The sequence below is a fragment of the Amborella trichopoda genome, chromosome 7 (genome assembly GCF_054954075.1).
Source record: "Amborella trichopoda isolate Santa Cruz 75 chromosome 7, AtrichopodaSantaCruz75HAP2 v2.0, whole genome shotgun sequence".
Taxonomy (NCBI): Eukaryota; Viridiplantae; Streptophyta; class Magnoliopsida; order Amborellales; family Amborellaceae; genus Amborella; species Amborella trichopoda.
In genome coordinates this window covers 923,129-995,217 of record NC_142342.1, presented here as the reverse complement: position 1 = coordinate 995,217, position 72,089 = coordinate 923,129, and the positions used below count along the sequence as shown (strand labels likewise).

The following is a 72,089-nucleotide window of genomic DNA, read 5'->3' as shown; positions in this document are numbered from 1 at the left end:
ACAAGCTCCCAATTAGGACTCTTTTCATCATAATTAGAGCCCCATTTGATGCTTTGATTACTCCACCTTGACCGGTGAACTTATAACCTTTCGAATTTAGAGAAGAGAGGAAAATCAAGCTCTTTTTCAGTTCCGACACATGCCTAACATCATTAATTACCCGAATAAACCCATCAAACATCATTAGGCGAACCGAACCCATTACAACCATCTTGCTAGTGGAATTATTTTCCATGGACACCTATCCTCCTTGATATGACTCATATGAGTCAAACCATGAACTATGAGGGCACATGTGATGGGTGGCTCCACTATCGAGTATCTAATTTTGATAGAATATTGAATTATTTGCCACCATCAATACTTCATCTTCAATGAAACCAGATGTAAACTTTTCAACTTGATTTGCTTCATTCTTATATTCACTTGACTTTTCACCTCCTGCATTAGGAGCTTTGGAAAAATTCACTCCATTTCTTTTAAAATAATTCTTCCTTATACGACTAGGCTTCCCACAATGCTAACACACATTTTTGTTATTTGACCCTCTAGATTTTAATCGAAATCTTGAATTACTTCTTGAATGATTCCTTGATGAATCACCCCATTCATTCGATCGACCTCTTGCCACAAGAGCTTCCGTCTTCCACTGTACCGAACTTCCCAAAGATGTTTTTTTCGAAGTTCATCGGCAAGTAGGGCACTACACAGCGAGCCCAAATCAAGATAATCATCTTTACTACAACTCAATGTAGTAACAAGGTTATCATAAGATTCCGACAATAAGCAAAGCAAGGTGACCGTTTTGTCTTCATCATCCATTCTCACACCAATACTCTCAAGTTGACAAATGATGTTATTAAACTCATTCAAGTGTTGTGACACATTTGCACCTTCTTTCATTCTCAAGGTATACAATTTTATTTTTAAAAAAATACGGTTTGTGAGAGATTTTGTTTGATTCAAACTTTCTGATTTTTCCTACAAATATTTTGTTGTCTATTCGCCAATAATATTACACAAAATCGCATTCGCTGAACACAAACGAATAGTGGCCCGTGCCTTCATATCGAGTTCATCACAATCATCATCGGTTATATCTAAAGGTTCCTTATCTTTTCCGAGTAATGCTTTGTGTGCCCTTGATGTACCAATAAATCATACATTTTTAATTTCAAATTTCAAAATTATATTTCCCATTAAACTTTTCCACCTCAAACTTGTGAGATGCCATTTTTCAAAAAATATTACACTAATTCCTTGAGCTCTAATACCACTTGTTGAGAAATCGAGATAACCTAATCAGTCCTTTTAAGCAAATCAGGATATCTCAAAACCCATTAGATGTAATGAGCACTACACCACACTGATTTCAACACTCAAATAAAAATGCCCAAGATGCAATAACCAGTGCAATATTATTGGAAAAAATATAAGAAAAATAAATCAAGCAATATGGGAAATCATCCACGCACAACACATATGAAAATAGAGAGGGACACATACATATACATGGCTCACCTAAGATGGGCTACGTCCATGGGCAAGACGAGAAAGATGTATTCATTATTAAGAGGAAAATTATATGATTGGGATAATACAAAGGTACCTCATACAATCTCAAAAAATGCTCAAACAAAGAACTTCCTATCATAAAACCATTTATTGTCGATCCCTTTCTTCGAGTCACTGCAACCACGAAGAAATGCCGACAAAATGGCTCAAGATGAGCCCCCAATGGTGGAGCTAGGGTTTCACAATAAAACCCTCAAATTTCTCTCTCTCTCTTTTTTCCCAAAAACCTCTTCGCTTCTCTTTGTTTTTCACCCCTTTTATCTCCCTTTCCATCTCACGACCGCGCACCTTTTTTCCACTCGAACCCACGCACCTTTTTTCCACTCGCGCCCGCGCACCTTTTTTCCACTCTCACCTATGCACCTTTTTAACTCAAGCGCGCTTCCTCTTTTTCCCCTTCAACAACTCATCCATGCTCTTCCTCTTTTCACCCACGTCTCTCTCTCTCTCTCTCTCTCTCTCTCTCTCTCTCTCTCTCTCTCTCTCTCTCTCTCTCTCTCTCTGACCCCTTTTAAGAGCCCCATTAAAAAAAAAAAGAAGAGAAATGCCCTTATTGATATGGGAAATGCCACATGGAGGGTGATTTAGTATCACACCCTAACATTCTGTACATGTAAAATTATTTTAATGAAAAAGAACTCCCCATGTGATTAGGTGGAGGAGTTTTTTCTCACAATTAGTTCCCAAGATATTTTTTCACACCAATTAGCAGCCAATTGGTACGAAAAAACTTCCCCATCTAATCATATGGGGGAGTTCTTTCATGTGAAAATATTTTCACAAAAATAATTTCACACAAACCAAATGTGCCCTAAAGGTTTTCTTAATTTTTAATTTCATTAGTAAAAGCACATCCCTTGTAAGCGTGATTAAAAGCATTAATTGTCAAATGAATATACATAAAAAAAAATAATAATACAAAAATACATAAGAAAGTGATGTACTGAGAAATAAAACCAGAATAACAAAAATAAAGAAAAAAAAAAGTGTTGAGAGAATATACCATTTATACTCAATTCTCATTATATGACATTTACAATGAGGGGTTCTCCCCTTTAAGTACACTTAAAAGAAAAAAATCTACAAAGATTATTCTTTCTCTTCTACGTATTTTCCCTTATTTCATGTCTTCTCCCTATTTTCACTCTCCTCCCTATTATGTATCTCTCACTTTTCTCTCTCCCACATACTATTCCTATTTTATCTCTTTCTAACTTCCACATCAGCCCTTCTAAGAATAAAAGATAGGGAAAATATCTTCAAATATCCTGTTTTTTAGTTTCATTTCTCCTTATACCCAAGGTTTTAAAACCTATATGAATGCATAAAGATTCCATATATTATATCTTTTAACCCCATAGATCAATTTTACCTACTTGTACTTCATATTTTTAACCCAAATAAATTTAAAATATATATATATATTTTAAATCCCCTTTCCTCCTATGTTTCTCCCTAAGCTTCTCTCTATCTCTCTCCTTGTGATTCCAAACCTCTCTCTTTGTATTTCCCCCATCTATCTCTGCTATAACACCACACAAAACAGTGCCCACCAAGCCCCTTCACATGGCCATGGCTAGCAGCCAACCATCTCTCTCTCTCTCTCTCTCTCTCTCTCTCTCTCTCTCTCTCTCTCTCTCTCTCTCTCTCTCTCTCTCTCTCTCTCTCTCTCTCTCTCTCTCTCTCTCTCCTTGTGCTATAACACCCACATGGTCATGGCCAGCAACCAACCTACCCTCTTCACTGGTGACTCTGGCGATGATGAAACCCCATCACTGCCCATTGTCGGAGAAGATGCAACAGGGCTTTCGAAACTTTATGGAGAGGCTGCCTGGGTCGTCGTAGGGCTTCCAGATTCTTTGGGAGAAGGCATTGGAGAAGTCTTGGTGCTGTTGGAAATTGAAGGTAGATTGGTCGAAGAAGTCTTTAAAATAACGAAAACTGGTGGACTCACCGGAGAAGTTTTAGGTCTGCCTAAATTTGTTGGGGAGTTTGGGGATAAATTTTGGGGCCGCTGGAAACCGGCAGAGGACTTGCATTGGAGAGGGCGACTCCCAGCCAAATCACGTGAAGAGAGACACAAGGTGATTTAGAAAGACAAGTCTTGTTTTAAAGTTGTTTGGGGGTAAAAAATAGAATAAAAGTGGGTAAAGTTGGTCTGGGGGTTAAAAGATAGGTTTTGAAACCTTGGGTCTATGGAGAAATGAAACTTAAAAACATGGTATTTGGAGATATTTTCCCTAAAAGATAACTACTACTTATTATTTCTTAAACCAAAAGATCTTTACCTTATCTAGATATTAGTCTCGAAACTAAAAAGATAAACCTTCTCCAAACAAATCATGCACCCAACTCAAGCCCTCCTAACTTATTTCTTCCTATCCTAAATTAAAAATAAATAAATAAACTCTAATTTTTATTTGCATCAGAAAGGGACGATATGTTTAAGGGTCTTCACTATACTGTTGAGAATTAAATTATGAACTTTGGGACATAGAGCTACATCTCTAATACTTGACAAAACCCAATTGAGCAACTTATTTAGGTTAGCTTTTGGACAAACATTACTCACTAATCTCTCATCTCTATTCCATAGCTAAACTATTGTCTAGCAAAGAACCTTGAGAGCAATTGTAATTTTTCACTAAAAGTGGTTACTACCTAAAATCTCTATAAAAATTGCTTTTTTACAATAATCTAGCCTCGCACTCTACTAGAAGCACCATGGCAACATTTCTTTCCATAAGACGCTCACTTCTACTTATATATATGAAGACTTCGTCTCTCAAAGCCACATGTTCTCTCCTTATGGGTGACCTTAGGAAGCCACCTAAAATTTCCTATATGGTGACCCCATATGGGGCACCCACATGTTCTCTCCTTATTCCATATATAAAAGTTAGGAATCCCATACAAACTTCTCATACACATCATATCTATCTCAAGGGAAAAGTTTATATAGAGTCGAGGCTCTAAACAATCAAATTTGAACCTACCTCAAAACTTTCACTAGAAGAGGTTGTTTTGATTCCCAAATATCTTCAAATTGATCATCTGAACATCAAGATTCATGGGCATGAGAAAAAAATGGATTTCAAGTTTTGGAAATAGTGTATTTTACAACGCAGTTTTGGACTGTCAATTTTCAAGATTTTCAAGTTTTCATAGATCTGTCGATCTATACTATTTTTGAAGCTTTAAACTTTATAAATAAATATGAAAATATATTTTAAGGCTATCACAAAATTTCTAGTATTGAAACCACATTTCTCAATACTATTTGAAGGTAGGTGCTAATGTGATTGGCTATCACAAAAATTTCCAGTATTAAAATCACATTCCTCAATACTATTTGAAAGTAGGCTCTAATTTGATTGTTTAGGGCCTAGGCTCTATACAAGCCACACCCATATCTCAAAACCCAAGAGATGATAATTAAGATTCTTTACTCGATTGGACTTATATTCTCTTTATCCAATCTTAACCCAACTTATGGTAGGATTTTTACAGGGAAATAACTTTACCTATCAATGTCTCTAAAAATATGATTGAGGGTGAGAGGAGACAGATGATAAGGGAGAAGATTTAAAAGAGCTTGGCTGTGAAATGGGCATTGTCCCTTTCAACGGTCAAACTTTACGTCCATCACTAAAGAGTTGTGTGTATATTGCGGACATTTTGGCTCACTATCCTTCATGGAAGAGCCCCACACGATAATGGATACGTCTCTGCCGGCATTTATTCCAGATAATGCTTTCTACAAAATGAATACCCTTGGCCACACAAAAAAAAAAAAAAAAATGGTGAAAAGAAAGATATTTCTAAAAAGTTGGAAATAAAAATTTAGAGGAAAATGCCCTAAAATAGGTGCAAGAATGGTAACGAGCCTACTGTCATTTGTAGGGGGCTGTTAATAGTCCCGGGCCGGCTTCTTGGCCCCAAAAAGAACAAAGAAAAAGAAGATCTCTAAATAGTTGGAAATAAAAATGAAAATGCTTTAAAATAGGTGCAAGAATGGTAATGGGCCAGTCATCTTTTGTGTAGGGCTGTCATGCCCAAATAAATTTCAGGCTGGATTCGGTCCGGCATCGGCTCCAACACAAAATTTGTTGAGTTTATATATTACATAATATTAGTACTTTCTTTGCATATTTATAAAGGGCCCAGTCCATGCCAGTCCTTTTTTTTTTTTTGGGGCCCAGGTCAGGCTCAGCCCAAGTTATTATTAATTTGGGTTGGGCCTCAAATTAAATTTTCAAGCTCATGCATGCAATGCACTGTTTTAGGCCAGGTGTAGGCTGCGGCTGGGCCAACCCAAGCCCTGCCTGGCCCTATTTTTATGTGGCCCAAGGCTGATCCTAGGCAAGAATGGGCCCCGGCCAGCCTAGCCATACATAATGCAGAAACTTGGGCAAACCCCGATTCAGTCCAGTCCTTGTTAATGACAATGCCGGCTCGGCTCGGCTCAGCCCTGCCCTGGCCCATCATGCTCCCAGCCTAAACAAGTTCCTTGTTACAAGTGGACAAGCCTTAACAAAATTTAAGAACACCTGATACTATGACTTCTTCAAGTGCTTAACCAAAATTGCATTGTAACCTAAAGAGGGCTACGTAGCCAACACCTAAAGCCTTTGTTGCCTCTCCTTAAATATCATGTGTCTTATAGAAATGCATTTGATGAGTTGCTTGGCTCATGATTATGTTCTCATTTTTTGGGACTTAGGACATTTCATATCATTGGAATTCCATTTTTGTCTCAGATTCATGAATTTGGAGATTTACAAATAAATAAACCACATTTAAGGCTCAAAATTCACTTGCTATTTCATATTGATTCTGGTAGTCTATATATTAGACCTGCAAATTTTGGGCCAAAGCTCCATCTCTAAAATGGATTTTGGGAGGGTTGCCTCATTGTAACAGGTGCACCTAAAGCTTGCCTTTCTTCATAAAGTAAAGCTCTAAAATGAACACCAAAATGTCCAAAAAAATCAAAAATCAAAAATCAAAAAAATATAAAATGCCTCGAAGTCATTGGCTTCTATTACATTTGGAACTGCAAAACGTTCACCACCATTTCAAATGAGGCTGCACAAGTAAAATTTTGCATGCTTGGTTGTGGTGAGAGAGGTTAGTGGGGGCCATCCCAATCCTCTAAATATTTCGCGAATTGGGCATTTCTTGTTAGGAACTAACTAGTTCTGTCGGGAACCAACCATTCTGAACCTAAATTTTATTTTTTATTTTTCTAATTTTTCTTTTGATATCAAGTTTTTCATTTTTTATTTTTTAGAAAGTTCAAAGGCTTGACCTTTCTCACCCAAACCAATACAAAGGATAAGAGTATTTTTAAGACAATGCACATCTTTGTTACATATACTGTATTTTCATCAAGTTATTCTTATTCCCATATATCACATCCCCGGAGAGTGCCTAACATCGCTTATTCCGCTCATTCTACGCCTGTGTTGCTTTACTGAGGTTTGGCTACATGAAGAAATGCTAAATTATTTCTCATAAAAATAAAATTAAATTACAGAAATCCTTCAACTATTTTTGTTTTGATTCTCCTAAAAATGGGATAAAAAATAAACTTAGGTCAATAGTTATCAGAGCCCTCAACCAACGACGATAACTGTAATTCTTGAGAAATTCTTAGAAACAATATGTAAATTTTTCATCAAGTTGGATACACGTAAAAATATATTTTTTCTTTTTTGTATTTTTAGAGATTATTTGCCTTTTTTCTAAGATTGCGCTTTTTATTGATAAATAGGTCTAGCAATGGGCCAAGCTATGAGTAGACAGGCCTCGGCTGGTAGGCCATACCCTTCCCTAGCGCCTTGGCCGGCCTGATGCCAAGGTCGGCCAATTGTTCAAAGAGGAAGGGTTGGCCAGGGCTGGGTGAATAATTGCCTTAGGCTACAAAATTTACTTTTCTTAAATGTTAATACTGAAAGAACAATCCAAGGTATAAATTCTCTTCATGATGGATGTAAATAGGTGGTTCATCTAAAACCAATTGAAACTACCTGTCCAAATGTTTTTTTTATAGAATTATTATTTCTAACTTTCAAAAATCATTTATTTTTTCATATTCATGATCTCCATGTTAGATATGACATATCTTTAAAAATTAAATCCAAAAACTCAAAAATAGATTTTTAAGAGGCAACCCATTCCTACGTGGACTCGTAAAAAATGGGTCCACATTGAAATAGATCTCAAAAAGTTACATTATGACGCCCACGCCTCATGCCCACCCACTTAGGCCATAATCTTCTTTCTCTTAGCCCGGGCCTACGAGCCATATATGCTAGGGGGGGCCAGGGTCAGCTAGGTTGGGCCACTAGGCCGATTGCCAGGCCTAGAGCTAGTGAAGTGTCACGCATGATCCTACTTCATAAGTATTTTAACACGTCCAGGATATTTTTAAAACTATTCAATAATGTGGTTTACCTTTGGATTTAGAATTTTAAACTAGAGTAAAAAACTTGGCAAGATTAACCTATAATAAAGCTGGGGTTTCTCCTTTTAGTAGTGCAGTATGACAACATGATCCTACACCATTTAAGTCTGACAATTGATGGATGAGGTTTCTATATAAGGCCTAGACTTTATAACAATAAAAAAAAAAAACCTCATCTTAAATTCTTCCCCATTATGGCTCTACAATCCGACAGTAAAATTTGAACGTCAAAAGCTTACAAATTTTGTGGTTCTTTCGATGTTTATTTTTTAAGGCAAAATGGTTGGTAAAGATAATTTGTTACAATAAACAGTATTTTTAAAACTTAAAATCTTAATTATGAGATTAAGCTTTACTTATTTTGATAGGGATGATAAGAATGGTCCATTATATTGCATAATTTGGATTTAAAAATTAAAAAATTAAAAAAAAAAAAAAAGTCATGTGCACGGAAATACACGCTACTAGTGTATTAATCATTTACCATTTTAGCCCCAAAATTTGTGGTTAGCCACGAGTCCAGTACCATAGGCAAAATTGTCATCGTGAAAGAGTGAGAATCCATAATTACGAAAATGCAATCGGCATAATCGAAAAATTTGCCCTGATGCCCCCGCTGGTCCCCATCACCCTTGCCTCAGCAACGTGCATGGCCCATGAGCCTCAAGGTTATTTTGGTCATTTGTCTCATACCCAAACCACAACCCAGAATAAATCCACAATCCAGAATAAATCCACAATCACATCCAACGGTCAGCATTTCATCTCATACTAAAATGAAATTAACAGAGAAGTATCCATAAACAAAAACAAAAATTAAAAGGAAATATTAAAACAAATTTATTAAAAAAGGATACGAGAAGGCCAAAAAAAAAGTGCTCAACGACAGAAATAAGAAAATGAAGAAGATTTCGGGCAAAATAAAGCTCCTTAAATTTCGGCAAAGTTTCGGACTTTCCTCCAAACTCTTCCTCCTCCGAATCACGCTAACGAAAAATCACTGAAAAGGAGCCGAAATGTACTCTGCAAAACGCCGGTCAGTCCTCAAAACCTCCCACTCCCCAAAGCAGCGCCACGAAAACTCCCGCAAGATTGCGAATTTTTCACGAAATTTCGGCGAAGTTACCGCCTTCCTCGAAGCAACCCTCACGAAAACCACCCGAAAAAGTGGCCGAAACAAAAGACCCAAAATTTCTCCGAGACTTTCCCGATATTTCGCCTACTCCGAAGTAAATGGCTCCAAATGTCGCTTAAACTTTCCCGAGATTTCGCCTACTCCTGAGTAAATGGCACCTAAGTAAGCGACCCAAAATTTCGCCGAAATTTCTGGAAATTTCGGCTTCTACTCTAGCGTTCCCCAAAGTCCCAAGCAGTACCCAACAAAATTTACCCTAGATTAATCCAAACTCAAGCCGAAATTTTTCCAAATTTCGCCAGGCCGAAATTTTTCCGAAAATCGCCAACCCAGCCGATATTTCGGTGCAAAATTTCGGCTAGTCCTGAAACCCGGTCTTCTTCCAAATGGCGTTACGAACTCGGCTGAGATCCCTTCCTTTGAGGGTTCGGCCTGCTCCTTCGTGCACAGAGAAGGAAACGATGTTTGCCCTCGCAAATTGACGAGCAATCAACAAATGGGGAGGGACCATTTCCCCTTCTCTCTCTTCATATTCTCTCTCTTCGTCGCTTTCTCTCTCTAGATGGCGATCTCTGAACTCCTCTCTGAGGATCTTCGACCAGTCGGGTATGTTGACGGGCGCCGAGAAGCTTGCGGCCGCGCTCCGGCGTTCGCCGCAACCAGGCAAGGAGCCGGCCGGCCGTCTGGGAGCCCGGGCAGCCGGGATCACAATCCTCTCGGAAGCCCGGCGCGAGTTCCAGATGTCCTCCTCGCTGAGATCCCCAAGCATGTCGCCACAGTCGGCGGCAAACTCGACCGGAGAGGCGAGGAGTCGGGATCCGTAGCTCATTGTGCAGGTGGATTGATCTGAGATGGAGCCAAAACACTTGCACGCAAAATGAACACTTAGCTCTCTCTCTTCCCTCTTATCTGTCTCTTCGACCTCAGAAATTAACCTACCTCTCTCTCTCTCTCTCTCTCTCTCTCTCTCTCCCTTACAGCTTTGAAAACTAAGCTCCGTCTTCTCTCTTTCCTTTTGTCTTAGTATATTAGCTGGGTTCGGACTGTGTGGGTTTACAAACGAGAGAAGATAGGCACTTTCTCTCTCTACGCTCTTTTCTCTCTTTTCTTAGATTTGAGGAGTTGGGGTCTGGTATATTGGGATACAAGGCCGAGGGGAGAAGCTCCTCTCTCTCTCTCTCTGTTCAATCTCTATCGACTGCTCTGCAATCGCAGTTTTGGGGAGTTGGGTCTGAGGAAGGGGAATTTATAAAGTAGGAGGAGAGAGAAAGTCATAAAATGGTAGAGAGAGAAAGTGGATAAGATTTATCCGATTTCAGTGCTGGTTTAATCGCAGCTTCGAGGAGCTGGTGTTCCGAGCAGGGAGGGGTTTATAAAGGGGAGGAGAGAGAAAGTCAATAAAAGGTCGAGAAGGGGAGAGAGAAACTCGGAATGTAGAGAGAGAAAGTGGATAAGAATTATCCGATTTCTATGCTGGTTTTGTAATGAAAACAGAAAACCTGGCTTCAAATTTTTTATAGTCAATGACGAAATTGCCCTCCCATCTTTTTCCTGGAAAAGACTAAATTGCCCCTTTTTATTCGTACGGATATGACTGATAAGGCCTAATCCTTTATTGGAAATGTCTTAAATAGCCCCAGCCCTGTCCTTATTTATTATTTATACACAAGAGGATTGTACATTTATCAGTGCGTTCAATTTCTTGATTTGACTGCAAGGTCCCTAGACGTAAAAGACACGGGTTTGATGAGTCAGCCGACGTACTTATTATCGTGCGGTGCTCTGTCTATCTAACGTCTATTTCTGGGATAAACGTCAGTCCCTCTCTAGGATAAATGTCTAAAAATGTTATATCCACTCAATGTCAAAATACTAGTGAAAAAAAAAAAAAAAGAGGAAAATATTTGGATAAGACCCCTCCTATCCATGTGTATAGGATTTCAAATTATCGCCATTAAATTTGGTGGAGACATATAAAAAAGTCTATTTCGACGATGTTTGTGATAACTTTTTTAGATATTCGTATTAATTTTAATGGTGATCCTTTGAATCTTATACACATCGGTAGGAGAGAGTCCTATAGGATTATTATGCAAAAAAAATTCAAAAAATATCATTTATTTTTTGGGCACATATATAATGAGGACATTTACCTTAGATGTGAAATTGGGTTGTTGCATTTATTGAACTAACCAAGTTTAAAGTTTAAAAAAAAAAAAATTGAACTTTATGATACACCCAAACTATCAAATTTCAGGTTGTAAGTCATTGTGACTATCATGTATCAAAAGTAAATGGTTTCATTGTATATAATCCCGTTTGTTTTTTGAAAAAAAAAAAATCTAAAATTATATCATTGTCAATGTTGAGATTATCTAACATTAAAATTTTGGATCGAAAATGTATTTTTGAGATATATTATGTAGGGAAACTGCACAATAATAGTGTGAGTTAGCCGGCTCACAAAACGCTTAACCCAAAAAAATAAAACATGGAAGATGACTTCATATTTTATCAAATTTGGGAAACCGTGGATGTGCTTACCTCCATTATTGAGAGGAGACTAGCTACTGAATTTATGACTGGTAGTATTTTAAAACAAAAAGCATTATGATCTAGATCATCGAATGAATGAATAATCGGTCGGAATGGAATTCCTTATGGTGTGGTATTGGTCCCAACACAATTCCCCCTTAAATATCCCTTTATATATATATATATATATATATTTTTAATTATCTAACGTTTTCCTATGTCCCCTTATATCCCCAACCACATAACCTTAATTAAATTTTTATTTTATTATTTTAATAGTTTCTTAATCACGTGTTCGCACTATTTCGAATCGTCGATCCAACAATCGAACATAGATCTATGAAGTGACTAATCCACCCCACTAATTCAGGTTTTGAGACTAATTTGACTGAGTTGAACCTATAAGATGGGGATTTTTTGAAAAAAGGAAAATATGAATAATAATTTTAAAATATGTGTTGTATTATAACAACAGTTGTCCATAAACAACCAACTTGGCTGATATAACCAGCCAAAATCTATTAAATATTACATATTTGTTTTGAACTAGATTGTCCAAGGCATTGATCGGCGGTCTAATCGGTTGGACCGGTAGATCAAATCTAGTCCTGATAACTACAGCCTTCACATGCATTCCAGTTTAGATATAAAGAGGCCAATAGTCATTCAATATCTCAATGCACATGTAATATGATATACATGTATGGAGATTTAAAATTAGGAAAAATTATCGTACCCTTAAAATGAACTTTGTGTATATCCTACCTTCAAAACTTCTAATATCACACCCTAGACTCAAATTTGTTTTTTTTTATATTTACCCTAGTCAAAAAGTCCAAAAAAATTAAGACTCAAATGCACTTCTCCTCTCTTACTTTCTCTTCTCACCTCTCTGTCTTTCTCTCTACCCGCCCTCAATTCTAGGTGTGAACTGAGGACAACATCATTGGTTGGTATGTTTACCAAGTCATAATTAATGTGTGATGTTGTGAGCTCACCAACAATCGGTTGATCGATATTACATGTTTGGATGCTCCTTATGCAGGGAGAGTATTTTGTGCAGAAGACAAGTTAATTGCAAATATATATAAAATGAGTATACAAAGAGACCATTTTCTTAAGTACAAATAGGCCACAATCAATTTTTTTCGTCAAAATTTAGATTGGATGGTTGTAAGTATATCCTTAACTCGACTCAAAGTTCAAAAAATAAATAAAAAAAAGCTATTGTATTTTGTGACACACTCCAAACCATCCAATTTGACATCTAAGGCCTAGGAGTGATTGTGACAATGGTAAATAGTTCATAATATACAATCCCTTATGTAGCTTACCACAATTAATGAAAATATTAATTTCATATCATTGTCAACCATGTGATCAATATTGAATAGATGTCCCAAGAAATTTATGTTTGTGTATATACAAAGAATGTTGGCCCTTTTATATGCAGATTGCGTTTGAAGCTAATGCATGCCAAACCCAAATAATTAAGCATGGGTTTTAAGTTTGGGTGTGGTTTCTATAAGGTTGCAACCTTAAACAATCCAATTAAGACTCATCTTCAAAGTTTATCATAACACGTAATTTCGAAGTAAAAAATTCTTAGAACTATATTAAAATCTATTTTCATCTATAATTATAACATTTTAAATTTAAAAAATAGTTAAAATCAAGTAGATCTATAAACATATGAAAATCTTAAAAATGGACAGTCCAGATAAGATGCACTATTTCTAAGACTCAAAATAATTTTTTGTTTTCATATTCCTACATCTCGATGTCGAGATGATCAATTAGAGGATATTTCAATATTAAAACAATATTTTCTGATGGATTTTTAAAGTACATCTTAAAATTGCAACCTTATACAAACTTTTTCCTTTTAAGTTTCAAGCATAATAAAAATTTGTTGTTGTTGTTTTTGTTGTGTTGTTATTATTATTATTATTATTATAATTATTCTAAAAAAAAAAAACTTAGTTGAACCCAATCCCACGCTGGCATCATTTACAAATTTTTATATATTGAGAATACTGCATATGAAAGTCATTTTCATTTGAAGAGGACCATTTGTTTCAAGTTTCAACCCAGAACTGACAAAATCATCAAATTTGAAAAATCATCCCATTTAAGAATATGATTATTTTCTAATATTTATTTCCCTTGGTTATATCTTTTAAATTATGTTAATAAACGACCGAATTGCACATACTCTGGCTTAAAAACCCTGAAAGCGCAAGGGAATTTTAGCAATTTGGCTCACTTAAATGGTTCAAACTAAAATGACAATGGAGAATGCTACAAATAAAGTTTTCTCATATGTAAATAACACCTTAAATAAAAAGTGAAAATTAAATCACATCTAATATCAACTACTCTGCATTTTACCTATTAACTAAACAACGGCTAAAAACAATTATTATATACAACCAATATGAAGTTAGAAAAAATAAAGGGGGGAGTTATTATAAAAGGGCAAAGATTATAGAAGGTGTCAACCTCGTGCTGTAGAAGTAAGGTGCAACTAAAAAATCAGCTCGACAAAACCATTCCGATGTTGAAAAGCACTATAGTTGATCATGTCGATCCTAAGATGTTTGGATATGGAAAAAAGATAAATTCAAGTTTTAAAAATAATGCATCTTGTACTATATTATCTAGATTATCTATTTTCAATTTTTTTAAAATGTTTATAAATCTGCCTAATGATAATATTTTTGGATATTTAAAGTTTATAATTAGAGGTGAAAATAGATTTTTAGGCCATTATATATGTTTGCGATATTAAAACTACATCTTTTAACAAGATTTAGAGGTGCCACACTTTATACAAACCCCATCCATTATAAAATCATACAAATCCTTTGCCGCACAAAAACGTACGCAATAACTTGCTTCTAGGGAAGGCAACGGGTTGGGTCTAGCTGGACTCGGACCCAAATAGTATTTGGGTCTAGGTCTTTCTGATCGAAAATTTAGTTAGGTCTATTATCACCATATGACTATGAGCTTCTTTTTTCTTTTCTTTTTTTGCCGTTTTTTTTAGTTTTTGCCATCATATACCCATATTATTGGCAATATATACAGTATTGCACAATATTTATGAATTCCCACTTATACCCACATTCTTTGCTGCTTTACGTAATAACTAAAAATTCTGAAAAAACAAACGTATTGGCAACATTTATAAATACCAACATATACCCATATTATTCGAGTCAGATCGGCATGACCTAAACATGGACCCGAAACCCGACCCGAATAATATTTGAGTCCAGATTTTGGACCCACACTCAACTTTTGACATCCAAAATTTGGACCCGCACCCAAACCCCGGGTCTAACCTTAGGGTTCCGGGTCTAATCCCGAGTCTAACCTTGGGGTTCCGGGTCTAATTAGGTCCATTGCCACCCCTACATTGAATTTGAAGAGGTTGAAAGGGTATAATGGGGAGGCACCCTACTTTGATCAAAGGGTGTTTTAGTAATTTTACTTTATGTTTATCATTACGAAGGGAGGGAGAGGGGGGCTCACAACTCCCTACTTTTTGTCGTGACTCTTTGCTCCTGGTCCACCTGGAATCTAATCCAGCTCCAAAATGCCTAAATGACTAAAAGCCCCCTGTCATTCTTCCTATGACCCAAACCACCATAAGATAGTCACGGAGATCTTCACGTTAAAATTAATTAGCAGAAGTGTTCATACTCTTGAGGGAGTATGTTGTCCATCTACTTCCTCGAATAAAATTAAATAAAATGGATCGATAGGCTGCAGTCTTATCAAAATAAGTAAAGCCTCACCTCATAACTCATAAAAAATTGCAATTCAGACATTGAAAGACCTTTATATCCATCATCTCAACTTGAACATCATGTGAGAGAAAAAAATAGGGTTTCAAGCTTTAAAAATAATATATATTATAACAAATAATTTAGACCGTTTATTTTTTCCTTAAAATAAGTGTTTATAAATTCGCAAGATCTGTACAATACATTGAGTTTCAAATTTCATTGTCGATATTAGAAATTGATTTTAGAGCCATCATAGAAATTTTTGTTACTCAAAATTTGAGGTGAGGCTTTATTTTGTTTTTATAAAGCCTATGCCTCGTAGAAACTTCATGCCAATGTTATTTTTAAGATATCAATTTTTTGGATGTGATATTTAGAACTTAGGGACCAACCTCAAATAAAAAATAAAAAATAAATCTGACTTTAAATGTCTAAACATATTTAATGAAAGATTTAGATGCTCAATAAGGTAAAATCTAGATATTTCCATCTCATAATAATCATCTAGGGATACTCATATGGATTCCAAAACTTTGACTCCAAACCCTCCTAGAAGATATAGTTTCAGTGTCAATAACTCTTATGATGGCCTAAAATTTAATTTATATTTTGATTAGTGAAATTTAAATATAAAAAAATAGTGCAGATGAAACACAATAATGAACACTTGAAAATGTTGACATGCTATCTTAAAGTAAAGGTGACAATGGGTTGGGTATGGGTCGGGTGCGGTTGGACCCGGATCTAGACTAGACCGGTCTGTGGGGACCTAAATTTTTTCTTTTCCATGATGCTTTTGTGGACTTATTTTACGTGTCTACATCTCAATCAAATCTGCACAATTTTTTAAGCTTCAAAGGAGATTTATAGGACCCTGCATAAGTTTATGCTATTTTTTGGTGGGCCATACAAAAACTGCATTCTTGATTACAAACAAATGAGGAATTTATTCGAAATACTTATTATTCATATGCAATTATTTTAACTCATGTATTTTTATAAATATTTAAAGTTAAATAAAAATATGAATAAAATATTAAATTATTCACCTAATTGTATCATTTTTCCCAACTAAGACACGTTGGGCATTTGACAAAAGGAAAGGACTTATGGGATCCTCTTTAATTAACTTTGTAGTAATTTGAAAGGGATATTTTCAAGAGAATAAAATAATATCAGAAAATTAATAAAAAGATAACTAAAGTATGTGGTCCCTTTGAGAAGACCGAGATGCTTGTCACTAATCATGTAGACAGGCCCATGACAAACAGCCACGTGTAAGAAATTTAGAGTTTCTACTTTCTAGTAAGAGAAAAGTGAGGTAGTGGGGTTCGCATCCCCAGTTTTTCTAGTGAGAGAAAGCGATTGAGAGGGACCATAATAACGAAATAAAACACCATGGAATGACACAAAATCAAAGGGTTGAAGTTTTTATAGGGCTTAGGCTTTATATGGAATAAAATTTGGCATACGAAATCTTTCTTATGGCTTTAAAATTAATTTTTTAACTCTAATAACAAAATTAAAATTTTTTTAAAAAATACAGATTTTGTGAATATGTAAACATTTATTTTTATAAAAATAACGAAATGAGCAGTCTAAACAACTTATCTAGACCGTTTATTTGGCTTTAAAAATAAGTATTAAAAGATCCATAAGATATTTAAGATTTTTTAGTTTCAAATTTTAATGTTGGGGTTAAAAATTGATTTTAGAGCCACCACATTTTTTATAAATTTGAAGTATGGTTTTTATTTGGTTTTCATAAAGCTTATGTCTTATAAAAACTTCACTTATAAAACAAATATTAAAAAAAAAAAAAAATTCCCAAAAAACAGAAATGAGATGCAAAAATGAACAACAAATTAAAATAATAGTAATAATAATCTTAAATGAAGAGGGGGAATTGAACACGTGGAGAGGAGTCCACGTGAAGGGCGTTGGATGTGGGAAGGATATGATATTGCCAGCTATCCTGTCTTGGTTTCTTCCACCAAACCACCTTTGTAACTTACGCTTGGATTTTCCTATTCTTCCAAACCCAGGATTTTACATTTATTGTTGTTTTATTGTTGTAATCATTATCCTCACCTATTATTATTATTATTATTAATTTTTATTTATTTATTTATTTATTTTATTTTTTATTTTTATTGTTGTTAGATTAGCAAGAAAGGGTCTCTCATCCAGTGTTCAACTACTCGGGCGAGTTACCTTGGACACATTTGAATTAGATAGAGTTTGTGTATACCGGGTTGGGTGTCCAACTCGGAGATCTTTTAAAAAAGTAAAAAAAATTATAAAAAATTCAACCAAAAAAAAAAGAAATCTAAGAAAAATCAATTAGTAACATGTTATGTTTATTTATATGTCCTATTATTTTGGCAAGCATTGGAAAGTATTATGGTCATGAATACTTATTTTTACATTTTTCTATCTGTTTTAGTTTATTTCATAAATATCGCAGTCACAATTTGATTTTTTGAGAATCTATTTTTTTACTTCATTTAGATGTGCCTTGTTTAATCATATTTTAATCATACAGTTATTTTTTATATGTTTTTTAAAATCCTAACACTTTTTTGCTGTTATAGTGCTCCAGTTGAGTACTCGATCCGAGTTGTTCATTCGAACACTACTCCTACCCATGGTAGTAATGGAATTGAATATATCCATTACGGCACCTATCACTTTGGGTACCTATGTCCTGAGTCCATTCTTATTATTATTATTGTTATTGTTATTATTATTGAACCATATATTGTGAAATAATAACTTTTTATTGAGAAAGATGACAACCACTGTAACCTATGAGATGTGAAATCAAGCAACTAAGAGCTTATCTTTTTTTCTAACATACTTTAGAAAAATTTCAAAATTTACATCTCATGGTTGGAGGTTTAACCAACTCTTGCACCTATAAATAGCCTTACTCTATACTTTCATTATTATTATTAATACGAAGCCAAATAGGATAACTTAGTAATAGTCATTAACCCATGGTCCATCTTATGATTTTAAAATTAAACTTGCATGAACCGGATCTAAATTAACTTAAATTTGTCTAATTGAAAAAAAAAAAAACAAAAAATGGGTCTTTCTAATGGTAAGTAGTTAATTTTTTAGGATTGTATATTCCGAGCCATTTATCTCTATTGCAAGGATATCACAATTGCTATTAGTCATTATATATCAAATTGGATGGCTTATGTTGTATTACAATGTTCAATAAATTTTCTTTTGAACTTTGAGTCTAGTTAATGACACATTCAAAATCACTCGAATTAAAATATTACACACAAGAGTAATTGTGACCCTCTTGCAGTAAAAGTAAATGATTTATTTGTATCATCATCATCATCACATACTTTTTTCTATTTACTTGGGATCGACTATACGAATCTTGATCCTCGTTATGTTCTATTAAGTACCAATTCTCTTAGCAAGGGCATACGTCTACATGTTTTTTCTCACTACTTTCAACTATATCATTTGGGCCTACCCATTGCCTTTATGTAGCCTTCCATTTGAATTAAGTCGCATATCATAACAAGTGTTGTACTAGTTATCTACTACACATGGCCAACCTATCTAATTCTACTATATCTCATCGTATCGGCTAATTTTGAATAAATGGTTTATTTGCATATTTTTTCTATGGAAAATGTCTTATTATCTCCTATTTTTAACTTCTATATCTCATTAGACCCAATAATTGAAAATATTACTTGTAAGTAAAAAGACTCAATCTTTTCTATCTTCTAACCCCCTAAACCCTGTTGGCCACATATTATTGACCTCAACAACTTATGAAATGACTATATCTCTCTTTCTTTGAAACTCCATATCTCTCTCTCTCAAAACTCCATCTCTCTCTATAACCCAAACTCCATCTCTCTCTCTCTCTCTCAAAACTCTATCTCTCCCTAAAACTCGAACTCCATCTTTTTTCTCTCTCTAAAATTTCACATCTCTCTAAAATCCAAACTCTACCACTCTCTCTCTAAAACTTCATCTCTGTCTCACACATAAGAAAGTGTGCTCGTGTTCGAGTTCAAGCTAAACCCTTTTGCTGGTAAACTCACTAAGAAGTGAAGAGAGAGAGATGAAGTTTTAGAAAGAGAGAGATGAAGTTTCAGACAGAGAGAGATGAAGTTTGAATAGGGTGTCATTTTAGAATTTGTTTGGGTAAAAAATTTATGATCAAAAGGATTCAAGGGGTTGTAAGATAGAACAGATGATGACTTTTTGCTTACAAGTAATATTTTCAATTCTTGAGTTTCATGAGATGTAAAAGTTAAAAATAGATAATAAAAAAAATATTTTCTCTTTTTTAAAATTTTGATTGTATACTCGACAAACGTATAATGGAGTATTTTTCTTAATTTAGTTTATACAGATATAACCAATCCAATACAAGCATTTATTCATTTGAAGATTCTTGATTAGAGCAAGCATCTACCTTTTCCTTCTTACTCTTTCCCTTTTAGTGGAAAAAGAAAAAGGCACAGGGGCCCCATGATATTGATTTAGAGTAGTGACTTTTTAGAAAGTGGGCTCTTAAGCCTGTTCAAGGGACAGCTAATAACATTCGTTGTTATTGTCAATGTTATTATTACTCGATGGATAAGGTGGAATTTAAACACATTAACATAACATTGGCTATAATGTTTCCTAACTGCAAAGCATATGCCATTGATGTTGCTTTAATAAAATAATATTCTTTATTGTTACTATAATCAAACTTATCACTACCACAGTGATCTTTTCTTTGCCAATACCACTTAGAACTTGATTTTTTCCACTAGAGTTTCTATCATTTTAAAAAACAAATATTTTGAGCACATCAAGTACAATGTTAAAAAGGCCCGAATCCTTCTCCACTGAATTACCCAAAAAACCAAAAAAAAAAAGCTTGAATTGTGATTTTTTTTTGAGTCTATAACCGTCAAAAGTATATATATTTTGACAATTTGATCCACTCAAGTCACTCGAGCTACATGTCCTACATACCCAACTCATCTTAGGTTTCAAACCTAGATTTTTTTATAATAAAAGTTATTGTTTCAGGTTTGGAACTTGGCACAAGCAAAGGCATTTTAATAATTTAACCCCACTTAGATAACCTGCGTTACAAAGGCATTGCTCGTTTTAGGTTTTAAAATTAGAACATCAATTTTTTGAAGAGAAAACAGTATAGGGTTCGGAGGACTTGAAAAACTGGTGATATTTACTTGGCTTGAGTATTTTAAATGGCTAAATTACCAAAATGTTTAAATCCAAGACAGAGGCAGTTTGAACATTTTTAACAAGATAGTTGAAGAGGCACTCGACTGAAATAAATGTTAAACATAATAATGTTCTCAAAAAATTTGTAAATTTAACTACCTCATTGATTTTTTTTTTAAGTATAGTGTCTGTCAGGGACCCAATTCTATATATGCATCCTTTGACGCACCTAATATTCATCTTAGAGATGGATGTAAGAAGGTGGTGGTCCCAACGAAACCAACAAATCAATGGCCTAAAAAACTTCATCAAAAATTTTCATTGCTATTTTAAAAAATTATTTTTTTGTTTATATTCGCCATGGCATGGATTGTCAACCCTGAAATTATTGGAAGGAGGACTCATATAAATAGTTGAGTCGGCCGACTCATGAAAACCTTGTCTTTTTTGAAGTAGAGTGACCCTCATTGACATTTTAATTATTCTTTGTCTAGCGATTTAAAAAATATATATTTTATTTCATTGATAATTGAGCCCTAATCTCAGGTTAAAAAGAAAGAGTTCCCTCTAAACATGCAACTTTCAAGATGGGTTTCTTTTTAATGATTATGAGATCCAATTATTTGCTCGCTTTGTATTATTCTAAGCCCTGACGATAGCGATCTGCGTTAAATAATGTTATGGATGAAAAGTTAGAAAAAAGAAAAAAAGAAAAAGAAAAAGAAATGTTATCGATGAGCCTTTCAAGGGAAATTCCAAAATAGGTACATGACTTTAGAAGAATAATAATAAATTAATTAAATAAGATGAAATTAATCAGTGTAAGAAACAAGCAACGAGGGCCATGGTTTTGTGAAATGAGACAGGGATGCTGTGGACTTCAGAATTTTGCAAAGGCACGCAGTTTGGGCTGTTAACGTGCCGGTTTGGGCTGTCCGCCCAAGGCTGGCCCGGTTTGAAATGTTATAAAATAGGCCCAGGCCTGGAAATTAAGATCGAGCCATGGCCAGGCCTTATATAAATGGGTGCGGTTTGTATAGAGCCTTGGCTCTAAATTAGAGCCTACCTTCAAAATAGTGTCGAGAAATGTGATTTCACTATTGGAAATCTTTGCGACAGCCTTAAAATATATTTTTATACTTATTTATAAAGATATATTTATTTATAAAGCTTAAAAAATAGTGTAGATCGATAGATCTATGAAAACTTGAAAATCTTGAAAATTGACTGTCCAAAAATGTGTTATAAAATGTACTATTTCCAAAACTTGAAATCCAGTTTTTTCTTATATCTATGCATCTTGATGTCGAGATGATCAATTTGAAGATATTTGGGCACCAAAACAACATCTTCTAATGAAAATTTTGTGGTATACTCAAATTTGATTGTTTCGAGCCTCGGTTCTATATAAACTTTTCCCTATATAAATATGGTGATTTAAACAAAATGTGTAAAAAGGTTAGGGTCAGGCCCAGGGGCCCCTATAAAATGCTTTGGCCTATCAAGCCCGATCTAGGCCTTCGCTTGCGGTCCAAACCCGGCCCAAAACTGGGCCCATCCCCGAATGCTCACAGGCTGGGCCGGCTTTGTTAACTGCGTTGGCGCACATCATGTGGGTGCCTAATGGGTGCACACACACCATTCCAACGCTTCAGATTAGATCTGGGTCGAGAGCCACATATTAATTTTGTTTTTTACTTATAAAAAGAATTGTATCCACATTAAAATAGCAATAAAATAGCAACTAATAATGCATCTTCATTGGGTGTACACAATAAAATGACAACTAATAATTCAAATAAAACAATTGATCAAAATACCCTTAAATGTTTTTGGGGTATATTGGTCATTTTTATTTTAATGATTTCCTCTATTTATTATTGGGTGCCCAATAAAAATGCATTTACACCTCAAATTTCATGTGAATATAATTTGTAAAAAATAAAAATTTAAAAATGAAACCACTTTGTTGCCTTGGATGGGCTAGATCCAAAGTAAAGTGTTGCAAGGTGGTGGTGCACCCTCCAAAGCTGCACACGACGTGGATGCTACACCATCCCTTAGATTTTGTGGCGTGATGTTTAGAGCACCAAGGTTGCTCCACAATTGTCGTCTTGGAAAGTGTACCATGATCTAAAGGATTATGAAATAAATGTACCTTTCACCAAAAAAAAAAAAAAAAAGAAAAAAAAAAAAAAGGAAAAAATAAAGAAAGGAAGACTATGAAATAAATGTAAATGAAACAAGGAGTGGGTCAATAGAGCCATCCAAATAGAATTGAAATCCCAGCCTTATGCATGGGACTAGGATCATAACATATTTAGATTTATTGTCATTTCATTAATTTTATAGTATATGAAGCAAATCATCATCATTATCCTTCGAGCTTTTTCCAATTGTATAGGGTCGGCTACATGAATCATATATTACTACTGTTCATTGGAATAGAATTCATGATGGAGATGTGGAAAATATTTTGCGCTAGCAGCCAACCTAACATAACCCCCTCCTTTTTTATCCAGACTTGGGTTAGCCAGAGCAAATTTAGTATATAATGTAAATGAAATATCATATTTAAAAAATTATAAATATAGATTTATCTTTTTAAAAAATAACTTATCCCATTTAATCGATGGGGTTTGAAATTCCCTATTATCCTAGTTTTGTGCAAATCAACCTACATAATTTGATCCAAGGAGCTTAAAGTAAGAACAAAAAATCTTAGACCAATTAAACACACAAACGTATATACTTTTCTATGTTAAGTCGAGATTGAAAATTTAGGACAAATGTAACATGTGCAAAACCTAATGAACCGTTTGGATAGACCTATATCCTTGGTAGGGATGAAGTACAGTTGTGCTAAAATGGGTGGTGTGCCGGCTTGGTACGCCATTATTTGCGATTAACTCCAAAAACATAACCCCAAGTAAAACAACCCCAACAGCTGTATTCTAGCTTTAGCGGTTATAAAGATAAAAAGCTACTCAGCATCCAAAGCCAAAAAGAGATCGTTGATATATATAGATGGTTAACCAGATCCTCCATAACATCCAAACAGGCCCTTTATTGCTACCAAAACATCCAAACGGGGCCCAATTCTATGAACCCCATAGGAACAAGAGAAAATCGTCAGACAAGGCTCTTTTAGTGATACAACAAAATCCAAATGGTACCTAAGTTTATGTACTCTACAAGAACAAGAGAAAATCGAAACTTTCGCAACAGAACCTCAATCGTTAGAAAAATGCCGCCGATAGAGAGGCTCTGGCTTAGTGGTAAAATAAAAAAAGGAAAAAAAAAGAAGCAAACCTAAGCCTAGCTAATGTGAATCTTGGTGAATATTTACATAAAGGAATCTAATGACAAGTTATTGCAAGCCTTTTTTATTGCTACCAGGACATCCAAACAGGGTCTAAGTTTTTGAACTCAAGGGAAATTGGAACTTCCTAATTTCATGAGTTTTGTTGATCTTGTATTAAATTCAAAGCTAGGATATCTGAAAAGCATCAGTTAGGGCCGCGTCAGTTACAGCCCATTAATGGAATAAAAAGTTTTGGATAGGATTTGGACATGGGACTTTGGTAATACACCAGCCTCATCTTAACCAACCTAAGCCAAACCAGATACATGTGCCCTTGAACATGGATTATAGACTAGGGAAGGCCCATCGAACTTGAAGGGGAAAATTAAGGCCCGTCGTGGCTATCGGGCTTGAGATCTCATGTCTAAGCTAGGCCCATTTGTCGGGTCAAGCCTTGTCCAATTGAGCAGTTCCACCAGCCACCACTTGTCTTGGTTTGGATCGGATGGACCGGTGATGTGGATCAGCAGGAATCAGGAAAAACAACAATAAGATAAATAGAAACTAAAACTAAGGGTGCAAAATCAAATGATTCCAACAACTGTAGACAATCACCTGATTGCCCACCCATTGAATTCGATCTTGAACATGCAATTCCAATCCAAACATCAAGTTTTAAAACACTAATTTCAATTAATGATGGTGTCCCGAAGGATTTTGTATTTTAAAAGTCTTTAATATTCCTACATGCCTGAATTTTATTTATTGTTGGGTAATTCTGTGTAGAATAAAATACAGGCTCCTACTTAATTTTTCAAGTAGATTAGGAGTTCGATTTTTCTTTTTGGGTAATTCAGTGCGAAAGACAGGCCTCTTTTAAGTAGATTAGGAGTTAGGTATCAGTGGGGTGGAATTAGCGGTGGGAATGAGAATAAAAACCACAACATGGTAAATAAGATGTGGGTTGCTAATACCACGACCCAAGCTCTGAATTACCATCTACAATTTACCTATGACAACAAAATTATATCCTCCATAGGGACTACATTGTCTATTTGCTCCCTTAGGTAAATCATATCTAGGAGGATTTTTAGCGCCCCAAAATGGGGGGTTGTAACTTTTAATCTGGCGACCAAGTACCAACCTTAAATAAAAGCCTTTCCTTGAGAGTGAAAAGAAACATCCTAAAATTGAACACATAGGGTCCAATTTTTTTTAACAAATCATATATAAGAATTGAGAATCAAAGTAAATTTTTTAGATACAAAGTACGAAAAAGTGTTTATGATTTCCCCCTTAGACCTACCCCCAAACCTAAAATTGTAGATGGGGCCCTTACCACAAAATAATCGAGAGCCTCAAGTAAATGCAGAATCACATTAGCTAATTGGTGGTGCATGGCTGTCATCGACTCTTCGTAGCAAATCTTTTATATGGTATAGAACCGAGGCTCTAAACAATCAAATTAGAGCACATCTCAAAAATTTCATTAGAAGATCCTCATCATCTCAACATCAAGAGTTTTTTAAGCTTTAAATTTTACAATTATAGATGAAAATATATTTTAAGGCTATCACAAGGATTTCCAGTATTAAAACCACATTTCTCGATACTATTTGAAGGTATGCTCTATTTTGATTGTTTAGAGCCTCGGCTGTATATACAGCATGCTTGTTTTAATTGAAATCATTATGTGTCATGTATACAAAAAGGAAACATGTCATTAAGGCTTTTTCATCACCAGGTTAGTCGTGGCATCCTAACTACCTTATATTGAAACATATGCGTTGACGATTCCATTGGGCAAACAAAATTTTAGTAATTAGGTTGTTCTTCCTTCCACTTATTCAGGAGTAAAAAAATTCGACATTGGTCAGATTTTATATTCCCAAGTGATGGACTTTCAGAACACTACTTGTCAAAATATATGCCACTTAAATGTAGGGGTGGCAAAGAGTCGGGCTGGACGAACCTGGACCGGACCCAAAAATATTGTGGGACTTAGACTCGGACTCAAACGGATCCAGAATCCCCACACCAAGACCCAAACTGGACCCATCTTAAAAATCAAAATATTTATATATTTATAAATATATATGCATTATTTAAATGTTATAATTATAGATATAGGTATTAAAAATCAATTAATAAAATTTGGGTTGACTCTACATGGATTTGGATTGGACTTGACTAGTATTTGGGTCCAAGATTTGGATCCGATTCCCGAACCGGGTCCAAATTTTGCACCACCTGAGGTGGGTCTATTTGTCAAGTCTTAGGTCCATTGCCACCCCTACTTAAATGGCCACGACGCTTTATAAAAAAGAAAAAAAAGCCTTATTTTCCATCATTAACAAATTACTCCAATTCTTCAATGCTAATTGGGCCTTCCAAAAATGTGTTCAGACCAATGGTTTAAAAACCGGATCGGTGACCCGGATCGGGCTTTTCAAAAACCTATCCGGATCGGCGAATCGGCGATCCGGATCGGAATCGGTCAGAATAAAGCTTCAAAAAAATCCGAAAAAATTATTAAAATTCATTATAAATATTGGTTTTTAGGAATTCAATAAAAAATAAGGGTACTCCATTAAGAATTTTCATGTTTTTGAATGAATATGCGAATATTGATATGTTCTTTCCCTGCATGAACCGCCATTCAGCATTTAATTTACGGTATTTCGTGCTCATCCCTACACTGTTGCTGTTGGGACTCGATGTGTGAATTATATGGCTGGGATAGGGTGGCCTCAAAATCATCATCTCTCTCGTTTTCTCTTTGAATAATATGGATTAAAAAAAAAAAAAAACAAATTTTCAAAAAAATCGATCATGGATTAAAAAAAAAATCACAAATTTTCAAAAAATTCTATCATGGATTACAAAAAAAAAAATCGATCATGGATTAAACAAAAAAAATCACAAATTTTCAAAAAATTCAATCATGGATTACATAAAATTCGATCATGGATTACATAAAATTCGATCATGGATTACAAAAAAAAACAAACAAAAAAAACAAAAAATTCAATCGTGGATTACAAAAAAAGAAAAAAATAGTTCGATCATGGATTACAAAAAATTCAATCATGGATTACAAAAAACTCTATCATGGGTTACAAAAAAAGCAAAAAACAAAAAATTCAATCATGGATTAAAAAAAAACAAACAAACATTTCGATCATGGATTACAAAAAAAAAACAAACATTTCGATCATATATTACAAAACATTCGATCATGGATTACAAAAAATTCTATCATGGGTTACAAAAAAAAAAAAAAAAACAAAAAAATCGATCATGGATTACAAGAAAAGAAAACAAACATTTCGATCATGGATTACAAAAAATTCTATTATGGGTTACAAAAAACCAAAAAATTCGATCATGGATTACAAAAAAATCTATCATGGATTTCCAAAAAAAAAAAAAAAAAAAAAAAAAAATATCCGTACGGAATCGCCGATTCATTGTTCGGACTCGCGCGATTTCCGTACAGTGAATCGGCGATTCACTGTACAGAATCGTCCGGTTCTCTCTAGAACCGGACGATTTCCGATTTTTGGGCGATCCGGTTCCTTTTTCACTATTTTCGAGTCGAACCGGGCGAGTCCGGTTCGACTCGACGTTTTTTAAAACGCTGGTTCAGACCAACACTACATAGAGGGTGAATATTGTTCAAAAGAATAGGAGGGTTGTATAGAAGTGATGCGCATGCTTCAACAATGAATAATGTTCAAAGCAAAAATAAACAAAGAGACCATTATTTTCAATACAAGAATGTCATAATTATTCTTGTTTGACAAATTTCAAATCGAATGTTTGTGAGTGTGTCTTTCACTAGACTCAAGGACTAACAAAAAAAAAATTGAGCTTTGCAACACACATCAAGTCATCCAATTAGATATCTAATGGTTAGAAATAATTGTGACCTCCTTGTGTAAAAGACAAATGGCCTCATAGTAACAATCCCTTCTTCTTTTATTTTTTGACGAAGTTCAGAATTTATTGATATCAAAGCAGGTTACAATATAACATATCCAAAATCAGCAATCACCGGTGCAGTAAGAGAAGCACCCCTTTTAGCTAAAGAGTCTGCCAAATCATTGGCTTCCCTATACACATGAGCTAAGGATAAGGTCGAAGACGACATCAGCTGAAATATCTGAAACCCAATGGATTTAAGTTGCCAAGGAAAGTGTTGCTCTTTCATACACCATTTAATCACATTCAGCGAATCCCTTTCAATGATAACACCTGCCACTATACTTTTGGCTACTAGAATTTTCAGGGCATGAAAAATCGCACGAAGTTCCGCATGATTTGCCATAGTGATTCCACACAGGCCAACATATGCAGCTAAAACATTTCTTTGGCAATTACGTATTGCACCACCGTAGCCAGCTAGACCTGGATTGCCAAACGAGCTTGCATCAAAATTCAGCTTAAGCACTCCTAGATCAGGTGGCTTCCATCTAGTAGAAGGTCTAACTTTAGGCACATCCAACTGAAAAAGGTTAGAGAGATTAATAAAAACATCAACCTTGGATAAGCCCTTGCCTTCCTTGATGACAGCTAGGCATGACCAAATAGATATTTTAATATTATTTAATATCCTGTCAAAACAACAGGCTATCCCTTCAAAGGTTATTCGATTTCTATCCAACCATACTTCCCATAGAATAACAACGTGAAGGATCTTCCAAATAGAGTTCCCAATTTTTGGTAAAGGCACTTCCAATTGAGTGATCAAATCCAACACATGTTGCGGTAAGGTTAGGTTTATCCCCAGCAATTGAAAGCATCACCACCAAATTTTGGATATAAATGAACAATGGATAATAGGTACACCCCACTCTCACTATCTTCCTTGCACATCAAGCAAACATTAGTGATGTACTTCCCTCTTTTAATCAGATTGTCAACTTTTAGAAGTTTATCTTGGGCCGCCTGGTTAGGTGCCTCGATCTCACCCTCCGAATCTGGATGATTGAGTAGCACGTGTCTCGTCAGGGGAGACTCGAGACGTTTTGAGATCGCTTTCTCGGGAACCTCGTTCGAGAACAAGGGCAGGTATTACCAACCGATGAGAGAGGAATTTAAGATGGGTTCGGGACTTACTCGGGTTGGCTTGTGTGGATGCCCTCTTAGATCACGAAGAAAGCCCCCCAGTCATAAAACTGGTTCGAAATTGCCTCCCTTGGCTTGTATTCGCCTGTTTTTTTACTGAAGCGTACCAGTCGTTTTCTTCTCTCTCATCATTCTCTCCAAGACGCACCCACGAGCTTAAGCAAAAAGGACGTCTTTATTGAATATTTAAAAATCAACCCCAAGGGATTTTACAATTTGGCTTTACGTGCTTATATAGAATTGAGCCCAAATATGGGTGGACGCCCAAAAACTACCTAGAATTGAATATAATTACAATTTAATTAAATTAAAATAAATTCTAAAAATGAGTGTAAAATGACTATTTTGCCCCTGCATAACAATGTGTGGAATCTCAAAATAGTCCATACTGCTGTCCGAGAACTTGCGTGATCTTCCACGACTGATCCGAGGTTATTCTGATACCAACTTTGAGTCATGAATTACGTTTTTAAGCATAATCATAAAACTTGAAATTTGTTTGAATATTGAAAACTTTGAATCGATTGTGTGCTCGTTTCTTAATGTTTGTCTTCACTTTCTTAGTTGAATCACACTGAATATGCCATCATGATCACGTTGCAATAAACGCAACTCAATTTTGTGTCTGGATAAATATTTCGTCATCTTGAGTTTTTAGCCGAAATATTGAAATCTGGCAGCCATAATTTACAACAGCTTTGATACCTCCGTGTGTGAAATCCAATCATTCATCTTGTACGGAGTTCATACCAGAGATAGCCACAGACCTCACGCGCATAATGCAATTGGTTTCGTACCGATCGGGTACGCGAGCATTGTGATTTGGCCACCGGAGTGGGGAGTGCTGCTACTGAATTTTTTGCAACTTTCTTCATGTATTAGTAATTTCTCTCTAGTTTTTTTTCTTGCTCGGGCATTGTCACAAGGCGTACCATATATCGAAACGCTCGTCTTGATGAGACGAACAAGCTCACAAATTTTGAGAGCAATCAAACTTGAAACGAGTGAGATATAGACTTCGAAAGTCACTGCTTGTGACTGTAAAAACAACCACCATTAATGGTGTTTTGGTGCAGGGTGGCCACACGAGAATAGTGTGCGGCTTACGCCTTTTGGTATTTTATCCCTAACTTTGTCCTAGAGTGCACGCTTAAGTCGAAACTTGACCCATAGGGGTTTTCGACTGTTCCGAATTCAATGGCGGTGGTCCCACAGCTGTTTGACGCACAAAAAATATAGTTTTAGTTACGAGATCCATTTCAGGGTGCTAGAGGCCGATTTTGCCAAAATTGTTTATTTGTGTTTACTACTTTAGACATATTTGATTGCAATGAAACTTGGTAGGTGGAATTTTGGAATGCTAGTGAAGATCTTGACTGATTCTGGAGCCATTATGAGATTGTTGAAATTTCCACCGTTTTGTAGGCTTTATTGACCTGCTTCCTCTTTATTCCGCATCGAGGATTAAGGTGCTGAAAAATGTGTTCGAACATTGCCAACCAAAGAAAGACTTGTACTCTATGTGGAATAGGCCAATTCTATATTTGCTTTATCTTCGGAAGAGACCAACGCACTATGTCAAATAAAAGTAATATATAGACCAACTTAACAAAGAACTAACTATCATTTTCAATTTCCCATACCACTTCATCATCATCATGCTGCCTAATGAAAGGTTGCTCAAGCTCTTGTAGCAGATTAAGAAGCGGAAGAAAGAGATAACTCTGAAGCCTGTCATAAGGGAAAGTGATATTCCATAAGCCCTGTCGCTTCTAACTTCGACCAAGTCTGCCATACTTTAAAGGTTCATTTCTCAGACATACTTTAAAGGTTTATTTCCCAACCATTTGTGATGCCAAAAGGAAACCGCGGATCCCGAACCAGGCAGCCATCGGACATTGCGGTCTAAAATCTATTTGAGGTCATAAATATCTTTCTAAAGAAGGGAGGTGCTCTCCCTTCCCTCTCATCTTTTCAACCACATCCCAAATCCATCCACTCCGTACTTTGATAGCAGTACTTTATACCAAAGGTGCTCTTTGTAAGTGAGACTCTGCCACCACCACTTACACAGTAGTGTAACGTCCATAAGCAGCAATCTTCTCACCCCTAGGTCTCCTCCTCTATTCGGTGTGCAAACCTTATCCCACCAAATAAGGTGGTATTTTCTTTCTTCTTCAAATGAGCCCTATAGAAAGTTACGCATCATACATTTAATATGCCTAGCATAAGGGACATTTGTAAATAGGGATATTTGCTAAGCAGGAATTTAACAAGGTGACTCTGCCCCCCAAAGATAAGTACTTAGGCTTCTAAAGGTCTGGTTTAACTTGCACCTTTTGTATGACACTGTCCCACACAACAATGGGTAGGCACCCATCGAAGATTGGCAGGCCTAAATATTTGAAAGGGAATTTGTCCGCTCTAAATGCTAGATCTCTAACTAGCTCCTCTTCACAATTCACCCCAATCATTGCCGTTTTTCTAAAATTAACTTTCAGCCCCATTAACACTTCACAACAAATCAAAAATCTCCCAAACTTATCAATTTGCTCCTTATCAACATCGAGAAGTGTGTTCCCTTGTCGCAAAGATCATGAGGGAACACATCTTGAGGGGCTTTCTGCCCGCCCCCGAGAGGGAAAAAAAAGAAGGAAACGTATAAAAAGGAGGGAACAACTATCAAAATGAAAAAGTAAAGATTACATATGTTATGTTCCTGCAAGAGCAATAATGTACATCTACTTCCCCGGTTAGAAGACCTACTCTGGGGAACCTTTTCAATATAAAAGATTTTGAGAACCATATAATATTCACTAGACAACTATTTTCAAAATAAAAAAGATGGACTTTGAGTTTTCTAACACCTAGAACTTACCCCTAAAAAAAACTTGGGCATTCTCTCTTCAATATCGAGACATTAAATTTTCAAGTGCATATGGAGTACAATTTGTTTTATTTTGTTTTTTGAGAAAATTTGACCAATTAAAATTTATTTTGTTTTATTTAGTTTTTCTTTTTCTTTTGTCTTTATTTAATGAGGTTAACATATTAGTTACAGAGGTTATATCCCTAAATTTTGAGGATCTAAAATTACTCACTCAATGAGTTTTACCCAAAAGAGTAAATAGACAGTATACTCCCAGTAGAGTATACATTTTTCTCTAAAATTTGAAGGAAAATGGGAGAGTAATAGCGGGGAATTTAATATATGAAATGGATGCCCTCCATCTCTATCGCTTTCTGTCTCTCAACTATTGGGCATGTCTGTTTTTGTAACTTGCATTGGCATCATCCTCATTTGTACAATGTTCATCTTTTAAATGCTGAGAGACAACACAAGCTTGGTAAAAATTACTAATCAAATCTGGGCATAATAAGAAAGACAAATAATGATTTGAATAACCAAACACTCATTTCAATTCTCTTAAAATTTTGAAATGCCAACAAAAAAAGATGAATGAAAAAACACATGTCAAGGTAGTATCTGATCCAGGTACAGGAAAAGCCAGCAATGCTTTCATCAGTCTATCTATCCAAATTTTTTATAATCAAGATTTTGTTATGTCAAATATACACTAATTTGGAGTGCTTGTGTGACACGTGCAAATGTGCAATTTGCATTAGGTGATAATCTTCTTTAGATTTATAGATACAATATTACGGTGTTATGCCCCATCCATTTTAGTCGGACAATATAGATTTACCACGTCTTTAAAATTGTATTAAAAGCAAACATTTTTTTTTAACACAATGTCAATGTTTCTTAACTCAGTAATGTCTAATTGATAATGTCCAATCAAAACGGGTGGTGCACATTAGTATAACCTTATTTCTACGAGTAAAATTATTGCGTTATATAACTTAGGGATTGTATACTATGAGATAATTTATCTTTAGTACAAAAACATCACAATTAATCCTAACCATTAGATATCCAATTAGATGACTTGAGATATGTCACGAAGTTCAAATACACTTACAATCTTTTGATTTGGAATTTGATGGACAAAAATAGTTATGACCTTCTTAAACTAAAAGTAAATGGCCCTTTTGTATAATCCAAGTAAATACTTACTGCACTATAGTCCATATTCCATAGTGATTCATCACGACGCACCTTACCAAAATACGGACTCGGGATCGAGATGATTCGATGGATTGGGACGGATCAATATTTAAACGAGTTTTAATGCGACTATAAATTGGCGAGAGCCCTAGGGCCTTTTGTTCTCTGGTTCCTCCGAAGCTCTCTCTCTCTAGGTTCGTAAGGAGCTCGGAGCTCGCTATCTGGTACTCTCTCTCTAGTATTAGAAGGTGCTCGCCACCTGGTACACTCTATCTACATCTCTCTCGTGTTACTTCTTTCTCTCTCCTCCCTTACTTTCTCTTTCTAAGTACTTCCCCCTCTGTCTCTCTCTACATGCTTCTCTCTATCTCTCCTCCATTCCTCCATCTCAATAGAATTCCTACATTTCCTCCGAAACCCTGACCAAAAATTATTTTGCAGAGATTCGCCATGCCTCCAAAATTTGATCCGTCTCAGGTGGTGGATGTCTATGTTCGAGTCACAGGTGGTGAAGTTGGAGCTGCTTCTTCTCTGGCCCCAAAGATCGGGCCGTTAGGGCTTTCTCCAAAGAAGATCGGAGAAGACATTGCAAAGGAAACAGCAAAGGACTGGAAGGGCCTTAGGGTTACAGTGAAGCTCACTGTTCAGAATCGTCAGGCTAAGGTCTCAGTGGTGCCCAGTGCTGCTGCTTTGGTTATAAAGGCTCTCAAGGAACCAGAGAGAGACAGGAAGAAGACCAAGAATATCAAACATTCTGGGAATGTTTCTTTGGATGATGTTATTGAGATTGCTAGGGTTATGAAGCCTAGATCCATGGCCAAGGATTTAACCGGGACTGTTAAGGAGATTCTTGGTACTTGTGTTTCGGTTGGGTGCACGGTTGATGGTAAGGATCCAAAGGATTTGCAGAAGGAGATCTCAGATGGTGATGTTGAGGTTCCTCTTGATTAAGGTATGGAATTTTTTAAAATATATTTTGTTATTTCAAAGTTTTTAATATCTCATTGTGTTTGCTATTATTATTGGCATTTGTTTGATCCTCTAAATTTATTTATTTTTGCCTGTTTTTGATACTGGAGGGAGATATGGGTTTTGAGATTGTGGATTTGTCATGGGATGGTGAATGTGTGATGTTAAAATGTCTAGAGTGGGATTGATTCTCAAAAAGAAAATGTCTGGAGTGGGATTGTTAGAATACTGAATTCATTTTTGGGCTGACTAATTTCTAGGATGATTAATTATGGTAAATCCATTCCAAGTTAATTATTGAATGATGATATTTGTTAGGGTGATTGATTGTATATTTCATTGGTATTGATTGGGTTCAAGGCAATCTCTCTAGTTTGTGTGATAATACATCTTTTGAGAGTAACTGAGTGCTTTATGCTCTCTTAATGGTTTTTTTTCTTGATTCGCCTGTTGTTTTTTACTGGTCCTTTGAAATATTTATGGACTATTGTTGAAGACAAGAATAGAGTAACACCACAGCAGTGTCAAGATACGAACGCAATATAAAAAATAGTAGTAAATGGTAATTCTAATTAACTCTAAAGTTGCTTATTGGATGTCAATCAAAACCATTCTTGCAAGCCTGTAACTTCTGCCCTTCCCCATGGCTTCAATAGAAATGACAACGATCTTATTATTGTTGTGCTTTATGAAATACTGATAAGTTTGGGTCTTACCTTTTTAAAGGCATCTTGTCTCATGTTCTTGTTTTTGGGTCATGATGCTCATTCTCAGTAATTTTATAACGTATCCTTTGGCCTTAATCGTATTCGTTTCAACTTTCAGTGATTGGTTCTATTTGGAACCCAAACAATATAGAACCGCACCTAATATTTGTTGAGTTATAGTTCTCTTTTTGATTGCATGATAGACTCCCCAGCAGTTCCTGTGAATTTTTATATCTAAACAAATCAATCTTCCCAACTTTAAATGAGTGACATGCAATTATTCAGGCTATTACAAGAAACAAGATTTTATTCCTTGAAATCAGTGTTCCTCTGACACCTCATCGTTTTGACCGGTGTTGTGTGTTGACTCATGTCAACACCTAGACATGTCTCGACACTTCCTAAAACTGGTCCAGCACATTGTTCATACGTTTCAAGGTGTTGGGGCTCTGACAAACATATGGAGTGTCTTGTGTGTTTTATTTAAAAAGTAAATGTTGGTCATGGGTTTGAGTCACAACCTATTGTTGTGGGGCAAAACACCGCCACTCTCTTCCATGAGACAATGTGTAGAATAGAGAAAGGTATATTATGGATATATCTCAAAATAAGCGTTCTTTTGAAAAATAAAAAGTGTAATTCAATTTTAAATTTTCTTGCAACATGGTCATTCTCATTTTGTATCTTTACTTTTTGTTTAGATTTTTATTTATAATTTCATAGGACTTATAGATACTTAAGAGTTTCATTAAAATAGTTGTTATTTAAGAGCAATGTAGGTTGTGGTTGGAATTCACACCCTTTTAAGAAAGAGGCCCAACGTGCCACCACACTACTATATGTTACAATTTGAGAAACAATTGCAAATTCATATGCATCAAAATGAATATTATATTGAAAAAATGAAGAAGTAAATATAAATAAATATGAAGTTTTCTTTTGTCAATCTCTTCTCAAATATTTACATTTTTCATAAATTTTGTAATTTTATATATTTCATTAAGAAATACTTGTATGGACATGTGTGGTACTGGCTTTTTGGTTTAATGTACTATACACCTTAGAAATGCAGTGGCAGTTTCTATATGTCATCATGCAAATATTGATTATAATGTAAGCATCCAACTACATCAATAGAACTATTGGATGAAAACGCACGCCTTTTTGCTCAGTTATCAAATATTGATTATACTGTAAGCATCCAACTACATCAATAGAACTATTGGATGAAAACGCACACCTTTTTGCTCAGTTATCAAATATTGATTATACTGTAAGTATCCAACTACATCAATAGAACTATTGGATGAAAACGCACACCTTTTTTCACAGTTATCTTAAAGTTATTGAGCATCATGCAATCCAAAGGTAACATTGGTTTTCTTAGATTACTCACTTGTCACGACAAACTTAGCCTAACAACAAAGTATATCTACGATCTTGTCAAAGTTGGGATATAGGGCTCCATATTAGCCTCCATACATATTTAGGATATATTTATGATTCCAACTAGGGCTCTGAAGTTATGATGATTTTGTGTGATTTCTTATTAAATGTAAGAGAGCTAAGATGTGAATGGTTTTTGTTGCTCATGTGTTCTCTCTCTTACACACCCATATTTAGTCCTCAGATATTATTATTTTTTGGGCCTTTTATTACTATCTTGTGCAAAGTTAGAAGAGGCGTCCGCCTTGCCACCTAGGTGGTCCTACTAGTTGGACAAAGGGCATCTCCGCATGCATTAGGGATAATATGGGGTACTAAGGTGGTGGGGACTAGTCGCCCGACTAGGTGGCCAAGGCACTGACTAGGCGGCTACTTCCAGGAGGGCGTGAGGGCGCCTAGGCGCCGCCTTTTATCCTTGCAGGACTTGGAGGAAAAAATCGTCAATGGAGGGTAGAAAATGTAATTTCCACCTCTAAAAAGTGACGAAAGGGTTTTGAGGGGCATTGTAAACCCCGAAGACGTATTTTGGTTGAGTGAGAGATAGAAAAGCACCCCAACAACAATTTATTTTTTTTTGTTATTTTTTGAAGATCCAAAATTCTCTGTAAGTTTTCGATTTCTTGCGAAATGGAAAATCCATCAATCTCATACTTTTTGTGGGTCGATTTGGTTGTAATAGAAGAATTTTGGCTCTTCTGGGGTATCGATTCAAGTCAAGATCTTATGCATATAAAAAAGGTTCGTATATTTCAATTTTTTGGTTTATGGTTTATATGATATTTATGAATATTTGCTTTACTGGTTTTTTGCCTGTTCTTCTTTGGTTTTTCGTTGCAATAGTTCTAAAAAACTAAAGTTTCCGAGATAATTTAGAGGCAACCAAACTCCTCTTAATAGCTCCCCTGGGGACTAGATCCCTAATTTTCCTAGAAGGCTGCCTTGTGAGCTAGGCGCCTGCCTAGGCAGCCAGCACCCTTGGCTGACTAGGTGCCCGCCTCCGCTTTTCTGAACATTGATCTTGTGCACAGCCATTGCTCGCTCAACCATATAAGTAGGGCAATTTTTATGTCCTGAAAATTTTCACTTTATCTTTGATTCACTGTGTGATTATTTCCAAAAAAAAAGAAAATTGATATGGAGTTCTTAAAACTCTAGATCTTGCTAGGGGAGTTGTTTCGAGCAATTTTCGAGTTTCATATCAGATTTTATTCCTTTGAAATTTCATCTCAGAATTTGATTTGAGAATTTTTAGGTCCATCAAGTCTCTCTCACCGGGTGTCTTGGCTGCTGGACCATATGTACAAGTTGGTACCATGGGATCTAATACTATCTCACAGTTCTATGAAAATTAGCTTTCTCTTGATGGGCTAGAAAGCTCAAAAATGTTGGGGAATATGTAGATAATTATGGGGCAAAATAGTCTTTAATCCACATATTATCTATCCAAATGGTGTGGCAAGGTTAAAAGGGGATTCTGGGCAAAGTTGGTATGCATCTCATACCCAAATGCCCCGATGCCATGCCTTCATATGGAACTCTCAAACCTGTCATTTATGTCGCTTTTATGCTAGGTACTTCTTGCAAAACTACTATTTTGTAATATTGCTAGATGTGTTTATTTGTGTGGAAAATTTAATAGTTAATTTTATTTTCTTGCAATGTTACATCTTTATATTTTGTAGAATATAAGGTTTTGTTTGGGTGTTCACGCTATCATTGATAATTCACTGTTTCAATAAAATTAATCCCGATAACAAATTATCTGTTGATCGGCAGTGTCCATAAATTAGCCAAGATAAAACTTATAGAGAATTTTACATATAAGTTTATGTTTTTGGAAAGCTCTTTTTACTTTGTATCTTTTTGAAAAGCTGTTTTAGTAGTATTGGTCCTTGGTCGTTATAAAAATTCCTCATCATTTGCATAGTGTTCTGATCTTCTTATGATGTTAATGATCTGTATCATGGAAAATAATGTTATTTGAACCAGGCCTCCAGATGTCTTGTATTACAAAATAAGAAGGATTTAAATTACGAGGACTTATTTGATTTCTTTTTTATTGATAAAGAAATCAAAGATTGGCACATGAAACACATTTGCAATTAAGGTAATGTGTCAATATTACAGAATTTAGTAATCAGTGATTATGCTTTTCAATAGAAAAACAAGTGATTAAGTATTTTCAGCTTAAAATAAAGAACTTCAAAGTAAGTGGATTCTATAGCAATATCTTGTCATGTGTTTAAGATATGCCAGAATTGGCAATCTAATCAGGCTTTAAATAGATGAATGGCAAGATTATAGTTGTCGTAATAATAATTAGAGTCTTGGGAGGTGCCATGGAAACAACAGCATCAGCTAAAGTTCTCCTCCCAGAAAATCTCCTATTCCCTGACAAATAATGCAGGGTGCTCAAATGACTTAAAGATTGATTCCTTAGCTACTATGCCTTTTCATCTTAATAATGACTGCATAATTGGAACCAAGCTAAGGTTGTCATAGCGAAGAATTTGCTAATTTGAAATATCATGATTCAGGTTTATGATCATCAAAAAATTTAAATGGACGTTATTTTTCTTGAAAACTATGATTTGGGTCATATAAAGCTGCTTGCCTATATCATACTGTAATTTGTCAATTTGTGAGCACACTTATATTGCTTTACTTTGAGGCCTTTTGATTCTTGTTCTAATTGAAAACATAAAAACCTTGGCACCATTTCCATGAGACTACAATGAACTTAAATAATGCCCAATTTCGGCCATAGTTGTGGAGTTCTTCAAAATTATATATATAGTCTGAATTTTTTATGAAAAATTACTTGTATGGACGTGTTGGGATGTGTTTTTTTTATGGCGAAATGCTAGGCACTTGAGACACCTATTAGATGTGACACCATGTTTGTATCCATTTAACACTGCTTGAAAGGCTATCATGAGACATCTATTGCTTCAAGGCATGAGACCATTTTGATCGATGTAACACTGCTTGAAAGGCTACCACTAGACATGTAGGTGCTTCAACAACCCTAAAGTCCTAGCATATGCCTACACAAGTTAGCAGTAATTTTTGACATTTTTACCCTCAGTATGAATTTTACCGCTGGTTTGGCTCCAAATGGAAATGAATTTGCATCTTAAGAAAAAATGCAGATGTTGGGTGGTTGGATTTTTATGACTGTATTTATTGTGCTTGGCGGTAGTTTGACTGCCAGTACCCCTTCCCCAAATCCATTCAAGCTGTACGTCTGAAAGAGAATAAATATTCTTCTCCAGTTTCTCCCTCTCTAAAACAGGAGCTATTCTGGCTAGATCTGGACTTCACAGTGAAGGAGTTGATTGACCTTTTGCAGCAAGATTTGGTGCCGGAATAGACTTTCATCTTCTCCTAAGGTCCAATGCAAGCATATTTGGAATATACATTTTAACTGTAAATCATTTCCTCTTAGCCATCATCTGCAGCCCGCTAGTTTTTCCTCTCTCTCCAAGTCCATTAAACCAAGTTTGTGTTAATCCATCTCAGAGAGCCACTCTTTTCTATATCTAAACAGGGCTCGAGTTACACCCCAAAATTTTCTATGGATAGGTTGCAGAATCACATGAATTCCTATTTCCCATTTCTCTGTAATGCAATGCTTCTAAAAATGGCAGGTGAATATTCAAGCATCTTATGCAATAAAAATGGCAGGTGAATATTCAAGCATCTTATGCAACGATTAAAACCTATCTCATTTTAAGTACTTAAAAAAAAAAACATCTCAAATTTTAATTTACTTTCAAGTTTCAAGTATCTAAACTTTGAAAACCAATAAAAGCTGCGAGTATCTCCCCAAAATGGATGGCCTTGGAGTTCTGATGACTCAGTTCATGATGCCCCTACCTTCAAGGAGAGATTCTCACCGATTCAAGATTTTTTCGCCAGTTTACCCTTTTTGGACCAATTCACCCTGGCCCTGACCTCCCTAGTTTACGATTCACCATCCATTTGCTATAAGAAGGCAAGGGGCTCTATCGTATTATCAATTACAGTATTGCTTGAAATAAGGTTTTTTTTGTTTTTAAGGATATGGAGTTCTTAACCTGAAGCTCCTGTAAAATAAGGGTTTTTGTTTCTCTTTATGGATATGGAGATCTCTCCTCAAATCCCCTGTAAAGATAGGGAGAGAGCGGAGCCAAGAGAAAATCAGGTAGCTCATACTGTTCATCTCAGTCTCTGCCCTGCCTTCTTCCTCTGAGCTCCATCGCTCTCTCTATCTCTCTCTCTCTCTTAATTACATGATCGCCTTGGCTGCAGAGAGAGAGAGAGAGAGATCTTGGTGATGAGTGACTTTTGCAAGTGGGAAAAAAAAGAGTAGTACCTCCTTGTTTTTGTTTTTTGTTTTTTTGGCTCCATTTGTGGTTTAACCTTGGATTCGTGAGTCAACTTTCACTTAAGGGAAAATTTCTCCGTACCCCATGTTTTTGTTACCCATTTCTTGGAGACTCAAGTATTCAAAATATGTATGGTGGCATAGGGTCTTAATCTTTTATATCCTCCAACCTCCTGGACCTTTTTGACCATATGTTATTGACCTAAACACATGTTGAAATGACACCCTTCTAAAAAAGCCTAAATGTCCCGTTAATGTCGCTCTATCTCTCTTTCAAAGCTCCATCTCTCTCTAAGACACATCTCTCTCTCGCCTCTCTCTCTTTGTCTCGAAAGCAAATCAATTCAATCTCTCTCTCTCTAAAACAAATCAATTCGATCTCTCTCTCTCTCTCTCACCTCATCTAATATTCGAGCGGATGGATTTGAGGCTTAATAGCTTTGAGTTTCTCTCTCATCTTACCATTGAAAATTCAGGGGAAGCATCAACAAACCAAGATACGACACTCCAAAGCAGCATTAGTACGATTGAGAATTCCTGTATAAATGCAATTGAGAATTCTGGTTTGAATCATTTCAGCAAGCTCTCGGAACCCGTTATTGATCCTATTCTCTCCTCCCCATTAGAGACGCAATCCAAACATCCCTTTTATCTCGCAAATGGAGACACGCCTGGGCTTCATTCCTTGTTTGAATATAGACAATTATACTCTGGAGCATGTAAGGAAAGTTTATCATGGAGATCCAGGCACTTTTACCAGATTTTTGTGGCTCATGAAACGAGTCTTCTTGTTTCGCTTGAACCTGTTGAGAGTTGTAAGATAGAGGTTGACCTCCAGCAATGGGGTTTTCTGTTGGACCTTTGGATCAATTACTTTAAAGAGAGAGGTTTGCCTGAACTTGTTCTAGGGCATTTTGGGGGCTCTTTTTATGGAGAGTTGTATGAGGTGCCTTTCTGTGTATTTGATTGTGGTTCATTGAGATTGTTGAAGATAACCAATAACAGGCTAGAGGTTCCAGCTTGCTTTAATGGCTTTCCCCATATACAAACTGTTAAGTTCAAAAAACTGTGATCTTGGTGATAACCTGCTTCAAGGTATTGCTTCCAATTCTCCACGACTTGAGACCTTAACACTCTATTATCGTAAATTGTTCACTTTCAATGGCTTAAGGGTGTTAAAGAGAGACGTCTTTTGAGAGAGAGAGAGAGAGATGCTGACAGGACATTTAGGTTTTGTTAAAAGGGTGCTATTTCATCATTTGTTTGGGTCAATAGTATATGGTCAAAAGGGTCCGGGGGTTGGAGGTTGGAGGATAGAAAAGATTGAGACTTTATACTGCCATAAATATTTTGAATCCTTGGGTCTCCTGAGAAATGGGTACCAAAAATGGGGGCACGGAGAAATTTCCCTGCATTTAACTTGGGCATCCACACATGCACCAACTTTTGTGTTGGTGTTGTGTTTAGTGTGGGTGCCTGCTGTGGGGACACTTCAATGTTCATGCTAGGGTAAAATTATCCCCCCCCCAAAAAAATACAGTTAACTTCTCTAAACATCTTGGACTATTGGGTTTCTGGAGTTGTGCATCTTTTAGAAGTATCTTTGGCATTGATTTCGTTGTCCCAATTATTAATCTTACGGGCTCTACATGTGATATTTTGGGAAAATTGCCCTGAAAAAATCTGTGTACAAAATCCTCACTTCCTGAATCCTAGTGTCAAGTATTGATGCTATAACATGACTGCCATGGAGCAAAGAAGTGGTGAAAACGAAGAGAATAATGTTGTGTATTAACAGTAAAAACTTGTAGATTTTTGGATAGAAAATTGTTTTCATGATATAGAGTTCTATTAGTTGGAGCCTTTGTTGATTTGATATATGTTTTTAATATTTTGCATTGCGTACTGCTTTTTATTTGATCAAAGGCGTATCTTGTGTTGCAATAAAATTTGTGGTAGTTATAGCTACGATGAATGGATATCTGTGTTACTTAAAAGCTTTAGAATGATTTTTTCTTTCTAGGAAAAAGATATTTTCCTTTCCTTTTGTTTCCTTTCCCTTATATAGACAGCATATTGCATGTGCCCTGTGATGATTACTGTTCTTATACTCCCTTGGTCATCCACCATCCATCCATTGGTGTACTTTCAGTTCAGACATGATGCAGTTGAGCGTATTAGTCTCTCAAATTGTCCTTGCTCATCCCCATCAAGGCATGGAATATTTACCCACTTAAAAATTCCTTTTCTAACTTAGAATTTATACTTTGATATTTAAATTGTTTTGGAGGTGTATAATAAAAGTAATGTTCTAATGGGTTGAAGTGAGTACGAGTAAGAAAATTTTTTAGCAAATGAATGTGATCAAAGTACTGACTGCCTGATTCTTTGGGAAAGACAAATGTCTCCTATTTTCCTTGTCCAAATTAGTGTTTAGAAAAATCTTCTTGCATTAGGACCCTTGCGAGTCCTGTGGAAATATCACGAGACTCACCAGAGTCTGCCACTTTTCAGTCCTTAACATGGTCTACAATAAATTTTGATGAGTCTATTTGAGAGCAATGGAGCCAAATGAGTCCACAGGCCAAGTCTGGGTTTTGTAAAATTGGTCCAAATATAATTATTCAATATTTATTGGGTAACTATAGTTGTGTCTTAGGGGGATTAGAACTTGCCATGGTTTATGCTTTATCTCATGGTTGGCTTTGGGCATTATGGTTAACATTCAAGGGAAAATAGTTGGTTTTTAGGGTTAGAAGCCTTGCCGTTTCCCATTCTTGCGTCCTTTAAGTAGATATAATTTATGTCCTTTTGTATTTTAATGGGATTAGACCATGATTCATTTATGCATTATCCTAGGTCCTTCAGGCGGTGGAGTTGTCATCTTTATTTTGTCATCCATTACCTCTCCATACCATTCCTGTAACATCCTTGGCCCTAATACCGATTTGCAGTTTAATTTATCAGCAGAGAACCTCTGCAGCCAGGTGACAAATGTAATGCAGTAGTCAGAACTAACAATCCAAAGCTGTAGCTATGAAAGGGTGCTTAAAAATCAGATTCATTGTGAACATTCATCACTTAGACTGAAGTTGCTCTCCATTTAGTATTGATTTCCTGAAATGGGGTGGTTCTTTTCTGGGTTCTTGTGGAGTTTAGTGAGCATGATTCTGCATTTGTGTTTTGTGTGTGTGTGTGTGTGTGTGTGTGTGAGAGAGAGAGAGAGAGAGAGAGAGAGAGAGAGAGAGATCATAGGCATAAGAAGAGGAAAAAATAAATTTCAATATCTTGAAATTCTTTTACTTTGGAATATGATCTTGTGGCATAGATGTCTGAATCTTATTTGTGAAACTGAAACCACCGCACACTCTTTTTTGCAGGAGGGCATGCGGCACTAATGATTTCACTTGAGTTCTTTATCATTACTCAGTGGGAATGGCCTGGTGGATTTGAGCTTGGTTTCAGCTTTACAACCACCTGGTATTTTGATAGAAATGACTTTGATAAGTCTCATTTTGTTTTTTGTTTTTTGTTTTTTGTTTTTTTTCTAGAATAGATATGGTCCAGTATTAACTTCCTGTGATCCAATGCTTGATCCATTTTTGGTATATGTTAGTGACTTGATTGTTGTGAGGATTCCTCGCAATGGGATTTTTGAAAACCCTGATGGGATCAGGAAAAACGTGTTATTTATAATCACAGTTACTGTAGAGATGCATGATTTTAGCTAATGACTCCACTTTTTTGTGGCTGAAATTTTCTGTCAAGGTGTTTTTTTTTGGGTCTTCATTGAGAAACCAGTTCTGTTACATGTTAGTAGATGCTTTTTCGATGGTTAGAGGATAAAGTACAGTAGGATTGGGGATTCTCTTAAGTATGTTTGAAGGGGAATGGGATTGAAACGCATTATTGATTTATTTTGATAAATCACTCATATTTCTAACTGTGAACTTGCACATTTGATATGGGTGAAATGCTCTACCGTGGTGTGTGTGTATATTGTTTTTGAGGAAGTTAACTTTGTATTGAACGGAAGGATGTACACATAGACCAGTATATAGAAAACCACCGAGATGGTGGGCTATGTCCAAAAAATTCTATACTTCCACTGTAAAACTTGTAAAAGTTGCGAGAGAGGCATCACCGATGCCTGCTGGACCTAAAAGGAAGATAAGGGTTTCGTCATTGTGGGTTCTAAGCAATCCTCCTAAACTAGCGGGGTCTATGTTGCCCAAAGAGCTGCCATCAGAATTTAGTTTGATGGCACCAAGATGGGATGTTCGCCACAGGGACTACCTTAGGATAGCATACGGGGAGGAGCAAATGATATGGTGCCACCGGTTCAGAAAGTCCAAGGAGTAGTGGCGAAGTTTTTGAGGCCCATCCATGTAACAATGGTGGAGCTAATACCCTGAATGATAGTGGGTATGCTGGTTGAAGAGCTCTAAAAACGTAGACTGAAATACTTGTTGCCAAAATAGAAGGTCAGCGGAGGTATAGGGGCAGGGAATGGAGCTGTTTGTAGAGGTGTTCAATCAAGGGGTGGCACAGCAAAAGATCAAAAGTTGGATGTTGTGTGCCCAGATCGAAGAAGCCAGGACACGACGAATAAATGTATCTGGGGTCGATCCATCTGCAGCACTGCACATGATATATCTGGTTGCGAGTTGGACACCTCTTTCTTGATGTTCCTCTTGGTCAGGAATAGGTTCTGGGTTTATTTTTTAAGCGTTTGCAATGTTACATATTGGGTTCCATTCTTACTACTGATTTACCCTAAAAGGAAAAAAAAAAAATAGTTTAGAACCCTCGTGGAGACTTCACGCCAGTTAAATGCTTGCACTTTGGCCCTTGTCCACGAGACCTCTGTGGTGGCAGTAGGCTGAAGAGCCCACGATGACAAAGATGGGGTGCCTTTTGGAGTGTCTAAAAAAATCTTATTTGGGTCCGACAGGAGGAAGAAGTCGTGGTTGAGGGGACCTATGAGGGGCTGGAGCTCAAAGTATTCGTGTCGTAGAGATCCTAATGAATAGCGGGGCTGGGGCTGGGGCTGGGGCTTGGCGGGTTCTGAACCAATTGATCTGCCTCAACATTGAGGAAGGGTTACCATAGCTAGATTGAGTGTTTGATCCCCCAGATAATAGAAAGGAGAATTTACAAGAAAGGCTTATTTTATTTTCAGAATTAAAAAATGACCCTATGTATTTTATGTTTTACCTGTTTTTTGAAAACATAGTGTATTTTAGTTTGGGAAATGTTTCTATTTGAAGTTCTATCCTCCCCTTACCATCCAGCCGTCTAATTTTGATGAAGAGAGCCACTCATCGTTTGATCTTAAATATGACGTCTCAAAGTATTTTATTTTTAGTTTTTTTTATACAAATTGTATGAATATAAAATTTGGTACATGCCATCTTCTCATTAGGGCGCACCTATAAAAAAATATTAAAAAATAATTTTTTGATAAAATATAATGACCAAAATACTTTTTGAAAAATTTAGAGGTATTTTGGTCATTTTATTTTATTGAAAATATTTTTTTATATTTTTTTCTAGTGCGAGTTTAATAGTGGAATGGACGTTCGAAATTTGGTGTCAAAATAGTTTATAGAAAAAAAAATTAAAAATAAAATAATGTAGAGACGTGACATTGTGATTGGAGGAGGATATAATTTTTATGTTGTAAGGAAGGTATAAAAAGCTTGTCCGTTTAGTTTTATCTTCTTTTCTTTTTTTTATTATGGATCCGATTAAGCTAAAATTTGATAATATTTTAAAAGAAATTAAATATTTAAAAATACCAAAATACTCCCTGAATATTATTAAGGTATTTTGGTTATTTAATATATTTATTTCTCTTTTAAATAATTTTAGTACGTGTATGATTATAAGAACTATGAATGTCCCCTATTTGAGCTTTATCTAATCTCTATATTTTATGCTAACAAATGTGACTTTAGTGTAAAATATGAAATATATAAGACTATTCTTGAATTCTTAAAATGAAATAGAATTTTTCTGTAAATTTCCCAAAAAAGGGGAAAAAAAAAAAAAAACCAATATTAGGCTGGCAGACTTGTTCCTATATGACAAGGTTGTAACCGTGAGCGCGGGGCACTTCCATTACTTAGAAAACACAGCCTTAAAATTTAGGACCACCTTAGGTGGGCATCTTGTGATTGAGGAGCCCAAAAACCGAATGGCGGGGTTTCAGGCTTCAAGCGCTTGTTTTTTTTATTTTGTGTGCATGTCTGTGTGTATTTGGTTTTTTTTTTTTTTGTTGAATTTTTATAATAAATATAAAAAATGTCTGTGTGTATTTGTTTTTTTTTTTGTGATGAATTTTTATAATAAATATATGAAAAAATTATTTTTAAGGTGTTTTGTATGTATAATGATTTTTGTACTATTTCGAACATACACATACGACAATTTGGAACAAAACTAAAATGTTGAACTTGGAATCCAGTAAGTTATTCGCTTTTGGGTACAGATATAGACACTCGGTAATGCAAATTTGTATGGATCTTTAATTTAACTTCACTAAAAAAAAAAAAAAAAAGTTTGTATGAATCATTGAATAGGTACATTATTGTCAATGTCACTTACATGAGGAACAAACATATGTAAACCCCATATTGAAAAGTTACCCAAATCCTGAACCATTAATTTGGTATACACCCAACTGTTCAAACTCCACTCAAGAATGGCTTGAATAGCTTTGTTTTTTGGATGAAAAAATACCTCTTTCGCGGCTCTTCAAGTCTCACATACATTGGGTTTTTTTAATTTACAATTGCTTTTTTTATTGGAATTGTATACAATGAGACAATTTATTTTTAATATAAAGAGGTCACAATTATTTTTAACCATCTAATGTGAAATCTAATAGCTCGTGTGCACAATAAGGTTTGAAAAAACTTTCTTTCAAAGTTTCTGCATGGTCAATGGAATGAATTTCACATGTAGTGGTCAAAGATTAATTGAAATCATGTTGGCATCTTGTACTAAAGGTAAAAAGTCTCATTGTATATTTTTTCTTTCTATTTTGCTCGGTTTTTTATCCTTATGTTGGTTCTGATATCTTTTGTACTTCTAGGTTTCTTGTGAAATTTGAACTAACAAAACTTATACCAATCTTCAAAAAATCCCACATATTGTTCTTTGTTTTGTTTTTATGAAAATTAGCAGAAGGGGTTTTGTAGTAGAGGACAATACGTTTATAGGCAAAAATGAACAGTGATTTCCATCTAAACTTCATCACACGGTTACAATTGTTTGGTAATGTTTTAATTTTTATTTTTTTTATACAAATCCAAATTACTTGAAATTTGGAACTTAGGTATATCCTAATGAGGCACACTTAATAAAAATATGAACAAAAATAATTCGTAAAATATAAATTGACAAAAATGCCCTAAAAATTTACGGGTATTTTGGTCAATTTATATTTTACAAATTATAAAATGAAACACTACCAGACAACTGTGATCGTACGATGAAGTTTGGATGGCGATGAGGGTAGATGAAATCACTATTCATTTAGCCTATAGGTGTTTTGTAGTATCTTTATGTATATATATAAGAAAAAGCTTGGGTGAGCCCACTTGCTAATGGAATAGTATAAACCCAACAGCCCAGATGGAATCTAGGCCGATCTGACGAACACGGATGTCTGGTAGTATTTGAATTTTAATTATTTTTTTACAAATCCAAATAACTTGAAATTTTAGAAATGTGTTTTTCTTATCAAGCCTCACGTAATAAAAATATTTTTAAAAAACAATTCAACAAAATACCTTCAAAACTTTTCAGGGGTATTTTGGTCACTTTATTTCATGTAAATTATTTTTTGATATTTTTCAAAGATTCACCTATTTTTGATGCGCAAGTGCTTCAAGTTTCAAGTTATTTGGATTTGTAGAAATAAAAATTCAAATTCAAATACTACTGGACATCCGTAATCGTCAGATAGACCCAGATTCATTCTGAGCCGTTGGGATCTTTTTGTCCTGTGAGCTAGTGGGCTCACTCTAGCATCTTATATATATATATATATATATATATATATAAAATATAATTTTTAAAGTTTCTATTCCTTGGTAATCGAAGCCCAAAGATATGTGAACTAGCTCATATTTGATTAACCAAGTAGATAAAGGAACCTCCATCTTTTTTATTTTTCCCACATGAAGCAATCACATTATCGACCCAAAGGTGTCGAAAGTGCAGTCTTCTTTGTACTTCCTTACTGTCAATTTTAAATATTTCTTTGTCTCTACTCTTATTATTATTAAAATACTTTGTTTTAGTCCGAGTAATTCTAGAGTATCTTGTTTATATATATAAAGAAAGAGAGAGATTTGTTGTGTCTAGTGAGGGAGAGAGAGAGATTCGTTGCGTGAGAGAGGGAGAAAGATTGGTTTGTGAGATCACAACTTGCTGTACTTAGCTGGTTGGTTCTGGTGGTCCTTGCGGTTGTATGAATAAGATTTTGAGGAGCACATGGGATTGTGTGGTTGGTTTTGGAGCTACTTGGCCTGGTTTGCCTTTATGAGAACCAACCAAACTAGGCTGGTCTGGCCATTTTCCTATTTTAGACATAGTGCTTTTGCTCTTTTCATTTTTTTGAGTTTGAAGTTATTTTTCACTTTTTTGTATTGGAAAAAGGGGTGAACAAAAGATTCTCTCTATGTGTGTGTGATTGTGATTTAAAAAAAAAGGATAAGTGATCCAAATCAGGTACCCTAAAACTGATATGGATCGGTGAATCTGCGTCCGAATCATTGTTTTACTGTGTGGATCCGTCGGTTTCATTCTAGACTCAACCGTTTGTCTATATATATATATATATATAAAACCAAAATGGGATGACCAATTTTTGGATGAAAGGGATTCTGTGCCAACCCGATGTTTTTTAAATGATTGGTGTAATTTGAAGGACAAGTGGTGCCTCCCTTGTTTAAAGTTTGAGTTCCAGGCTAGCCAGCTTATTACCCATGGCAATTTTACATGTCCTCAGCGATAGAAATAATACATTGGCATCAAAGAGGTAAGGTGATAGATGGCTGTAAACATGTGTTTAGAGAGAGAGAGAGAACCTTGAAAGTTCCAGTAGATTAGAGAGATAGGGAGAGAGAAAGAGAGAGAGTTAGAACCTGGAAAGTTGCAGTAGCTTTGAGAATGAGAGATAAGGGAGAGAGAGAGAGAGAGCTTGAGAGTTACTTACACAAACACTTTAACCTCGAATTTTCCAATAGATGAGAGAGAGAGAGCTTGAAAGTTCCAATAGATCCAGGCCGGCCTCAGTCATTTCTAAGGTCTCATCGTTTGGGAATTATTTTTAAGTTGGATGTCTAAACCTGTTCTTTGTCTCATTCTGGGTCTGGAGAAATTGATTCCCAGGCATCAGAGAACATTCTCATCCCTTCTTAAAACCTCTTATCACCTGCTCTCCAACAATTCAGAAAAAGGAAACAGAATATAAAATTCAATGCCTTTGCCTTTTTTTTTTTTTTTTTTTTTTGGTGAATGTTGAATTCTTTTGCTCCAAGCTTAAGAAATGCATAAAACATCAATGTGAACGACGTTTAATTATTTATTTGCGGTAATAAATATTGGATGCAAAAGCAAGTAGATAAGGCTCCCCTGTCCACATTTCCACATCAGAAACATGTAGTGTTGGTGAACCCAAGCTCTGGGTGAGGGACCACTAATCAGACTTTTTGCTGGGCCTCATCCATTTTAAATATTTATATTCCTTTTCTCCCCTCTCTACAAGAAAACCCAGACAATTTACTTGGAGGGTGGGACCACTAATTTGTTCTTTTCATAGTCCTCATCCATTGCAAACGTTCAGAACAATAAGTCTCTCTCTCATCCATTTCAAACGTCTCTCTCATCGTTTCAAATATTGGAACATCATATGGGGTCGAATGCTAATGAGAGAAGAAACAATAAGATATGTCTTTTGTCCCTTTCAAGGGGTCAGAAAATAATGAAATAGTTAATAGATTCAAGATAACTATGTATTTACAAGCTATTGTCTTAGTTCATCAAATCCGAGATATGATACGGTTACGGAGGATGAATTGGATATAGACAGTTTCAATAAGATTTCATTCATGAACAAAAATCCATTTTGTGATTTATTCCTCCTATTCGAAGGTGAATACAGGAATTATGATTTCTCTCGTTTTATCTGCGATTAACTGACTCCTAATATTTAGCTAGACGTTTTTATTTTTTTGGGCAATCCTTACCTAGGATTCTCTCTCTCCCTCATCCATTTTGGATGAAGGTTTTGTTTTCCTTCTCCCTGGAGAATATAAATAACTCAAGGATAATTTAATTGGAAGGTGAGGTCTTTAGGGTCTCTTCTTTTAAGGGAACTTACTTTGTGAGAGATTAATTGAACAGTGACAAGTGCCGTTCTTGAATTGGATGGTTGAAGAATAAGCATGTGACATCAACCACGGATGCTGGGGTCCATTAAGCCAACAAATACAGTGGTCCACCACACGGCTTTTTGTAGGATAATAATACTTGCTTTTGGTCCCCACTCTAATCATCAAAGCTTCTAGCTGCATGCTTTTAAATTTATACGTGGAAAACAATTGAGTTGTTAATGCTGTTTAAATCATTATTTAAGGATATGGGTTCATGATCATGTTTTGTATTTTAATTTTAAGTTTGATTTTTTTTGACAAATTGAAATCACTTAAAATTTTGAGCATGTAGTATTTAAACATTGAAAAATCTAATAAAAATATAAAAAATTAATTTATAAAAAAAATTGATAAAAAATATCCCCAACATTTTAACCTTTGACCAGATCAACAAATGCTTTGGTTGTCTAATTAAAACTCAATTTGGTGTATCTTAGTAGTTCGAATTTTGGAGATGTAATCTCTTCAACTTAGTGATTAATCTAATGATTTAAAAAAATAGACCGGTTATCCAAATCAGGCACCCCAAAATCCTGTTAAGATCGGTGAATCGGTGGTCTGGATCGTCGCTTTACTCTGTAGAAAACCAATAGAAAAACACCTGAAAAGCAATTAAACGGCAAAAAACTAATCTGGATCGGTGAATCACTGGTTTACTGTAGAGAATATTTGTTTTATCGTGCTGAACACTAGCGCCCTTCTAGAATCAATTGATTTCCTATATATACAAAGAACCATAATGGGAAGACCGATCCATGGGTCATTCAGTGCCAATGTTTTTTAAATCGTTGGATTAACTTAGAAAAGTAAAATTTTCAAATTACATTATTTACGTATAGGATCCGTGGTACATTTCTAACCTTTTAGGACGGTGCAAGTCCTTCACCCGTCTGTTATAGAAAGACGAGTCCTCTGAATGAGACGAAGCATGTCACAAAGGCTTTGAAGATATCAAGACTTATCTACTGAACCCTCCGGTGCTCTCTGCTCCTGTTCTAGAAAGGCCCCTCATCCTCTACGTGACTGCCCTTGATGAGGCACCCGGCGCGTTACTCGCCCAAAGCGATGAGGAAGAGAAGGTGACATCCTTGTCTCACCTCAGCCGGGAAGGACTCAAAATCCAATTTTTGTTTCTCTTTTAAACAATCATCTCATGGTTCTGAAGTGGATCCCCAAATTTCAGTTCACAAGGAAAAATAAAAAATCTTCCAAGTGGCTCTTTCTGATGAAGGGTCAACATACAGAATGCTCCACAGCCGATTGAGGGGTGTTTTTCTCATGTAAAAAAGACTATTGAAGGGTGTTTTCCTGGTTCAGAGTGTATAGTATTGGAGCAAACTGTATATCTACTCCCTCTGTCGGAAGATGTACTTGGGTGGATTTTTTTTCAATCTAAAGTTTTGAGAACCCTTTAAGAATCATTAGATTATTATTTAAAAAGCAAATGAAATTTGACTTTCCTAACACTGAGATCTCACCCTCCAAAAATTAGACACTTTATTCAACCATAAGACATCAGTTTTTTTGGACGGTTAGTTTCCATAGTTTTTAGATGGAGCACCTACTTGCATCCATCTTTGAGATAGATGCTTTACACTTTTTGAGCCGCATATGTAGAAATGCAATCCGGCCCACATAAAACAATCTTTAAAACGATTATGCTATTTTTTAGTCAAAGATGCTTGTGTTACAGAGAGATACATGCACTTTTTTTATTGGCTACTTTCTATTTGGATTGCAATATGTTACACTATAGTGTTTACAGCCTAAACATTCGCTAAAATATTGATAAATTTAAATATTAATGTCTCCTTCAAAATCATATCTCATTAAATAAATTTTAAATACAAACATTCCACTAATACATGTTGCATTTACTACAAAAGAAGAATAATAAATCCCAAAGTATTTTTATGAAGACAAAAAGGCAAATTGTGGACATGCATGCGAATGGGTAAAAGTATGCTAGCGTGTAAGATGGTAATATATAAAGTAACATGACTAAATTTGTAAAGATAAAAAGGTCGATTAAATATATTATATCACCCATGAAAATAACACTAATAGTTTCTCGCAAATATACTATGCCCTTTGAATATGAGCCCCCTATAAGTTTGTACCACTTAGTTATGCACCTTGAGTCAAAAAGAAAGGTTTGGATCACAATTTTATTAAGTTAAAGGCTTGCAATAAACTTGTACAATTTGCTTTGGAAAACTAACAAATTTACCTTTAAATGTGCACCTGCTAAATTTGACCCTTCTAATTTGACCTCCGTAAGAGAGAAAAAGAATGAATAATCAACATACATATTCAAACCATTAGTCTATTCATAACATAATATTCAAACCATTAATTTTTTGGATTTCAATGGTTTTAAAAATAACTCTTCTCACAAAAATAAACATAAAACAAAAAATAAAAATATATTGCATGAAAAAAACATTATGGGAAAGAAAAAAAAAAAAAGATGCAACTTCAAATAACCTTCATTGAAATTTATTTACCCTACAACATTTGACCAAATAACTAAATAACGAATTTCCGTTTTCAAAATGAAGAAACTCTATCCCCTCTCAAGCATCTTTCACTCTCATTGAGCCTTCCTTCCATTTTTTTGGTAAATACCTTCCAATCCATATTTGCAAATCATGCTTTCTCACTCTCATTGCTTCTTTTTTTTATGTATTTTTAAATACAAATATTCCACTAATATATGTTGGCCATGTTAGATTTACTATGAAAGAAGAATGATAAATCTCAATGATTTTTTATGAAGTAAAAAAGGCTGATTGTGGACATCCATGCAAAGGGGTAAAAATATGCTTGTCTAAAAGATGGTAATATAAAAAGTAACATGAATAAATTTGTGAAAATAAAAAATTCCGATTAAATATATTATATCGCCCATGAAAGCAACACTTGTAGTATCTCGCAGATCTACTATGGGGCTCCGAAGATTAGTCCCCAATAAGTTTGTATCACTTAGTTTTGCGCCCTCATTAAAAAAGACAGGTTTGGATCATAATTTTATTAATGCATGATTTCTAACAAATCCAAATCATATGAAATCCTTGCAATGAATTTTGTCTTTTAAGTAAAAAGCTCGCAACAAACTTGTACACTTTGCTTTGGAAAAGCCAACAAATTTACCTTCACATTACCACCTTCTAAATTCGACTCTTCTACTTTGACCTTCGTAAGATCAGTATGAGAAAAAAGAATGAATAACCAACATACATATTCAAACCGTTAAGTGTGTTCATAACACAATATATTCAAATCATTAAATTTTTGGATTTCAATGGTTTTATAAATAACTCTCCGCCCAAAAATAAATAAAAATAAAATATATTGCATGGAAAGAACATTAGAGGAAAGAGAAAAAAAAAATAAGATCCATAAAAAATAATAAACAAAGTAGATGTATCTTCAAATAAACTTCATTAAAATTTATTTACTTCAAATAACCATCTCTCTAGTGGGGCATTTCCGCCACTTTCAAAACCCATCCATCTCTTTCTCTCTCCATATATATACTTACAAGAAATAATTTTTTAAAAACATGTTGCAATTACAATGAAGAAGAATGATAAATCCAAATAATTTTTATGATCTTATTGTTTGGATTTCCATAGTTTAAAAAACAACTCTCCCCTAAAAAGGAAAATTATATGTATATTGCATGAAAGAACATTAGATGAAAGAGAAAAAAATAAGATCCATAAAAAATAATAGCCAAATTAGATTCAATGCAGCATACCTAGATTCGACGGAAATAGTGTACTCAGAAAAGAGAGTGAGAAGGGAATAATGTGGACATACTCGACAGAGAGGATGAGCGAGACAAACCATAGAGAGTGAGAAACCGTAGAGGATAGACTTTTGGAAAAACCGTAGGTAAAGAGATGGTAGGGAGTAGTTTTGTAAACGGTAGAAAGAGAGAGAGATAAAGACAGACATGGGAGATAGAGGTAGAAAGAGAGAGAGAAAAAGACAGACATGGTGGAGAGGTAGAGGAATTTATTAGAAAGGAAGTTATTAGGGAACTAAAATTTTGTTCGAGAAAGAGAAGAGATACGTTAGGCATGGGGGCGGAGAGAGAAGATAAATTAGAAAAGAGAGAGAGGAGTTGCGTGAGGGTTTGGGGATGAGAGATAAATGTTGGGGAAGAAGTAGAGAGATTTTAAGAAAGTCGTAAGAGAGATGACAGAGATAAACTTGGGAGAGAGGGAGAGATTTATTTGAAACGATAAAATTAGCGACAAATTTTAGAAAAGTTGATTTATTAAGAAAGAGAGGGAATGTATGTGAGAATATTGGTGAGAATAGAGAATAAGAAAGAAAAATATAGAAGGGAGAAAGAGATTTATTATGAATTATAAAATAAAGAGGATTTTAGGGAGCAAGTTTTGAAAACGTTTGAATTTAAGAACCGGTAGAGGCAGATATAAAAAGACAGTAGGGAGTTTTGTAAAACGTTAGAAAGAGAGGAGAGAAAGGTAAAGAGATTTTAGAAAAATTCTAAAAGCTTTCAAATAAGAGAGAGAAGTAGAGAGATTTTAAAAAAGTTTTAAAAGCTTTTAAATAAGAGAGATGAGAGATTTATTTGGGGGGGAGTTATTAGGAAAGTAAATTTTTGATAGATAGAGAGATGAGATATGTTAGGAATGAGGGAGGAGAAAGAAGAGAAAAATCAGGAAAGAGAGAGAGAGAAGAGGTGCATGAAGGTTTGAGAAGGAGAGAAAAATGTGGCGGACCAAGTAAATTTGTTAATCGAGATCACCTAATTCTTTGTCAACTCATACGATTCTCTTATAGAACCATATGAGTCTGCCAAAATCAAACCGCTTCTTGATTCCAATTAAGAACCGGTTGAGATGCCCCAAATACTCGATTTGGATCTAGAAATCAATTTAGAAATCCAAATCTATGAACCCCTAGGTCTTGATGTTATTAATTTTGGGATTTCAATTTAGCAATCAAGACTCTAGAAACTTCTAGAACCCCATAGGGATGAAGTGATCATCTTGTTTCCGAATCCATGTGCCCCCTCTTTTGTGGAGCAATGAGGGTTCCACAAATTTCAAAGCAATGAAATAAAGCAACAAAGTGACCTTTTGCTTTCTTTACTTTCTCTTTTTATATTTTATTTTTCTTCTAGGTAAATAAAGTACATAAAGGTGTTGTTGGCCATCTAATTGTATTATCAATGTGGAATGGGAGCTCTTCCACTAGTTCTAATTTTGTTCCTTTTTTTTTTTTTTTAATATAAGTGCACTGTTAGTCCTAATTTTCTTTCCTTTTTCTTTTCAATCATGAGTGTTTTAGTTTTTCTTCTTTTTTCTTTTCAATCATGAGTGTTTTAGTTTTTCTTCTTTTTTCTTTTCAATCATGAGTGCTTTTAAGTGTTTTTCTAGATCTACTTGTGCAAACTTGTGAAACGGGGCATTCAAATCCGAGCCGGTAGGGTTTGGGCTAGAACCCGACTTGACCTTGTTCAAGTCTTTTGGACCCGAACTCCATTGGTAGGCCCGGTTGAGTTGGGTTCGCGTTGCAATCACACGCACACACAAACCCAATGCTTTAGATTTAATTTGTAGAGTCTCACTTGTTTGATCTTAGTCATATGGTTGGGATTGCACAATATTGTACAATTTTTATTTTTTTAACAAATTCGGGTTATCAAAATTTCGGTTGTATATACTTCTCACCCTCACTCATTTAAAAAGATGGAAAGTAATTCTGAAAAATGAAATGATCTAAACAATCTCGCAACATTGAAGGTTCATTTGGTTGCAACATTGAAGGTATATATATATATATAAATATATATATAAATAAGAATTATCTAAAGTTCACAACCTTTCAAATTACAAAAGTTAATGATAGAATGAGTTGTGAATAGTGAATTTTCTACCTTTGTGGTCTATTTTTTAAAAAAATTACTTTTATGAGATCTTGTTCATTAAGTAATGGTAATTTCGTAAATATCACTACAAGACAAATGGTATTTTTGTCGTCTCCATAAAAAGTAAATTTAAAATTTATACCAAATGATAAAAGCACTCTACAAATAAATTTCAAAACACTAGCATCCAAAATGCCACTATACTTTGATAAAAATTTCAAATTTACTCTTTCTTTATGGTTAAGTTATAATTTTTTAAATAAAAAGTAATATTCTTTTTGATAAATACATCTATCACAACCCCTTCTATCATTAACCTTTGTATTTTGAGAGGTTGTTAACTCTAAACAAATATATATATATATATACCGTGCACCATGGATGATGACTAGTGTGATAATGGTCAATAATGGCACATGGAGAATGAAGGGGCCAAAGCAAAAATGATTTATAGCCGTTTGATGTCACATCTAATGTGCTACACAAGTTTCGTGCTAAGAGAGTTTTTCTCGTATTTCATCAAAAGGAAGTTTGTTCATATACTATATATAGATTTTCAAAAGAGAGTTGTTCATATACTATATATAGATTTTCAAAAGAGAGTAGTTGTTCATATACTATACATAGATTTTCAGTAGAAAGACACTAGATACAGAAATCCTACAGTCATATCCCTTCATTTCAATGGCATTTTAAGTTTCAAAGGGAATTTGAAAACCCTAACCCTAGACTCAAGTTATGAGTACTTTAAAGAAACAAAACAAAATTACAAGCTCTCCGGATGAATTTACAAAGGGTGTGGTTTGCATGAGGTTGCATCCTTGAACAATCTAAGGCGCACCTCTAATTGGACAACTAAAAATGCATCTTCAACCAATTTTAGAGTTAAAAAAGAAATTTTCAAATTTTGTTATAGAAAAAGTTTATATAGAGTCGAGGCTCTAAACAATCAAATTCGAGCCTTATCTCAAAAATTTCACTAGAAGAGGTTGTTTGGATGCTCAAATATCATCAAATTCATCATCTAGGCATCAAGATGCATGGACATGAGAAAAAAAATGGATTTCAAGTATTGGAATTTTCAAGTATTGAAAATAATGCATGTTGTAACGCATTTTTGGACCGTCAATTTTCAAGATTTTCAAGTTTTTATAGATCTGCTCGATATATACAATTTTTGAAGATTTAAATTTTATTATTAAAGATGAAAATATATTTTAAGGCTATCACAAAAATTTTATGTATTGAAATCACATTTCTCAACACCATTTGAAGGTGGGCTCTAACTTGATTGTTTAGAGCTTCAGCTCTATACGAACTGCAACCTTTTATTATAAACTTTGTGTTATCTGATCAACTTGTGACTACTAGAGATGATGTAACATTTTTTTTACACTTAAATAAAAAACAAGAGCCTAAGCCTCTAATATATAACTCCTTTGGGAATGTAGGAGAGATAAAATCAATCTCGGTGCCACTTCATTGATTTCATCGCTTTGCCACGTGGCAGGTCGGTGATGAAAGTTCACGTACCAGTAGGACGTCGGTGGAGAGTTGGAAAACACATTGCATCCAAATTTAGAAAAAATGTTAGAATTTGTTAAAATTTTACTATTAATTGTTACTATCTATTATTTTATCGTTTTTTTATTAGGGGTTATGTTAGGATGTTCACATAATAGAATAATTTATCGTTGTACTCAATAAATTTTAGACACTTTTATATTTTTGTTTTGTACATGAAGCAGTTTTTTTAATAAAGATATTTTTTGTTATTATGATGCGTGTGATGTCATCCACATACCTTTACTAGAAAAAAATTCTATGTACAAAACAAAAGTATATTAGTGTAGGAATTTGTTGAGTACAATAATAAATTGTTCTATAATGTGAACACTTTAACATAACCTTTTAAGAATTAGTGAGTCTATTGTGTTAATACATCTTTTAAAGGGTTATGTTAAGGTGTTCACACTATGGAGTAATTTATCCTTGTATGGATTATGTTAAGGTGCTCATACTATTGAGTAATTTATTATTATACTCAACAAAAGATGTTCACACTATGGAGTAATTTATCCTTCTATGAATTATGTTAGGATGCTCATATTATTGAGTAATTTATTATTATACTCAACAATTTTAAACATGTATGTACCTTTATTTTGTGTATCGAACATTTTTTTTAATAAAAGTATTTTTTGTCATTAAAAGGGATATCACATGGAGCATACTAGTGGCATTTAATATTTCATATAGGTGATGTCACATTCATGTAAATAACGTCACACCTCTCTATGCCGATATAAATGACGTATTACATTAAGAGGGATGTGAGGTCATCTAAACAAATGATTCGATTATTCCATAATATTAGCACCTTAACCTTTTATAAAATCGACTTAAATCCACAAATTGTTATTAGTTATTTATTAGTTATAAGCCTAATCAGCTTCGAGTACTAGTGGGCGGGGAGTCTCAGACATAGCAGCCGGTCCTTGGACACGTGGCACGTGCCTTTTGGCTGGGACGGCAACATGGCAGTGTCCAACGAGTGTGCGGGCCAAACTCTGGTCGGCATGGACGGTGGACACGTGGAACGAGCAACATGTGAATATCGTGCCGTTGATGACACGTGTCAACAGGGACCAGTCCTTTCACTGTTGTTTTTAAGAGCAATTTATTTCTAATTTTTTGTCAACATGTTTATGGGAGGAAACAAGAAAAGAGATGTTTTCTATTTTGAATTCTTTACTGATGGTAATTACTGGATAATATTTTTTTTCCAAAAGTATGACTGAAGTTTCAATTGAATTTATATATTTATGTATTAAATATATTCCAATCAATGTTCAATTTAAAGTTCAAAGTTCAAAGTTCAAAGCGATTCTATGTCTCTTTTGCGATTCTCTGTTTATGGAATTGTTTCAAAAACCGGACAGGCCTTATGAATCGGCTTTCTAATAATTTGTTTTAAATCGGTGAACCGTCGATTCAAACTGGTGAATTTCAAGGAATCGAACGGGTAGGACTGATTTTCAGTCTACAATTGTGATTCAAGATCCAAACGATAAATTTGTGATTCAGGATCCAAACGATAAATTTGACATCTTTGACCACTGAATTTATGTTAAAATGCAAAGATAGACTTTTTAAAAACTAATGATTTAAAAATTGTAGATGACTCAAAAGTCGAAACTCGCCTGTGTTCGTTCAAAAGTGAAGGCAAATAAGCCGAATAACCGAAGAATTGTGAAAGTCTCCGAATCTTTTGTAGTATATAAATTTTTATTAAAAATTACTGAACCTGACTCTTACTCCCCTAATTCATACTGGGGCGACTGAAGCTCGGCTCTAACAACTCAAACTCCAAGTCCAAATTTTCAAACCTAGATCAAATCCAAACTTTCCAAGGCTAATAAAGAAGATGCACACTAAAAACTGAGAAGTATAATAAGATTGGGAGTATATGAATGGGGAAAGTATATAACGAGACCGTTTGTTTTTAGTAGTAAGGTGGTTATAGTTAGTTTGTTTTTAGTAGTAAGGTGGTTATAGTTAATTTTCATTATTGGATGTTAAATTCAGTGGTTGCATTTATTTCATTGATCAAGCTCGAAATTCAAAAAAAAAAATTCAAATTTTATGGCTCGAAATTCAAAAAAAAAAAATTCAAACTTTATGACACACACGAACTACCAGTTTTCACATCGAATGGTTATAAATGATTGTGTCCTCTTTTATGCTAAAGGCCAATGATCTCGTTGCCCACAATTCCCAGTGAATATTAAAACTTAAAAAAATTCAACCAAAAAAGGTGATTGCCATTGAGATCGGATAGGGTGGGCAGGAAATTTCGTTACCCTTTTAGAACCGTTTGATCGCTAAAAGCAGATAATTTACCCTCAATCTCAAAGTTGGATTGGATTCTATGGCTTTTGTTGCTGGACTACATGAAAAGAAGGGAACTTTATCCTTTCCCATCATATTTTTTTCTTTTGATTTTTTTTTTTTTGTTTTAAAATATAAGATCATTTATCCAAAATAAAAAGTTAAGGCTAAAGTTCATCAATATTCTCAAGAGTAGAAGGTTAGGTTCCTTCCTTCATCTCTCAAAGCTAAAGCAAATAGCAGTATTTAAAAACTACCGAGTTGACTCGTAATGGCTGAGGTCGGGACTCCATTTATTCGGAGGGATTAGCCAGAAAATCAAAGGATTCTCCTGAGTCTAGAGTCCTTAGTACTTGGTAGAGGCTCTTCTTTTTCTATACACACACTGACAAGCACATGCATATACACACGTATATAAGGTTATGAATCCCATAACAAATAAAAATTATTATTCAATTGGGAAATATATTTATTTTTTATATAATGTATTTCCCTAGAAACAAGATAGTTATACACATGAATCACACTTTCTATCGCTTAAATACATAATTTCTTAGGAATAGAATCAAGGCCAAGTGCCCAAAAGGGTTATAAGATTGCATCTTGAGTTTTATTCTTACCATGAAAATACGATCTTTCTTATGAACTACACAAAAAAGATAAAGAAATTTCTCAATTCTCACTTGATGTTTTCTAAAGAAAAAAAAGATGTTTAATGTTGTTTTCTCACGCACCGTGAGATATGGGAAGTGGGAGTTTTGAGTGTTTTTTCAGTCTTAGATGGAAGTATGGGAAGTAAGGGTTTGTTGAGTGTTGTTTTCTTACTCTGAATGATGAGGAGTGAGGTTTGGTAATACTTTCTTTCTCTCACTTTCCTTGGAAAGTGAAAGGAACCGATAGTTTGCTTCATATAAAGCCAACATATTTTATACGACACTTAAATTAATTTCACTTACATTCTCTCGATCTAAACCATCATCTGGCCGTTGATGCCAGGAGCCAATCATTAAAGTGGGTGGAATATGAAGTCCCATTTGTTGGTGCTTTACCATAGTGGGCCCCACATAAGACCTCGACTCATATAAAATCTCGGTTGATTTTTTTATTTTAAATTATTAAATTAGATGAGTGAAAAATCATATTTATATATTTAAAAATAAAAACTATTTAATTTTGATACAATAATATCAATTTTACTTTTTATTGTCCGGTGTGAAATAACATAGTTTGAGGTATGTTATAAAGATCATAAAGTTTTTCTTTTGAAACATGAGCCCGATCAATAGCATAACCCTAGCCACGAGTTCTACATCCAAAGGTTGAAGATACATACAAAAGGGAAATCCATAGAAATCCATATACTTTTTTTTTTCTCACTCAAATACAAAAGGGAAATCTATATACTCCGTAATCATTTTACATGTAGCTAGATATCAATGATCCTTCAATTAATAATGAATAGCTTATTGCGATCCAAAAATAATGTCATGTATTAGGGCATGCTTATTGCTTTGTTAGTCTTTTATTCTCAGCCATCTAACCATGATCTTGATCATAGTTGATGTTCAACTGTATATAAATTATATTTGTTAATGTGTAATATTGTTTTCGGTTCACTCTTGATCGTCTATCAAAATCAGATAGCTAGAAGTGCCTTGGAGCTTTACAAGTTTTAATGTTTAAAATAGTGATTCAAAACCCAATAATCCAGATCGAGAATAGATTGAAATTGACATTGTTCCCTATCAAAACTAGGGATCAAGCTAATTCCCACAAGAATGTTTAGATTCTGAACTAGCCGATCAATTGTGTTAAGGAATCGGGTGATCTGAATCGTTTGGATCAACTTATTCCCACAATTTATATTTTTCATAATTATTTTTCTCTTTTTTATTTTCAATTTTTTTGTTGCCTGTATTTCACCTGCGAGAATCGGTCGGACCGAGCCAGCAATTCAGAAATCCTTACCGATTTTCCAAAACCAATCAACACCGATTTGAAGGGACCAATCCACAGCGGTAAAACTGAAGGGGTATTTTCGTCACAAGATAAGCTGGGGCAAGAACATCTTTATGATAAAGAAAAGGGTATTTTTGGCATTTCATGAAAAAACTTGATCACATGAGCAGCTCAAACCGCCAGCTGGGAGGCGTATCCGTGGGGCTGGAAAGTGTGGAAAGCGTGGGTCCCACTTCAAATGCTAATGACTTGTAATGATGACGACTCCACCATTTCTTTTCTAAGAAGCTTTAAGTTTTTTTTAATTTTTCTATCAATACCTATCGTTCTCTTTCTAATAACCTATTCATCCCTCTATTACGGGACTCTATTTTTTAAATTAAAGTTTAGAGCACATATGATTTGATTATTTATCTTTGATACAAAATGATCACATTGAATATTGACCATTAGATGTAAAATTAAATTGTTACATTTATTTCATTGATCAAGTTTAAAGTTTAAAAAAAAAATTTTGACACACCTAAAATATCAAATTTCACATCGAATGGTTGTAAGTAATTGTGACCACCTTATTACAAAAGTAAATAATCTTATTGTTTGCAATCCCTTAAATTTTACTTATTTATTTTGCTTAAATAAGAAAAATGTATGGTTTCTATAAAATGTTGTAACCTTAAACAATCCAATTAATATGCACCTCCAAATTTTATCATAACATATAATTTGGTGTAAAAGATTCTTAGGATCATTTGAAAATCTATTTTCGTTTTTTATTATAAAATTTAAAACTTAAAAAATGGTTAAAATCAAGTAGATCCATAAACATGTGAAAATCTTGAAAATTGATGGCCTAGATAATGTGTGGCAAAGTGCATTATTTTTAGGACTCAAAATATTTTTTTTTTTTTCATATATATACATCTCGATGTCGAGATGATCAACTAGAGGTTTTTCAGCATTAAACAACCATTTTCAATGGATTTTTTAGGTGTATATTTATTTGTACATTTTAAATTTGCAATCTTATATAAACTTTTTCAATAAAAAATTGTGAATTTTGCTTACTTATTAATTAAATTTTGCACTAATTTAATTTTTCTTTTTGATTTATTCATTGTTAACACATTCTTGAACTTGTTATTTAAAGTTTGGAACGTTGGAGTTAAGAAAGCCATTGTAGTAGGTGTTTGCGCTTTGATTGAAATATTATTTTAAAGTGAGATGATCAATTTTTAAAGTTTTTTAATAATAATGCCTCATTTTACTTACGTTTGAGGTGTTCTCGTAAAGTTGTAGCATCACTCAAATAAACTGAAAACGTATGTTAAAGTGTGAATGATAAATAAGAATTAAAAGAAGTGAAATATATAAAAAATACCGAATAATAAACCCTAAATATATTCCATTCCGTAGAAAGCATATTGTTCATTTACTCCTTCAAGTAAAACTCTACCTAAGATTAGTTTTATGACCCAATATATTGGAGCTATAACCTCTTCACCATATATACATTAACCTCAATAAAAAATTTATTAATTGGACCTTATAAGCACTTGAAAAAGTAATATCTCGAGATTCAATTGGAACCATCCAATTTTTAGAGGGTGATATCTAAGAGTTAAAAAACTAAATTTTCTTTTTTTTTGAGAATAATCATTTAGTGCTTATGAGGTGGTTACCAATATTTCCAATTAAAAAATTCCTCAGAAGCAAGTCAATGTGAGAGAGGGAATAAAAGTGAATAGAAGTAAACTTTGCTCCCATAGAAACGTAGTATATTTTTTCATAATAAATTGCAATCAAAATAATAGAAATTTATCAAGAAATAGGGAGTTGGCTATTTAATATTTTATATGTTTATTTTGATTTATTTTCAAAATCCTGCAAGAAAATGCAAAATCATGAATTATAATAGTTGAGAAGGATTAAATTAACACTGTAAATTATATGTGTATTTGACATTGTTGGGGCTTCCACTAATTAGTCAAGAATTACAATAACAATAGGGACCAAAGTGGGGGCCTAAGTTTCGGCCACTCGAAAATTTCCCGAAATCGTACGAAATTTTAAGACGATGACTCTTCATTTGTTTTTTGCGCATTATCATTTGGCTAAATAAAAATATTTAAAGTTGAGATTAATTAATAATTAATAATTAATAATTAATAATAATGAAGATTAATATTTATTTTTAAACTAAGTGTTCTAATTAAGTGTTCTAATCCATTTGCAAGGGACGAGTGCGCCACTCACCGCCCTCAACGTCAGGCGCGGCCCACCATTGAGAAGCTTTGCGCCAACCGCCAGCGATTTTGGACCGGATGATCACGACACGTGTCAAAATCTAGGTTACAAGTCGCATCGTTGGAATAACTGGTTATCATTTGGCCACGAAGCAAGAGGAGGAAAAAAATGGGGGGAATATTGAGGAAATTTCCAACTTTTTTATGCTTTTTTCAATTTTGGGTTATGAGAGTTTGACACGTGGTGGATGCTCCAAAGAAATATTCACTTTTGATTTTTTTGATAGAGATCTAAGAAATTGAAGTTGAAATGAATTATTTTATAGAAAGGAGAAATAATGAGAAAAACTGGAAAAGAAAGTGATTATTTTCCAAGTAATAAAGGCTAGGTTTCAGTCCTTTTGTAATAATGTTTGTTATATAAATATTTTATTTAAATTTAAGTTCAAAGAAATGAGAAAAAGTGGAAAAGAAAGTGATTATTTTCCAAGTAATAGAGGTAAGTATAAGTGCTTTTGTAATAATTTTGTCAGGTAAATTTTTTTATTTAAATTTTGATTCAATATATATTTTATAATGTTTTTTTATGTTCACGTTGAGGAATTGAACTTGAGACGTAATGTTAATTATATAAAAAGAAAAGAAAATAATGGATTACAAGTACTTCAAAAAATACTAACAAAGGGTGTAGCCGCGCTTTAAAATCCGTCGGAAATTATTGTCTCCCGCCGAGCATGGCCGCGACTTGAATCACAACAAAAGCTTATTTTTCTGATGATGGAAAACCATATCATCCCAACCCAAATATCAATGCATATTAGAAGTATGGATTTCAATCCTAAAAATGATATAGCTTGCAATTATTTTATGTATCATTAATTTTTAGATGTTCATAGCTTTGTTAGTTATGCAGTATTTTTAAAGCTTCAAATTTTATAAACAAAAAAAAAAAAAATTAAAATCTTTATATCCTAACCTTCATGATAACCAGAATTAGGGATGATTAAGAAGATTTCCCGTAGTTTAGAAAATTCTCAAAAACAAATTTGGTCGTTGATTGAGATTGAATTTCCAATTTTAAGGTTTTTTTTTAAAATCATGGTAACAAATTTTGTACGATACATGAATACATATGTGATGTGTATATTTTTCAATAATTTGATAACACGTTTCACTAGTTTTTCAGTTAAACTATTATATTTTTTTATAATTATTCAATTATTTGTTGTTTTCAATTAATATTAGGCAGCTCGAACCACGATGCCTTGAAAAGCACGTGGTATATGATAGCCGCAATGAAACACGTGCCCATGCTTCTTTAGCTTCACCGCACATTCTATCAAAATTCATGATGTGAAAACTAATGTACTTTTCTTAATATTTTTTTAAAATAAAAGTAATTTAGGAAAAAAAAAGAAGAAAAGAGATAAGCTGTAAAGAGGAGACTTTTATCCTTTATATCACAATTATTTTTATTCTGTTAAATTAAATGGTTTGAGGTGACTTATGAAGTTGGATAATAGCTATTATTTTAAAAAAAAAATTTGTGTCAATGCAATAACACTATTGCAACCACCCCTCTTGAGATATAAGATACTGGAATGATCTTAACCTTTATGTATAAAAAATAAACGGGTGTGGTTTGTACATAACCGAAGTTCTAAACAATCAAAATGAAGCTCACCTTCAAATAGTATCGAGAAAAATGGTTTTTATATTGAAAATCTTTGTGGTAGTTTTAAAATATATTATCCTCGTTAATTATAAAATTTAAAGCTTAAAAATATAGTGCAAATCAAGCAAATCTATGAAAACTTAAAAATTAACGGTCCCAAAACGCATTACAAGATGTATTATTTCCAATACTTTAAATCCATTTTTTTTCTGATATCCAAGCATCTTGATGTCGAGATGATCAATTTGAGGATATTTGGGTATCGAAACAACCTCTTCTAATGAAATTTTGTAGGTAGGCTATAATTTGATTGTTTAGAGCCTCGGGTCTATATAAATTATTTTCAAAAATAAAACCTTCACTTTTAATATAAGGTTCTCTTAATTTTTAATATAAGGTTCGCTTTTAATATAAGGTTCTCTTAATGTAAGGTTCGCTTATAAGGTTCACTTTTAATATAAGGTTCTCTTAATATAACGTTCACTTATAAGGTTCACTTTTAATATAAGGTTCTCTTAATCCAAAAAAATAAAAGAAAAAGGTTCTCTTAATTTTGATTACGTTTTTTTTTTAACGAAGAGTACACAAATAAAACCTTCACTTCTTTTTTAATATAAGGTGGTTACAATCACTATCATACATAAGATTTCCAATTTTTAAATACAAAAATTAAAAAATCACTTTTTTTAATTTGCATCACCTTTGAAATTTTATTTCAAATGGGGTAAACTATATTTCTTTTTTTGCTAAATTGAAATTTGATGCAATGAATTTGCCTTGAGGGACCATTTGAAATTTATATGAACGCATAATTCTCATTTTAAATTTAATCGACTAGATGAATTCTACACCTCACGAGAAATTTAAATTTGCGTAAATATTTATTTTATAAAAAGATAAAAATATCAGATAATAACCTTATTTATAGGGGTGAGGTTTGTACAGGGTGTAAACCTTATATTGTTAAGGTAAGATGAACCTCAAAACGGCCAAAAATACGTGCCGCAAAACATTGCATTGATATGAAAATTTATTGTTGTCATTAATTATGAAATTTAAAGTTCTGGCAATGGTGACAATCAAGTACATCTATAAATGCATGAAAATCTTGAAAATGGACGGTCAAGATAATGTATTAGAAGATGAACTATTTGAGAACTAAAAATTGTTTACTTTCATATTAGATGAACTAAATATTGTCTATTTCTCATATTTATGAATCACGAGGTCGAGATGATCGATTTGAGGGTTTTCTAACACAAAAAATACCTTCTCGAATGGGATTTTTAGGTGCGCCTTACTCATATAGTATAAAGTTGACACCTTATATAAACTATTTTATTTTTATAGACATAAGATTTATAGAGATACGATTCAGTTGGCACATCTATATTGGAAGATATATAATTTAGAACACTGTTTACTTCTTCATTTTCTTATTCCTTTTTTATGTTTTACTATTTAATTTTAATTTTTTTAAAATGGATAAGAAGAAATACCTTACATTTTAGCTTACACAATTTTTTTTTTTTTGACAAATCTTTAAATTACTTGGATTAATAATCTAATGAGTACAATATCAATGTAGTCTTTATTAAGCCAACATTTAAAATAACAATTCGGTGACCCGGATCGCCCATGTCACGCCCCAAGAATTTACAATACTGATATTTTTGATATGCGACAGTCAAAACATATATACATCTCTTTTTAGGACAAATTTACAATGGCGAATTCTTACAAAGTAACAAAATAAAGTTTAAGCACAACTACAATATCTTCCAGAGTTGATCCTGACGAGCACTCAAAATGAAACCACAACTATCCTGAAAAAAATGTTTACCATAATTTGATGAGTTTGGCTACTCAATAAGTGATCATCATAATCCTAAAAATATTCATGGTTGAAATATATCAATATTTTAAAAAATGAGATCTATTAATAGAAATGCATCAACAGTTTCACTTTCAAAAATACATAATTAAGTATAATTCGAATAATTGAAATGCGTATAACATTTTAACGTTAGTGCATAATTCGAAAGATTTCACAAAATACCCTACTGACGTCCCAAGTAGGTCACCTATATACCCCATCAGCATCCTGATGGGTCCACTTAATCTCTATCAGCGTCCCAGATAGGTCTACTTAATCCTTGCAAGTCCACTTATACCTAACTGGCGTACCGGATGAGTCCACTTAATCCCTATCGGCATACTGGATAGGTCCGCTTATACCTCACTGGTGAACCGAATGAGTCCACTTGCATACTTAAAATATTTATAAATCTCTTTAAACATTCGAAAGCAGAAATATCATATACTCAACATATCACTAAAATTATTAATATGAATTTCACTGAGACTATTAATAACAGTCACTTTCAATAACATTTAAAAAACAACCAGTCAAATATTTTGGGCTCAAATTTTGAAAGGTAGCAGGTCGTAAAGACATTTTAGCATAATTTCCAATCTAATATGTATAGAAAAACTCTTATAGAAATTCAAGAATACAGAATTATCACAATTTATGGGATGTCAATTCGCAAATAAACATTTCACAGACAATGCTATAATCAATTGCAAAAATATCAGTTTTTAAATAATAAGGCAGTCATTTGCACATGAATTTCACAATGTCTAAATCTCACAATTTTACTAAAAGCATAAATATCATATTTATCTCTAATAATTTTACAGTATCTAAAATTCTATAACAATAGACAAGAAAAATAAATAATTTTATTTCTAAGAATTTACAGCATTTAAAATTTATAACATAGATAAAATATCACAATTTTATTAAAAAGATTATTTTTCAAAATAATGAGGTCGCGTTCGCATAAAAATTATCGCGCCTAAAATTCATGATAATAAGTAAAAATAATTATTTTATTTAATTTTAAAAAAAAAAGATTATTTTTCAAGATAATGAAGTCACTTACCTATAATATTTGAGTGGGAGCTTCTGATAAAAATTTGGCTAGAGCTCACTGCATTTTATTGGAAAAAAAAAATCTCAAAAATTTTATAAAGTGAAAGTCTTCACGTCTCCTAATTTAAATTTTTAAAATATATTATTATATTATTTATCAAGCTCCACCTCATACATGAGGTATGACGATATTAGTGAACGTGAAACATTTAACCACTGAAGGACGTGGTAACGAAGAGAAAACGTTAACAAAAGTTGTGATGGTTTTTAAGGACCATAATATTTATATAGACTATCACACTATAAAAAATTATTTATTTATTGATATATATATTTTTTTTAAAAAAAATTTTAGATTGTTACAGCCCATCTAAAAAACAAATATAAAGCGTTCTGTCCCTAACTGAACCTCGCCATTTTCGATATTTGGTGAGAATTGGACCGGTTATTGATCTGCGATCTGGACCGGGCTATTATGATCAACGGTTCTTGAAGCCTTTATTTAACCCCCTTGGGCATGAATGTCATTAGCTTAGAAGTTGTAGCCCTTTCTCGTCTTTCATGCAACTAGAACCTTCGTTGACCGTTTGGGCCACGGAAATTTAAAAAAAAAAGGAAAAAATTAGCGGAAAACCAAAAGCAAAAGATCGATGTTATTTACAACGGTCATTCCGCCTCAGTTTTAGCCAAAATGCCATGTAGTCCCGCGGGTGGATACCAAGGCAATAACTCTCTCGGGTACAACCTCAATGAAGTACTTTTTTAGGAGCCGAAAAATTTGGGGCCAGTAACCTCCTCCATACGGGGACCACCTTGAAAGGTTAATGGATTGTATTTAAAATATAAATTTTCAAAAGGTAAATGGAATTGTATTTACAATATAATTTTTATTATTTATATTTTAAAGTTTATATAGAACCGAGGCTCTAAGCAATGAAATTAGAGCACACCTCAAAATTTTCACTAAAATTGTTGTTTTGATGCCCAACTATCTTCAAATTGATCATCTCGAGATCAACATACATGGACACGAGAAAAAATTAGATTTCAAGTTTTGAAAATAGTGTATCTTGTAATGCATTTTTTGATTGTCAATTTCCAAAATTTTCAAGTTTTCATAGATCTGATCGATCTACACTATTTTTGAAGTTTTTAATTTTATAATTAGAGATGAAAATATATTTTAAGGCTATCACAAAGATTTCCAGTATTGAAACCACATTTCTCGACACTACTTGAAGGTGCGCTCTACTTTGATTGTTGAGAACGTCGACTCTATACAACCTGCACCCTTTATATTTTATACTCATGGATGTTTTTTATTTTTAACAGAATTTATGCCAATATCCTATTTTTTTCCCACTTAAAACTCTATTCAATGTATTTTGTAACTTACGCTTGTGTCCCCCATTTGTCAAAATTGCCATTCGTTTACATTTTCATTATCCTAACTAAAACAATAATTAAAATGGAAATTTCAAACCAATTTTTTGTGGACCAACCGGTTCAAATTTTTAACTGTCCATTTAGTTTTGGATTTGAAAATTTAAAATCCATACGACACTGCTCACATACTTAATACAATCCCTTCTCCGATTACTCAAATAAATTCGTTCGAAATTTGAACCCAGAAAGAGTTGGTTTAGAAAAAACCATAAACCGGATTGGAATTTCAGGATACAAACAATTTTGTTAATTGTTTTGGTTCGGATTTTGAAAGCCGGATCCAATGGCGTTTTTAGGAACATGAAGAAAAAAAAAAGAAAAAAAAGGACAAAAGCGAAAATTATTATACACATGGGGATATACTCTAAATTCCATGCAAATGGGTTATTAGCGGAAATATCCCTTTTATGATTTTTTTTAAAAGGGAAAAGTTTATACAAGGTTAGGACATGAAGATGTAGAATTACATATGTACCTAAAAAATCCATAGTAGAATATTGTTTCAATGTTGAAAAAATCTCTAATTGATCATCTCGACATCTAGATGTATAAGTATGAAAAAGGAGATTATGAGTCCCAAAAATTGTGCATTTTGCAACATATTATCTAGACCGTGCATTTTCAAGATTTTTATATATTTATAGATCTACTTGATTTTAACCGTTTTTGGATTTTCTTAAATATCTTGAGTTCGGAACCCCAAAGCTTTTTTAGGTCGTCTCTAAAGTGACTATTTTGAAAATCAAGCTCGAAAATTTTATTCATTAATAAAACAGGAAACACATACACCATTTACCTTTGTTAGAACGTGTGCACAATTAATTTTGATCATTGAATGTGAAAT

The 72,089-nt window shown here is 34.2% G+C and overlaps 2 protein-coding genes and 1 long non-coding RNA gene across 5 annotated transcripts; 1 reads left to right on the top strand and 2 right to left on the bottom strand.

The window, feature by feature from the left end:
• Positions 1-8,784: 8,784 nt before the first annotated feature.
• LOC18995772 (protein S40-4) lies at positions 8,785-11,066 on the bottom strand. The gene has a single exon (XM_011625961.3). It carries the CDS (start codon positions 10,006-10,008, stop codon positions 9,538-9,540), a length of 471 nt encoding a protein of 156 aa, XP_011624263.1. The 5' UTR covers positions 10,009-11,066; the 3' UTR covers positions 8,785-9,537.
• Positions 11,067-33,400: 22,334 nt separating this feature from the next.
• On the top strand, positions 33,401-44,487 carry LOC18995771 (large ribosomal subunit protein uL11). 3 transcript variants are annotated; one of them, XM_011625960.3, is made up of 3 exons: positions 33,401-33,464; positions 33,682-34,192; positions 44,112-44,487. In XM_011625960.3, the coding sequence occupies exon 2, from the start codon at positions 33,691-33,693 to the stop codon at positions 34,189-34,191; it is 501 nt and encodes a 166-aa protein (XP_011624262.1). In that variant the 5' UTR covers positions 33,401-33,464; positions 33,682-33,690; the 3' UTR covers position 34,192; positions 44,112-44,487. The 3 variants fall into 3 exon arrangements, with proteins under 3 accessions (XP_011624262.1, XP_011624261.1, XP_006846773.1); XM_011625959.3 differs by having other exon boundaries at positions 33,401-33,488; XM_006846710.4 differs by having other exon boundaries at positions 33,401-33,502.
• A 5,395-nt stretch (positions 44,488-49,882) lies between these two features.
• Positions 49,883-55,486, bottom strand: LOC148781162 (uncharacterized). The gene is made up of 2 exons (XR_016059320.1): positions 52,040-55,486; positions 49,883-50,179 (listed from the first exon to the last, which is right to left on the bottom strand). It is a non-coding gene; the product is annotated as an uncharacterized LOC148781162 (long non-coding RNA).
• Between the last annotated feature and the right edge of the window lie 16,603 nt (positions 55,487-72,089).

What these genes read in the sequence shown, in the direction of transcription:
- LOC18995771 (XM_011625960.3), top strand. Translation starts at nt 33,691, where the DNA reads ATGCCTCCAAAATTTGATCCGTCTCAGGTGGTGGATGTCTATGTTCGA.
- LOC18995772 (XM_011625961.3), bottom strand. Translation starts at nt 10,008, where the DNA reads ATGAGCTACGGATCCCGACTCCTCGCCTCTCCGGTCGAGTTTGCCGCC.